This window comes from Schistocerca piceifrons, chromosome 7 (genome assembly GCF_021461385.2).
Source record: "Schistocerca piceifrons isolate TAMUIC-IGC-003096 chromosome 7, iqSchPice1.1, whole genome shotgun sequence".
Classification (NCBI taxonomy): Eukaryota; Metazoa; Arthropoda; class Insecta; order Orthoptera; family Acrididae; genus Schistocerca; species Schistocerca piceifrons.
This window is the reverse complement of record NC_060144.1, coordinates 531,802,794-531,874,882: the sequence shown is the minus strand read 5'-3', so window position 1 is coordinate 531,874,882 and position 72,089 is coordinate 531,802,794.

The window sequence follows — 72,089 nt, the reverse complement described above, 5'->3', positions numbered from 1 at the left end:
AGAAGTTCCACATTTTCCCCCATCAGCGCGGTGTTCATTCATGACCCAGCACCCAGCACCCCTAGAATGCTGCACTCATATTGGCCACGTGATTCGACATCATATAGGTTTGAAAAGGTGTTCACTATACTTTCAACTACCTAGTTTCAACTACTTTTCAAGGTTCAGACCACCACCTCTTCCTAGGAACCACCGCTGAGTTTGAATTCTGGTAGTAAAGAAAGGTCACTTGCGCTTTCGCCACCAACCTAATAAAATTGTTGCAAACTAAGCTCACCATGGCCGCTAACCTAAGTCACCATGTCGCAACCTCTTCCTAGGGGCGAGTGGTAAAAGTACTCAGCCTGCACTAGGCTGATGGAGAGAGGATGGAGTGTACTTTATTTATTTTGGATCAATTTATTTAGGGATGGAGTATACGTATCACAGAACACACGCTCAGACATGCCCTACATCATACAAACCTGTAAACTGCTCCTACATAACTCATGTATAAGGATCTACACACACGCTTTCTAATTGTAAACCGTCAAAAATAACGCATAGCACAGCCTACAGACATGCGATCCACTCGTAAATAATGCAATGCATTTACGTCGACAGAGCCAAACCACTCTTAAATAATAATAATAATTCATCTAAAAGACGCTGCAAACGTGCTTGCTAATGCCCACAAGGAGATGGGGAGTCCAGGTGAGGTGGCGGTCGAGTGTGAGGCCAAGGTATTTGAGGGTAGGAGTGAGGTTGATAGGACGGCCATAAATGGTGAGGTGGAAATCATGGAGGCGGAAGGAGCGGGTGGTGCGGCCTATGATGATCGCCTGGATCTTGGAGGGATGGTCTTCCGACTTGTATGGGGGCGAGAGTTTTCGTGTTGCAAGAACACTTTTCGTGATGGTGTTTACCCTCCACATACTGCCACCAATCACCTGTGGACACCTACTGTGCTTACATCCTGCTTTGACAGAAACCATTTCGTCCAGGGCTGTCTTTGATGATTATACTCCATGTTTTCCGCTCATGTAATGACAGCAGTTATGAAATTTGACTTAATGTGCAGGGATTACATTTACCTTTGATTGTTCTGCCACCTAGTGTTAGAACAAAGAGCTACGTACTTGCAGGTTTAATGATGAGCCAATTGGCGCTCCATGAGTGATGGGGAAAATAAAGTGTGATTCAATATGTAACGCTCCAACAAGCTTTGACATTCAGGATAAAGTTCACATCAATTTTTAATATACGTACAATATTATGCCGTACCGCCATATTTCGAAAGTTGATCAGGGAGTTTTCTGAATATTAATATGTGAGAGAACGGTGGTCTCCGGTGGCTCGCTACAGAATAATTGCAGTTCGTTACCCCCATTTATATTCTATCGATACTGCACTGACAATATGTGCGCAGCAGTGCAAATTCCGGCAGTATGAAATACGTTTCGGTATGGACTGTGCTGGAAACAAACTTGTTCCACTTACTCAAGTTACCTGCTGCTCTCAACGGCAACGCGCGCTTCACTCTTAGTCATAAAGCTTGCATTCATTACTGATCGGTTCTGTCTCGGATTTGTTTTCATGCCAGTGTAAGATGTACGTTATGTTACATGGGTAGCAAAATAATTGGCGATGGGTGAAGTAGAGAAGACATAAACAGACTTACTATAACACCGAAATAATTTTTGAAAAAGAGGGTTTTGTTAACATCTAATATAAACTGAAGTGCTGGGATGTCTTTTCTGAAGGTAAAAACGAAATCAGTTGGAAAGACGCGTTCTCAGACATGAAGGAACTATCAGTTTGGTAATGGAGTGAATTGTAAGGGCTAAAAATTGTAGAGGGACACAAAGGGAAAAACACAATAAGCAGGTCCAAATCGATGTTGGTTGCAGTGGTTATTTGGAGATGATGATGCTTGTACAGGATTGATCTGCACTGACTGCTGTAGCAAAACCAGTCTTCGAACTAAAGACCACAACAACAACAAGCACTGGCAGAAGTAGAGCTGTGAGGACTGGTCGCCAGTTGTGCTTGGGTAACTCAGTAGGTAGAGCACTTGCCCACGAAAGACAAAGGTCCCAAGTTCGAGTCTTTTTCGGACATACAGTTTTAATCAGCCATGCAGTTTCATATCAGCACACACTGCATTACAGAGTGAAAATTTCATTCGGCAAACAACAAGTTTCATGTTAACACCGATACGTGTCCCTGATAGGAAACACTCATAAAGTATCTACGAAGAGCCTCCGAAATTTTGTCGGTGTAGTCCGAGCGCATTACGTATAATGTTTTTCAGAAGATCTACAAGTATCACCGAGTGCCTCTGAGGGTGTTCATGTAGCCATAAGTTTGCACAAATGCGTTAAAAAAGTTCATTTAGCGATGTTCATTTAAGACCAGTGCAGTGTGTACAAAGAGTAATGACAGAACTAGCAAACTTCAAGGAGTGACAATATTACAAGCAACCACACTACTTCGCCGTAATGCGAGCTACTGGCTCTTGTACTATCCTTACAGGTTTTCAACGAAGACCATAAATATAGTAAACTTCCCACCCACCCATCCACTCCGACACACGTTCCTTATCTTACATGTACTGACGTCGCATCTGCAAGTGTACTATCCGCCGGAGGCATCAAGTAAATATTGACCCGAGGTAACATAGTTCCAAAATGGAAAATACAGCAAAGATATACCGACTCACATGTATATGCTTCTCAGCTTTTGGAACGAACAGTGTGCAGTATCAAGGCAAGCCCCTTGGACTCCTTAATATGCTGTGTCATAAACAGTATGAGTAATTCATATCAGAAATTTACGTGTCTTGCATCATATATGGATATGTGTATTGCGTCACGTATTATACGAGGACTATTCGGAAAACAAGGACCGACTGGTCGCAAAATGGAACTCCGATGAAGCTTTGCACAGATGTGTTGCACAGTGTATCTAGAATGGCTGTCGATCACATTACATCGCTCTTTTCAGTTCTGAGCACACAGTAAGCATCTAAAGGTGCCTATAAAATAGTGTCTCCCGCCGTGCAAGAGGGTCTGGTGAGAGAATTTCGCCGTATGTCACGCAGCCCACATAACATAACAGTCAGCCGTTTCCTTCTTGGTGACGATTCTCGACCACCTGCTCCAGGGGCAATGAACATGCTCCTGTAGCGTGTTTGATCACACACAATACATCCCGTAATTGGTTCCCTCTGAGTTTCATCTCCGCTCACAAGAACCACTGGTTATGAAGACGACATTTTGGCACAGACAACGAGTTATAGACCATAGTCAGAAAGAAAGCACAGGTGACTGCTTTCTATGACGAGGGTATTGGAAAGTTGGCACAACGCTACGACAAATGTCTAGACCGGAGAGGCGACTATGTACCGAAGTAGCTGGAACGTGTAGTTAACCGCTGCAAATAAAACATATTTGATTTTCACGGTTGTTTCATTTCGCGACCGATCGGTCCTTACTTTCTGAATAGCCATCTTATAGATGATTGGAGTCACAGGCAAGGACCTGGTATACGCTGATGTTTTGGCTCTTCCTTTCATTGACGGCATTCAACACTCCGCAACAAATTAAGGAATCACTTTTTTTCGAAATGCCGCAATTGTCTGCCATTGCAACGCAGAAGTTTGATATTTGGCTCAAAGATGCCTACAACCCACCTCTGCAAAGGTGCAAAAGCATGGCGCCCTGCGCCGACGCCCTCAGGCTCGAAGACGCTTCAAATAGCAAGTTGTCGACACGTGCGGCAGAGGTTAATGTGACACGCAAGATGGGTTATCGGTGTCACATCATCACCAAACTGCCGCATAATTCTGCCCAACGCCATCATGGACGTGGGGAGATTGTCGCTCTCGCTCTCACCCAAAATTCACACCTTCTTTTGACGCCTCTGCGATGGAGGTCTCATACACGACAAACAGCGTTGAAACCACACGGTTTTCTTACGCGTGATCGAGGGACTTCAGATACACCACCGCTCAGATTCGACACAAAGAGACCTCAGAGGGTGGCATAAAAAGTGTCAGTGAGGCCTTCCCTATGCTTGAGGTGTTGATTTCCAAACATTTCGCAGTAGAAAACGACAGTTGTGAGTGTGATGGGCTATATGAGGACTTCTGGACAACGTTTGACGCTAATGACTTCCACGGACGTTTCAACCCCTATCTAACAACGTTGCGGTACTGCGCGCCTGTGGAGCGCAGCACAACAGCAATTTTTCTCTTGTGTACAGGTTGTAAGCACTAGGAACTATTCAAAGCCAGTCGAAGAAATCTGAACGTGATCTGAGGCAGGCAATAGTGCTTATGCTTTCTCACCACTGCTGTTTCACGGTCTCCTGTGACGAGCTCACGGAATGGTGCGATAATAATAGATTCATGAATGAAATGGCAAAGGGACCCCTTAAGCTCCCCCCTCAACCCCCCCCCCCCTCCTCCCCGCAAGTTCTGCAGTGCCCCCAGTGGCACCTCTCCACATTTATTGACAAATTAAAAAAAGTATCTTTGCAGAGGGAATCTGTGAATTAGTCCCAAATGCCAGCAGGCAGGCTACCACTTGACGCTCCTTCGATGCTAGTTGCCAGCCTTCTGGAGTCTTGGATACTTCGCAAGTACATTTTTAAAATTCTCAATAAATGTGGGCAGGTCCCACCGACGGTACTGGCAAACTGCGAAGTCTTAAGGGTGTCCCTCTAACGCAATGTGTTAATGTTGCCACGGGACAAGGACGTAGCCAGGATTTTGTCTAAGGGGGTGTCCGATTTGTTAAAGAGGACCTTAAATAGACAAACGTTTTTCAGTTGCTTCTGACAACACATTTATCTATTTATTAATTCTACATACATAATTTGCTTTTGGGAGGCCTTTGTAGGAATAGTATTATAATAAATACTCAAATGCACAATTGAATATTTCTTTATTTGGCAATTTGACGACTTTACTCTAATGCCACACTAATTAATATTCTCTACCCGGTCTTATAATATAAGTTTCACTATAGCAGAGTAGCAGAATCTTAATGCTGCGTTGAATAATTTATGTCAAATCGATTCAGATCTCTTTTTTACAATAACCATCTTTCTCCTACTAAAATACTGTATTCAGATTTACGACTTACTTGAAACCAAGTCAAAATCTCTTCAGCACGGAAAAGCATCCCAAGTTCCTCAAATCAACCCCAAATTTTATTAAAGTATCTTTCACTTTTTTAAATTATTCACTCTCTTTCAGTGATTATTGATTTTTTTTTTAAATTATTCCAACAGTTAACTTAAAACTACAGCAACTAAATTTATTTATGAACCAAAACGGAATACACAAATGCTATGAGCTATAGTTTACAGATCTTAAGACTGATTCATGCACTAATTTCAGCTAGACTTCTAATGTATGCGACCTCATAATTATGTTGTACTTATCCCCAGTAATATGATTACACAGTATTTCATGCTAATAAACTAGTCTACGATGTAAAACATACTTTCTCGTTTATATAACGTTTATTTACAAATATGTTAGAGTTGTAACGGTTGGAATCACTGTTCAAAGGTACTATGAATAAGACATTTCACAGTATAACATCGTTCCGTAGGGCACTTGAACACGTGATGTATGTCGCCGTTCCACAAGTGAGCCACCTTTATGTACAGAGTACAAAATGATGATCTCTAGCCGCCTTCCAATGTAAGTATGCCTTTCAGTGCAGGCAGTGTCCGAAGTGATGTTCGGCTCGCCTTCGACGCAGCTCTTGTCATTTGAGGAGAGAGACTGCATCTTTAAGGGAACTGGAATCTGCCAAGAAAGGAAGGAATCTGGAAGGATTTGGCTGTGGCCTGTACTACAGGACAAACCCCAGCATTTTCCTAAATTGAAAATGGAAACCATGTGAAAACATTTTCAAGGTTGCAGTGGATGGATTCGAACCACATCGCCTCCTGAATAATGGGATTGCTAGCTCAGTGCCTCTAGGGGCAGAGCTACCCAGGTCAGTGCAGAATTCAGAAAAACTGGCTGTTGTGCATTGTTTTCAAATAAAATAAAATGCATCACAACAAAAGATAGAATTCTGACACTGCAAGTTTTTCCTGTAATTGTGGATCGTTCGTCATTTGATGGTGCATAAATGCATGAATACTTCAAGATTTAATTGTGCATGGAATTCGTGGCTTGAGTTATGACATTATTACAACAGCGTAAATACATTTTGTACACAAGGGGCGGGGCGGTGGGGATGAAAGGCTGTCGGCTCAGACGAATTCAAGCACCCCACTGAAATTTTTTTAAAAACAAATGACCTATAGATATACTGTTATCACATACCCCTGCAGCTCTCCACAAACCCCTCCCCATCGTTCCGTATCGGAACCAGTTTCCATAATCGAGTACCGTCCGGAAGACCAGATTAGGCAATATTTGGCCGTTTGGGCTAATAATGATAGAATTTTGAGCATTTTTTTAAAGAAACGCAATCATCATCGTTGGGCGATATTTTTATTGATTAACGTGACCTTTGGGTGACGCAGGAAAAGCCAAGTGTATTTTTATTCACTGATTTTAATTTAATGTTATTTGAAATGATCTTTACCGCTCCACTGCATTTGAAATAGGTCTATTGTAAACCTCAAAGTTCTACCAGTCACCAAACAATGACTGCAGTGCTAACGTTAGACTGTTGCAGATAGGTAATTAGGCTATTACACCAGTCCGTACATATTTTTAAGTCATCATAACACTAGTGGACGAATCAAAATCTGTTTTCTAATTTTTTCTTGTTACACACTTATCCATAACTAGAAACTTTCAGAACAGCACACAGAACAAAAACAATAAACGGCAGAACTTACATTAAATTCAACTAGAGGTAAGAACTGAACTGATTAACAGAACAACAAATGGGCTCAAGTAAGGCAACAGTGTTTTATACACTACTGGCCATTAAAATTGCTACACCACGAAGATGACGTACTACGGACGCGAAATTTAACCGACAGGAAGAAGATGCTGTGATATACAAATGATTAGCTTTTCAGAGCATTCACACAAGGTTGGCGCCGGTGGCGACACCTACAACGTGCTGACATGAGGAAAGTTTCCAACCGATTTCTTATACACAAACAGCAGTTGACCGTCATTGCATGGTGAAACTTCGTTGTGATGCCTCGTGTAAGGAGGAGAAATGCACACCATCACGTTTCCGACTTTGATAAAGGTCGGATTGTAGCCTATCGCGATTGCGGTTTATCGTATCGCGACATTGCTGCTCGCGCTGGTCGAGATCCAATGACTGTTAGCAGAATTTGGAATTGGTGGGTTCAGGAGGGTAATACGGAACGCCGTGATGGATCCCAACGGCCTCATATTACCAGCAGCCGACATGACAGGCATCTTATCCGCATGGATGTAACGGATCGTGCAACCACGTCTCGATCCCTGAGTCAACAGATGGGGACGGTTGCAAGACAACAACCATCTTCACCGAACAGTTCGACGAAGTTTGCAGCAGCATGGACTATCAGCTCGGACACCATGGCTGCGGTTACACTTGACGCTGCATCACAGACAGGAGCGCCTGCGATGGTGTACTCAACGACGAACCTGGGTGCACGAATGGCAAAACGTCATTTTTTCGGATGATTCCAGGTTCTGTTTACAGCATCATGATGGTCGCATCCGTGTTTGGCGACATCGCGGTGAACGCACATTGGAAGCGTGTATTCATCATCGCCATACTGGCGTATCACCCGGCGTGATGGTATGGGGTGCCATTGGGTACACGTCTCGGTCACCTCTTGTTCGCATTGACGGCACTTTGAACAGTGGACGTTACATTTCAGATGTGTCACGACGCCTGGCTCTACACTTCACTCGACCCCTGCGAAACCCTACATTTCAGCAGGATAATGCACGACCGCATGTTGCAGGTCCTGTACGGGCCTTTTGGATACAGAAAATGTTCGACTGCTGCCCTGGCCACCACATTCTCCAGATTTCTCGGCAATTGAAAACGTCTGGTCACTGGTGGCCGAGCATCTGGCTCGTCACAATACGCCAGTCACTACGCATGATGAACTGTGGCATCGTGTTGAAGCTGCATGGGCAGCTGTACCTGTACACGCCATCAAAGCTCTGTTTGACTCAATGCCCAGGCGTATCAAGGCCGTTATTACGGCCAGAGGTGGTTGTTCTGGGTACTGAGTTCTCAGGATCTACGCATCGAAATTGCGTGAAAATGTAATCACATGTCAGTTCTAGTATAATATATTTGTCCAATGAACACCCGTTTGTCATCTGCATTTCTTCTTGGTGTAGCAATTTTAATGGCCAGTAGTGTATTTGGTCTTGGCTAAAGTGGGGATAGGTGTAGGTAACCTGTCGATGGCCTTGTTGACTATCGATAGTGCATATCCCCGTTGCGTCCTACGGCTGAAAATCAGAATCCCTTGATACTACGCAATGGTCTTGCTATCTTAATATTGCGTCGACGACGAGTTGGGGAGTGCCGGCAGAGGTGTGGGCCATCCCTGCAGGGCTGCCGCAGCTGCCGCCGCCACAGAGATGGATGGCGAGGCGAGTACCGAGACGAGCCCGGCCTGCGGGGCGGCCGCCTTATTGATACGTTTCTCAATTCTGGAGAGCCATCAGGGGCAAGACGGGGCGTCCACCGGATAAATCTGCATAATTGGCCGGCCGGCGCGCCGTCGCCCGCCTAGAAGCTCTGGGCCCCGAACAGGCGCTGCGTTGCGTTTGGGGCCACCTGCTCCTGACGTAAGACGCCGGTTTCCGCGTTTGCTAAGTCTCAGTCCTCTCCAGTAAGTCCCTCTCACCGCTATGTTATTCTTCAGCCTGATACCGAGTGGTAACATTTAAAAGTGCAACGTACTGAAACGCATGGTGCACTAGCTAACAACAGGGTATGCTAATCGCATTACGGGACTGCTTTTCCGAACAGTCATGCAATATATGTAAATTCACATCAATTCATAGTGAAGACCCATGATGAACCAGAATAATTAATTATAACCGCAGAAATGAATTGAAATTAAATATATGACTGACCATCAGTTTCCATGGCAACGGCCTTGCCGCAGTGGATACACCGGTTCCCGTGAAATCACCGAAGTTAAGCGCTGTCGGGCGTGGTCGGCACTTGGATGGGTGACCATCCAGGCCGCCATGCGCTTTTGCCATTCTTCGGGGTGCACTCAGCTTCGTGATGCCAATTGAGGAGACTTTGAACAGAAGCCTGTTGCTAAGGCAAAATATTCCAATTTTCTCGGTGTGTGTATTGACGAGAAATTGAATTGGAAGAAACACATTGATCGAATGGTAGCGGCTTCGGTCAAGAATACCATCATACCGACCGGGAGAGCGGTGTGCTGACCCCACGCCCCTCCTATCCGCATCCTCCACTGAGGATGACACGGTTGTCGGATGGACCCCGCTAGGCCACTCGTGGGCTGAAGACGGAGTGCTTTTTTTATCAGTTTCCATAGTAACCTAAAACAGACTTGCATACTGGTTCGAAATACGGGAATCTTCTGGAAGCACACTAGGGTTCAGTCTAGGTTCCCTTATTGTTCTTAATAGATATTAATGACTTGCCACTCTATATTAACTAAGATGCAAAGCTAGTTCTTTTTGCTTTAGATACAAATAGAATAATCACACCCAACAAACAAGAATCAGCTGAGGAAATTCTAAACAACGTCTTTCAGAAAATTATTAAGTGGTTCTCTGAGGCCGCGCGGGATTAGCCGAGCGGTCTTAGGCGCTGCGGTCATGGACTGTGCGGCTGATCCTGGAGGTGGTTCGAGTTCTCCCTCGGGCATGGGTGTGTGTGTTTGTCCTTAGGATAATTTAGGTTGACTGATGACCTTAGCAGTTAAGTCCCATAAGATTTCACACATATTTGAACATTTGAAAGGTTCTCTGCAAGTGGACTCTCACTAAATTTAGAGAAAACACAGTACATACAATTCCGTACACTAAATGCAATAACATCATTGCTAAATATAGACTTCGAACAGAAGCTTGTTGCTAAGGCAAAATATTCAGCCGGCCGCGGTGGTCTAGCGGTTCTAGGCGCTCAGTCCGGAACTGCGCGACTGCTACGGTCGCAGGTTCGAATCCTGCCTCGGGCATGGATGTGTGTGATGTCCTTAGGTTAGTTAGGTTTAAGTAGTTCTAAGTTCTAGGGGACTGATGACCACAGCAGTTAAGTCCCATAGTGCTCAGAGCCATTACAAAATATTCACATTTTCTGGGTGTGTGTATTGACGAGAAATTGAATTGGAAGAAACACATTGATGATCTGCTGAAACGGTTAGGTTCAGCTACTTATGCTATTAGGGTTACTGCAAATTTTGGTGATAAACATATCAGTAAATTGGCCTACTATGCCTACTTTGATTCACGGCTTGCGTATAGCATCATATTTTGTGGTAATTCATCATTAAGAGAAAACTTATTCATTGCACAAAAATGTGTAGTCAGAAATATAGCTGAAGCCCAGTCGAAATCATCTTGCAGAGATTTATTTAAGGGATTCGGGGCACTCACAGTACCTTCACTTTACATATATTCACTTATGAAATTTATTAACAACCCATTCCAATTCAAAAATAATAACTAGAAGAAAAGATGATCTTCACTATTCTGTGTTAAATCTGAGTTTGACACAGAAAAGGGTGAATCATGCTGCCACAAAAATCTTTTGTCATTTGCCAAATAGCATTACATGTCTGACAGATAGCCAACCATCATTTAAAAACAAATTAAAATAATTTCTGAACAACAACTCCTTCTGCTCAATGTAGGAATTTTTAGATATGAAGTAGTAATTGTGCAAAAAGTCATTATATTGTGTAAAAAACTTATGTTAAACTGTCACGTTCCACATTATTACGATATGTCGTATTCATGGCCTATGGAGCACGTATTACTATAATGTAACGTAACACGGGCACAGATCCAAACGCCCCCAGGTCAGGGTCCCTGCTGAGTCCCTCTTGGACGGCTAGCAACGGGAGGTGGTCATTGTCACAGCTAGACCCAGTACGCACCTTTGCGACACCCCACGGTACCGGCGTGCAGATGGACAACAGTTAGGATATCCTGTGGCTACCATTTGTCCAAATCTTATTATGGGGTCGAGTGAGAACAAATTTTTAGTGAAAACCACTATTGTCAGTCGAACGTAGAGACCTGACTTTTGGGACAGACACTGAAGGTCGCTGTCTTTCATGTGAAAAGAAAGCCCCAACCTGGGCATTTGAAAATTGTGAGACCCCGCCGAAAGCATAGCTCTTACAAAAGACTGTGTTTAAGGACATGACATCTACAGATATTGGCCATATTGTTTGATGTAAACTCTTTCCGGAGCGACAGAGAAACATGACAGTGCTGGGAGGAAGGTGTTTCAATGGTCGTGGAAAGAGGCAGGAATGGCGGCGTACGACTTTTTTCAGTGATGAATGGTAGAAAGGAAATCACAGATTGACTAAGTGAAACATAAACAGAATATGGCACATGGAGTCTTTGAGGAGCATTTTGATCGGTCGGAGAGCAATAGATTCAGTACCCAACCAGTTAAGTTGAGCATGTATCGAAAAACGTGGCAAAGTGAGGTTTCCCTGTCAGACGCTCTGACACAGGAATCACTTCACTCCACTTCACTTATTCCGCTTGCTGCTTGTTAGTTAAGTTCAATCCGGTCATTTTGCCTCTCACCTTGGGACACTGCTACCGCTCCGCCATCTTCGCCACCCTCAGCCACAAGGTGATCTGCAGCATTTGGGGGATTTTGAAAATTTTCGTGCCATGGAACACTCAGCTGCAGGCTAGCGCCGCCGCCACTACTACTGATTGATACACCAGTATTTCAATCACCAACAGCTACGCTATTGTGAGACCGAGCCAATACTGTGACTTGTGTAGGGAATTTCAAGTCAAGTTATAATTTTACAGTATCCGAAGCTCACTTTTAAGACCAACCTTGCGAAGTCATGAGCAGGTTACTTCCAAAATCCACAAGGGGTATGACGTATTACCTTAAATAATTTTACATGTTACCTTCACTAGTTCTATTCTGTGCTAATCAGTTTCACGATAATCACTCAGCACTTGTGCAATTTATTCTCATTCCCCTCAACCCTCACGTTCGATTCATCAGATATGCGTTCGTACATGTTGCCATTATTAAATGTTTATTAAGAAGTTGTCACAGGTTACCATTAATGTGTATGAAGAATTAATTATCAATGAGAGTATTTTAATATCATTTTGTATTAAATGTTAATTGCCTAACATTTGATGTGCAGGTAAATCCAAGTAACTGGAATACATGTATCAATCAACATTTTGTTGTCCCTTCCCAACGAGGTACCTTAGAATGCTCTCCAACACTGTGGAGAGGCACTAAGAAGACCGTAATGGTGAACGATCATCTGCGTAGCTGCAAAAATCGGGCTTACAACAAAATGCCAAAATTTATAGCGAAATTAATCATACCAAGTTGTGTGGCAAATTAAGCAAGTAATGATCTGCTCAAAATGTAGATCGCGCTACTGCAGTGTGTAACACTTACATTTCTCCAAACCAACTAGCGTGCGCCAACGAACACCAGACGACGGCTGGAGATGACACTCTCTCGATGACATCCTGGAGACAAATTTTCAAAATCTGAGCTCACAACCCTCCATCCTTTACTTTCAAAAACTCTACATGGAGAGGACGACTTAATGCCGTTGCCAGTCCGTTCGACCAGACCGGGGAAGACCGTAACGGTGAACGATCATCTGGGTAGCTGTAAAAATCGGGCTTACAACAAAATGCCAAAATTTATAGCGAAATTAATCATACCAAGTTGTGTGGCAAATTAAGCAAGTAATGATCTGCTCAAAATGTAGATCGCGCTACTGTAATGTGTAACACTTACATTTCTCCAAACCAACTAGCGTGCGCCAACGAACACCAGACGACGGCTGGAGATGACACGCTCTCGATGACATCCTGGAGACAAATTTTCAAAATCTGAGCTCACAACCCTCCATCCTTTACTTTCAAAAGCTCTACATGGAGAGGATGACTTAATGCTGTTGCCAGTCCGTTCGACCAGAATGTCGCTTATTTCATACAAAACAGGGAAATGCAGCACAAACTACCCACTGTTGGCATACAAAATGCAAATTAACAAGCATCAGGTTGGTGTCAGGCCATTACACTGTTTTTCGATTGGTGAGGCTCTTTGCGCCAAGTACGGTGGCGGCACACCTGGAGCCTATTGGATAACCAAACTTTTGGCGTGAAAGCAGTTATTCTTCTTAAGCTGGTCTCTGATGTTCATGCAGAAAGGGCAAAAGCATCAAACTCACAAGGGGAGGCCGCCAATTGTGAAATTCAGATTCGATTCATACTGCGCATAATAAAAGCTCATGGCCAGAGGTGTAATGTGGCAAAGCACCAAGATGCACTTCTCAGCCGTTGTCGAGAAAATCGACAGTTAAAAGAAACCGTTGCGGTGAAGTACTCTCTACGATTAAAAATGTTCTGCGGCGTCGTGGTGCAGCGGTAAGCGCTCGGGTTCGTAATCCGAAGTTCGCCGGATCGAATCTCGCGCCATGCAACCTTTTTTTTTTTTTTAGTATTTGTTTTTTGTAATTCAAATGTGTATATACACACACACACACACACACACACACACATATATATATATATATATATATATATATATATATATATATATATATATGTAATTCCCGGCAATCAGTTGCAACAATTATGCATATAATAAGTTGTGGAAAGTCGTTTCTCGTGGAAAAACTGGCGACTTCGAACATCATTATGTTTTCCGCAAGTTGTATTTCACAAATGTTATTAATTGTCTTCATAATGTTAACCACGTATAGTTAACGGAAGACGTAGAAACGATATTCCGAAACGAATACGTGTAGTGTAAGTCAAACGTTCGAATTAGAATAGAGACCCCGCGAACACAAATTTGCTGTGGCAGGTATGAAATATAAACTCCGTTACTCGCTCGTTACACTTGAAGGACAGATGTTGAATGGGCCGAAACGAGCCGCCGCATAACAGCGTAGTTGCCTGCTAACTTCGCAAGAAGGTAGATGCGGTCCCTAGCGCAACTTATAACATCGTCGAAAATCAGTGCAGACGTGAGAGCTTTGGTACACCCTGTTAAACAAACGGAAAAATGGAGGCTGTACAATTGGAGAGCGATCCGCCTTCACCAACATGCATAAGCAATTCATATATATATATTAGAATTACAAAAAACTAATAAAAAAATTGCATGGCGCGAGATTCGATCCGGCGACCTTCGGATTACGAACCCGAGCGCTTACCGCTGCGCCACGACGCTGTAGAAAATTATTAATCGTAGAGAGTATTTCACCGCAACGGTTTCTTTTAACTGTCGATTTTCTCGACAACGGCTGAGAAGTGCATCTTGGTGCTTTGCCACACTACACCTCTGGCCATGAGCTTTTATTATGCGCAATATGAATCGAATCTGAATTTCACAATTGGCGCCCCCCCCCCCCCCCCTTGTCAGTTATTCTTTAGGGGCGGCTGTGGCGCCACGGCGCCGCCAGTCTGCACCTGGGTCAGCAATACCATGAACCAGGCAGTTGCGTTACTTCGGTGAAAATTGCCCACCTCACTATGGAGGCGCTCATGTCTAATGAGATTCACTGACTGACTTCTGCCGACAACAGGATTCTGAGCTCACACAGGTAGTGCACCGTCCCAGCGCGAAACACCAAACACACATGTCCAGTGCTTACAAAATAACCATGACATAGTGGCACAGAATGAAAGAATATAGCATAGCGATATGTGACAGTTATGACACCCATTTCAGAAAAGCCCTCTTAAAGCTGCAATTCGTATTCGATGTTCATAAATTTCTCTTTCTGAGAAAACATTTCTTGTTATTGCTAGTCTTTGTTTTATTTTCTCTTCACTTCTGCCGTCGTCAGTTACTTTTTTTCTCTAAATAGCATTTGACATCTCATTCACTAATCTGATTTTCCTAGTATCGCCTGACTTAATTCGACTACAGTCCATCAATCTCATTTTATCTCTACTGATCTTCATCCTACAAACTCTTTACAATGTGCTACGCATTTTTCACATCCTTCGCTATGTCCGACTGTTACAATATTCCTGGTGCAGGGTCGGTGCTGTGTCACGTGTCTCTACATTTCTCCTGAAGTGCAACAGATAAAACCACATTATTGATCCTGTTTGGTAGCGTGGGCTAATCAAAATACGAGCTTAGGGGACATAAGGAATTCTGTCTAGCCAGCAAACAAAGTGGTTCCGAAGCATGATTGACCTACGAGAGAGTTGAATGAGAGTGTGTTAGTGGCATTTACCGAGATGTAAGCTGCGAACTTAGAGAACGGCTTTTTTCAAATATTGTCCATCGTGGTACCAACCTGGGGCTTAAGATTATCTCATTCCAGTTAGTCTCTAATCCAGTGCTGAGGCTACTGAGATAAGATACAGCACACGTAAGAAACATATCATAAACACAGATGTGGTTACCTTCGCTATTCTAATGTCAGTTTCATACTTAGCTCTCTGTTCTTATAATAATTGAGACTATGGATCTCATCAAGTAAAATAGAGGAAAAAAATATTATGTGAGACCAGATGGCTCTGGCGCAACGGCCTCATTCATAAACTGAATTATGCTGGTTTCCCCGACAGGCTCGTATGTTTCATATCCTCACATCTCACGAACATAACTTGCAACGCTGACATTCAGGGCAAACAGTCAACACAGTACCTTATAGAGGTAAGGTTAGCGCCCTAGGCGTCTAGTGTTTAACCACTACGTTAATGACAGCTGTATGACGTGTGCCACGGTGGTAACCACCTATTCTGATGACACAGTTACCATGGCGCAGCGTTGGCAGCCATCAAACATTAATATACGACTAAGGGTAGCATCAGAACCGTCGTGCCTTGGCTGGAGACGTGAGGTGTTAGAGTAAACGTCGAAGAGTGATATGCGTATCTGTTCACAAAAAGGAAACAACTGCATACGCAACACCGTACGTAAATAAACTACCCAGAAGGAAAATACGATTCTCGCTGGATATGGGAGACCACACACAACACGTCACCAACCAATCACACGCGAGGCTCAGTCAACTCTACCAAATGTTCTACAGGCAAAGTACTCTAAACGGGAGGGTGGCAAGGTACATGTGCCTGATTCCTATTACACCACTAATATTGGCAGCTCCAATATGGGGACACCCAGCGTCAGCACAACTGCGCCTCCTGCGCGCCATACAGAACAAAGATCTATGGACCATAAACAACGCTCCGTCATACACACGTACCGAGCACATGAGCAGTTTATTCGGCCTCGAAAATTCTCTAGAAGGAATTCAAAGAACTCGCCATATTACTGTGCAGGTACTAGACATTCGAATAATCCCTTCATCCTGAATCTGGGAATCAGAACCATAGGTGTTAATATAATATACCATAACATTCTGTCGAAGGGAAAACCGGCCGCCTATGGCAATTTCAAACCCAAGAATCAGACAGCATGACGTGCAAGAGCCCTTGCATTTCATCTAATATTACTGGTCCTGATGGCTACACTTACACTGCCTAACAGCGAGCTGCCACAAGGAAACCGAGAAAACGCAAATCATACACAAAACCCACACAACACGCTACATTGAAAGGCCGATTTTATGATCAAACTGACTTCGCTGATGATCGACTTCGGCATATTACATCTACATCCACATCTACATTTATACTCCGCAAGCCACCCAACGGTGTGTGGCGGAGGGCACTTTACGTGCCACTGTCATTACCTCCCTTTTCTGTTCCAGTCGCGTATGGTTCGCGGGAAGAACGACTGTCTGAAAGCCTCCGTGCGCGCTCGAATCTCTCTAATTTTACATTCGTGATCTCCTTGGGAGATATAAGTAGGGGGAAACCTGGCGAGCAAGCTACCCCGTGATTCAGAGCGCCTCTCTTGCAGAGTCTGCCACTTGAGTTTGCTAAACATCTCCGTAACGCTATCACGGTTACCAAATAACCCTGTGACGAAACGCGCCGCTCTTCTTTGGATCTTCTCTATCTCCTCCGTCAACCCGATCTGGAACGGATCCCATACTGATGAGCAATACTCAAGTATAGGTCGAACGAGTGTTTTGTAAGCCACCTCCTTTGTTGATGGACTACATTTTCTAAGGACTCTCCCAATGAATCTCAACCTGGTACTCGCCTTACCAACAGTTAATTTTATATGATCATTCCACTTCAAATCGTTCCGCACGCATACTCCCAGATATTTTACAGAAGTAACTGCTACCAGTATTTGTTCCGCTATCATATAATCATACAATAAAGGATCCTTCTTTCTATGTATTCGCAATACATACATTTGTCTATGTTAAGCGTCAGTTGCCACTCCCTGCACCAAGTGCCTATCCGCTGCTGATCTTGCTGCATTTTGCTGCAATTTTCTAATGCTGCAACTTCTCTGTATACTACAGCATCATCCGCGAAAAGCCGCATGGAACTTCCGACACTATCTACTAGGTCATTTATATATATTGCGAAAAGCAATGGTCCCATAACACTCCCCTGTGGCACGCCAGAGGTTACTTTAACGTCTGTAGACGTCTCTCCATTGATAACAACATGCTGTGTTCTGTTTGCTAAAAACTCTTCAATCCAGCCATACAGCTGGTCTGATATTCCGTAGGCTCTTACTTTGTTTATCAGGCGACAGTGCGGAACTGTATCGAACGCCTTCCGGAAGTCAAGGAAAATAGCATCTACCTGGGAGCCTGTATCTAATATTTTCTGGGTCTCATGAACAAATAAAGCGAGTTGGGTCTCACACGATCGCTGTTTCCGGAATCCATGTTGATCCCTACAGAGTAGAGTCTGGATTTCCAAAAACGACATGATACTCTGAAAGGGTACAGTACCGCCCGACATTGAAAATAGGTACAACATACTTCATTATTTTTGTCAGAACAACACATTTTTTTTGTAAAACTAACTCAATTTCAATTAATACAGCGAAGCCGGATACCAGTGTGGGGAAGAATGACAATTTATTTATTTAATTGATCACATGTGCACTCCCACAAAGTAAATCTCTACATCCAGTTTGGTGAGATCTGTGAAATGAATGAATGTATGGTCGTCTGCTAACCGCAGAAAGTGAATGTGAATATATGATGATCGTTGAGTCGATCCTTTGGCCACCTTTGGTGGGACCAAAGAGATGAAACTTACCGGAGCTTTGAGCGCCTGAAATGTGGCTGACCAATACGGTAGCTAGGTGCTCCCCCACTTCAGCAAAGGTGCGAGAGGACCTAGAGAACGGCCATGTTTCAGCACTCTGCCGCTTGATCTTGTGCTGTTAAGACCTGTTTTAGTTGTGCTCCGTAATGACGAAAGAGTGGAGACATGGTATGCATGTGGAATATTTAAGAGTAGTTTGAAATAATAATTTCTCTATTTCAGGAACTTTTGTGGGGAGAATTAAATGCCAGGCAGGTAATATTAATGGGATTGTAGTAGTCTTCGGAAGTGACCAACGGTCACAATGAAACCACGTGTAGCAATAAGTTGAAATACTTCCGTGTGCTTAAGTTAAGCTGAATTACTAGCGTGTGTACAATAAGTTGAAATATTTAAGAAATAGCGTGTGAACCATAAGTTGAAATATTTAAGAAATGGCGTGTGCAGGACTTGAAATTAGAGACGAGTACTTCCACGTGGTGAGTACAGTGTCAGTCTCAATCTGTGTATGAGACAAAGGATAAAGAGAAGTACTCGTCCATGGTATCAGTTGAGAACTCGCGTGTGTGATGAATATGTTCTTAACACTACTTTGCGTGATATGATTCCGTGTGACGCTAGATTCAAACTCTGAGAAAGAAGCAAGGGGTGAGTCGGCCGTCTATCCAGCAGCGCCACTTGGCTTGCATTGCACAGGAAGACGTGCAAATATCTCCAGAGTTCATAGTAGGAAAGTAGAATTACAAAGTGGGGCAGTGTCGTGTGAAACTGGGATAAATACTAATTGAAGTGGGAAAGCTGAAAGTGATAATGTTGTGACTATTTAGTGTTTAGTATTTCATGTCGTAGTGTGGTGTATGTCATGTAATTTGGGTATGTATGGTTTGCATGGGAGAGTAGCAAGGTAGTTTCAAAAGATTAGTGGGTTATGCTTGTTCCTTCTGTACTGCTCGGTCTGGAGGATAGTTTCGTGATGATGATTGTGAGAGTCGAAGTGTGAGAAATAATAAAAGATCCACCATCCTATCCAGAAAGTGCACTGTAGCGTTAAATAAATACGAGACCATAATATAGAGATTCACCAATGTAAAGCCATGCCCACTGGGCGGAATTTCTCATGTGTTATTGTTGTAGGTTATAGAATTTGTGTGTTTAGGTTAGAGAATTTATCGGAATAAATAAGATAGTGAAAAGAAAAAGATTGGTGGACTTTTCCTTCGAATCGTATGTTGTCATAATGTACCGAATTTATAATGTGTGCGCCATTCATATTCAGTGCGGTGGCCACGTGTTGACAAAAGCCGTTAAATAAAAGACAGAAAGTAAATGTGGTATTGCCAGTGCGTAGTGTACAGTCAAAGCTCTGTAAATTACTGATAGTCAGATGCGTGTTTCCGTTGCGTATTAATCATATAGGAGGATAACTTGTAACTTAAGTGTGAGTACTAGAGTTCATGTTACTCGATAAATAAGAATGAATCCACTCGCTTGGCAGACCACTCATCTTGCAGGCCTGACTGCTTGATGCCACAGTATGAGCAAGGCATGTGGGTGCCTCTCGACTCGAGCAAAAAACATGTTCTAAAATTCTACAACAGATCGACGTCAGAGATATAGGTCTATAGTTTTGCGCATCTGCTCGACGACCCTTCTTGAAGACTGGGACTACCTGTGCTCTTTCCCAATCATTTGGAACCTTCCGTTCCTGTAGAGACTTGCGGTACACGGCTGTTAGAAGGGGGGGTGGGGCTAGTTCTTTCGCGTACTCCGTGTAGAATCGAACTGGTATCCCCTCAGGTCCAGTGGACTTTCCTCTGTTGAGTGATTCCAGTTGCTTTTCTATTCCTTGGACACTTATTTCGATGTCAGCCATTTTTTCGTTTGTGCGAGGATTTAGAGAAGGAACTGCAGTGCGGTCTTCCTCTGTGAAACAGATTTGGAAAAAGGTGTTTAGTATTTCAGCTTTACGCGTGTCATCCTCTGTTTCAATGCCATCATCATCCCGGATTGTCTGGATATGCTGTTTCGAGCCACTTACTGATTTAACGTAAGACCAGAACTTCCTAGGATTTTCTGTCAAGTCGGTACATAGAATTTTACTTTCGAATTCACTGAACGCATCACGCATAGCCCTCCTTACGCTAACTTTGACATCGTTTAGCTTCTGTTTGTCTGAGAGGTTTTGGCTGCATTTAAACTTGGAGTGAAGCTCTCTTTGCTTTCGCAGTAGTTTCCTAACTTTTTTGTTGAACCACGGTGGGTTTTTCCAGTCCCTCACAATTTTACTCGGCACGTACCTGTCTAAAACGCATTTTACGATTGCCTTGAACTTTATCCATAAACACTCAACATTGTCAGTGTCGGAACAGAAATTTGTGTTTTTATCTGTTAGGTAGTCTGAAATCTGCGTTCTATTACTCTTGCTAAACTTACAGGATCGATACTGCTGCGGTTGGCTCAAGAGACATCACTAACGTCTCTGTGCGTGCTATAACTTAATCTTGCCTTCATGGTCCTTAGGGGAGCGATGCATAGAGGGACGAAGAATCTCTCCACACTCTTCACTTAATACTGTTTTTTGAAACATCGTAAGTAGATTTTCACGGAATAGTTGGCGTCTACTTCAACACTCTTCAATTCCTCCTTTTCCAACATTTCCCCTGAGTCAACCTCACCTGTGACCATTCTTGCTGTCATTTTTGTAGGTTCATTGTCCCCTGTTTGTCCCATTTGACATGGGTCCCATACGCTGTGAATCTTCAAAACTGTTAAACTGATTGACAGACTAATACTTTCATGAAAAGAAAACAAGAATAGGTGCAGAAATATTGGACATGAAAACTGAGGTGGAAAAATTGAGTTTCGGATTGTTTCCTTTGAGTGACTTCACAGTGGCTTCTCTGATCATTTAAATAAGCTAGTTTCGGTAGTTTTTGTGGTTTTACTTGGAAGGTTTGTAGATTCCGATGTCCTCCTCCCGAATTTTTTACTTTGGACCTTCAAACCTTCGCCAGTCGCTCCACCACATGAAAAAAATAGCGCCCAAAAACAGTTTTCTGAAAATATCTCCTGTCCGACTCATTTAACGATGAACATAGTCGAGTAATAAATTAAACTAGAGAAAATTTCCTGTAATTTATGCGTTGCTCTTCTTGTAAACTGAACATTTGTAACATAAGAGCTCCGCAAAGTCTACTCCAACACGCATTTTTGCCAAAAAATTATTTCCGCGCCTCCAGTGAGATCGAGTAAGTGGCGGTTTTTTTTGTATCGTCATTAGCGCTAATCCACATGTCGATCTCGTTTGCGTAAGGAACGTTCTTTCAATTTTTTTCAGTCGATGATGTTAGGTACAGTTTTTTCTTACACGAGATGAGGTACTGTGCATGGAGTGCGACCAAATCATTGACATGCTTGACACACTGAACAATCGCTCGACCACAATTGTCACTGCGAGCTCTAGCCAGTTCTGAAATGCCGTTTTCTAGGTTAAGTCACACATGATTTACGGAATATTACAAGAGTACCTATATTTGTTTCACAGCATGCTCTGGTATTATCTCAGCAGCGTAAAACAAAAAAAGTGATCTCTGAACGAGGATGTTGGAGTAATGGATCGCAGTTTTGGATGGGAAGATGAGACATCGCTTCCTCTACGGAAAGATCTTGATTTTAATTTCTCATTATCATTCGAACCTTCTCATTATTAAAGCGCTTTATACACCCATAGGAACCACTAACGACCTCAATCCCTCCAAGAGTTTCAACTTGCTGGCCTTCCCTCGAATAACTGAGTTACGAAATGTCTTCATACCTTTCTCCTTCACTTGAATAACCTCACTTCCTTGCAATGGTTTTTCACAAATACAACTGTTCGTTTCCTTAGAAGCCTTGGCTCCAAAAAAGCGAACGACACTGTAGAACGATAGCTCGTACTGGTGTTCGGGCAGAATATTTGAGCTCTGCCGGCGGATGATCCGTAGAAAGGAAGGGGGTCGCAAACGCTTAGTCAACGCGACCCTTCGCACCTGCAGCAAAAAGATGTTACCACATGAATTATAGGAAATTTTCTGTAGTTTAATTTATTTCTTAACTATTTACATCGTAAATAAGTCGGAAAGAAGATACATCATCATCATTTAAGACTGATTATGCCTTTCAGCGTTCAGTCTGGAGCATAGTCCGCCTTATACAATTCCTCCATGATCCCCTATTCAGTGCCTCTTCTGATGTTAAGCCTATTACTTCAAAATCATTCTTAACCGAATCCAGGTACCTTCTCCTTGGTCTAGCCCGACTCCTTCTACCCTCTACTGCTGAACCCATGAGTCTCTTGAGTAACCTTGCCTCTCCCATGCGTGTAACATGACCCCACCATCTAAGCCTGTTCGCCTTGACTGCTACATCTAGAGTTCATTCCAAGTTTTTCTTTGATTTCCTCGTTGTGGACACCCTCCTGCCATCTACTAGTACCTGCAATCATCCTAGCTACATTCATACCCGTAACCTCAACCTTATTGATAAGGTAACCAGAATCTTCACGATAAAGGATGACAGCCAAAAACAGTTGCAGGATAAAATTTTATTAAAATTTCTTGACCAAGGTTTCGGTACATATAAATATACCTTCATCAGAAGTAAAAAATCCTGAACAGGAAGACACTTTCATTAGAAAAGCCATAGCATCGGAAGTGAGAAACAAAAGCTTAAGTAACAGTGAAATTATCAAAGTCATACAGACACAAAATCTTTAGTTACTTACTGAAATTACATCATGTAATGGAGATTAATAAAACAATTATGCCAAAGGCGTCGTCAATAATTGAGACATCTTCTCCATTTGTACAACATGATTATGGGCACAGGGTCAAAGCGAACAGTTTAGCACCATTACTTCGCCTATGAACTATCGAGACAAGAGTGTGAAAGCACTACGGCAGATGGTTTCGCCGAGAGATGGCACTTGTATGTGCCAGACCCTCGTGCATATTACAATCCATGAATACGTACATAAGCGCATCAATAATTATTAAAAGTTGTGTTAATTCAAACTTTGTGTCATAATAAATAAAACGTACCAGGCCATTTAAAAACATTTATGTAAAATAGAAAATAGAATATAGAGAACCAATTTACCTGTGCCCTAGAGTCAAACAGATAAAGCTTGCGCTATGGAACATCTAACGAGAGAGGGCACTAGTGTAATGCGCGAGAATCTCGCGTAACGTAGGCGGTGAAATACATACTAGCGAAAACAACCAAAATGTTATAATAAAACGAAACCATCTGTCGTTGTGAATAAAAACATAGTAGTCAATTAACCACACATACACATCGAAAATCTCAACCAACAAACATCAAAAATACGTAAAATCCCAACAAGACAGGAAAAGCGCATTTCACCGGCATCAACAAGCAAGAAAATTAACTTCTAGTCAGCCAGACTATATTACATTAAGGCAAGGAGGGGTTTGAAACTGTCTAAAAAAATTTTGTTTCGAAGCTCCACCTGTTCATTAAGAACAAAACCATCTTTTAGAGACAGATGCTTGAAAATCTCTAATCCATCGAGCAAGTCTAGTTTGTAACCTTTATTCGCTTCATGAAGCAGCTATACGTCGTCCAGTTCACGTGGCGTATGCTTTAAGAGCCATAGATGTTCGGCAAACGTGGAATTATGTACGTTTTCCCCATTTTTACCTAACATGTGTTCTTTATACCTAACTTTAATGGGTCTACCTGTCTGTCCAATGTAATAGTTTGGGCAGTCGTTACAAGTAATTTAGTATACACCGGACTTAGTGCCGAGTTCTTCTCGTGCTCCAATATTATGAATTACTCTTTGTTTCAGGCTATTATTTGCGGAAAAGGCAACTCTGTAACCGTATTGTTTCTGTAAAAGTCTTCTTATCTTATATGAAACGTTCCCCAAAAATGGAATAGAAATAAAGTTATTACCCTCATACTTTTTCGCCTCGTTGTCTCCTAAAGTTGAGCATTTTACAGCTGTTTTTTTCCCAACAATTTGGTCAATTAATTTAGGGTCGTATCCATTGTTAGAAGCCATTGATTTTAATAAAGATATTTCATTTTCTAAACAATTCTGTGCTAAAGGTGTGCTCACAGCACGATGAACTGCAGAATGAAAGAAGGCGATCTTGTAAGTTTGAGGATGACAGGAATCTGCTGGAATAATATTATCAGAAAAAGTTTCTTTACGAAAAATGTCGAAGCTAATAGTGTTACCCGATAACTTAAGTTTCAAATCAAGAAAATGGAGTTCTCTCTCATTGTTTTGTATCTCTTTTGTGAATTTCATTTTCTCGTGAAAACTGTTGAAAACATGAAACAGTTTTTGTAGATCTTGGTCACTCCCTTGAAATATTATGAGTATATCATCAACACAACGAGCATAGAAAGGAATCATATTACCCAACGCAGGATTGTTTTTGAAGAAATTTTCTTCTAACGCATTCACAAAGATGTCAGCTAAGATACCAGCTAACGGGCAACCCATGGCTAAGCCGAATGGTTGCTCATACATTTTGCCATTAAACTGAAAGTAATTGTAATCTAGTACAACCTGCAGTAGTGACATAAGTTCCGACAACTGTAGCTCACTTAAAGTTCTATGTTGTCGAATGTTATCTTCAATAATCTTAAGAGTGGTATCAACTGGAACATTAGTGTATAAACTTACGACGTCAAAAGAAACCAAACGAGAGGAAGAAGTGATCTCTATCGATTTTAACTTGTTTATTACCTCAGCACTATTTTTAACAGAATAATTGTTTCCAAAAACAAAGGCTTCTTTAATTTTAGTGTGTAAGAATCTCGCTAATTTATGATGTGGACTCTTTATTCCGGAAAAAACAGCTGTAAAATGCTCAACTTTAGGAGATAACAAGGCGAAAAAGTATGAGGGTAATAATTATATTTCTATTCCATTTTTGGGGAACGTTTCATATAAGATAAGAAGACTTTTACAGAAACAATACGGTTACAGAGTTGCCTTTTCCGCAAATAATAGTCTGAAACAAAGAGTAATTCATAATATCGTAAGAACTCGGCACTAAGTCCGGTGTATACAAAATCACTTGTAACGACTGCCCAAACTATTACATTGGACAGACAGGTAGACCCATTAAAGTTCGGTATAAAGAACACATGTTAGGTAAAAATGGGGAAAACGTACATAATTCCACGTTTGCCGAACATCTATGGCTCTTAAAGCATACGCCACGTGAACTGGACGACGTAGAGCTGCTTCATGAAGCGAATAAAGGTTACAAACTAGACTTGCTCGAAGAATTAGAGATTTTCAAGCATCTGTCTCTAAAAGATGGTTTTGTTCTTAATGAACAGGTGCAGCTTCGAAACAAAATTTTTTTAGACAGTTTCAAAAACCTCCTTGCCTTAATGTAATATAGTCTGGCTGACTAGAAGTTAATTTTCTTGCTTGTTGATGCCGGTGAAATGCGCTTTTCCTGTCTTGTTGGGATTTTACGTATTTTTGATGTTTGTTGGTTGAGATTTTCGATGTGTATGTGTGGTTAATTGACTACTATGTTTTTATTCACAACGACAGATGGTTTCGCTTTATTATAACATTTTGGTTGTTTTCGCTAGTATGTATTTCACCGCCTACGTTACGCGAGATTCTCGCACATTACACTAGTGCCCTCCCTCGTTAGACGTTCCATAGCGCAAGCTTTATCTGTTTGACTCTAGGGCACAGGTAAATTGGTTCTCTATTTTCTATTTTCTATTTTACTTAAATGTTTTTAAATGGCCTGGTACGTTTTATTTATTATGACACAAAGTTTGAATTAACACAACTTTTAATAATTATTGATGCGCTTATGTATGTATTCATGGATTGTAATATGCGCGAGGGTCTGGCACATACATCTGCCGTAGTGCTTTCACACTCTTGTCTCGATAGTTCATAGGCGAAGTAATGGTGCTAAACTGTTCGCTTTCACCCTTTTACCGATGCTGTGGCTTTTCTAATGAGAGTGTCTTCCTGTCCAGGATTTTTTACTTCTGATGAAGGTATATTTATATGTACCGAAACCTTGGTCAAGAAATTTTAATAAATTTTTATCCTGCAACTGTTTTTGGCTGTCATCCTTTATCTTGAAAAAATTCAACAGTTGCTGTTGCAGCCATGTTTAAGGTCTTGTAACCTGAATCGACCCAGCTTTCGCTCCCATACAACAAAGTTGGTCGAAAGATTGAACGGTGCACAGATAACTTAGTCTTGTTACTGACTTCCTTCTTGCAGAAGAGAGTAGATCGCAGCTGAGCGCTCACTGCATTAGCTTTGCTACATCTCGCTTCCAGTTCTTTCACTATGCTGCCATCCTGTGAGAATTTGCATCCTAAATTCTTGAAACCGTCCACCAGTTCTAACTTTGTTCCTCCTATTTTGCACTCAATCCGTTTATATCTCTTTCCCACTGACATTACTTTCGTTTTGGAGATGCTAATCTTCATACCATAGTCCTTACATTACTGATCTAACTCTGAAATATTACTTTGAAAACTTTCACTCGAATCTACCATCACAACGAAGTCATCCGCATATGGGAGACTGCTTAATTTGTGTTTACATATCTTAACCTCACCCAGCCAGTCTATTGTTTTCAACATATGATCCACAAATAATATGAACAACAGTGGAAACATGTTGCAGCCTTGTCTTACTCCTGAAACTACTCTGAGCCATGAACTCAATTTACCGTCAATTCTAACTGCTGCCTGACTATCTATGTAAAGACCTTTAATTTCTTGCAAAAGTTTGCCTGCTGTTCCGTAACCTCGTAGAACAGACAATAACTTCCTCCTAGGAACCCGGTCATATGCCTTATCTAGATCTATAAAGCATAGATACAATTTCCTGTTCCACTCGCAACACTTCTCCATTATTTGCGTAAGCTAAAGATCTGGTCCTGACAACCTCTAAGATGCCTACACCCACACTAATTTTCATCCAATTTGACGTCAACTAATATTCGCACTTTCCTTTCAACAATACCTGAGAAGATTTTACCCACAACGCTGATTAAAGAGATACCTCTGTAGTTGTTACAATCTTTTCTGTTTCCATGTTTAAATGTTGGTGTGATTACTGCTTTCTGATGGAGCCTGTCCCGGCTCCCACGCCATTTCAACTGTCCCGTGTAGCCTTTTAAGACCTGACATTCCACTGTATTTGATGAGTTCCGACTTAATTTCATCCACCCCAGCCGCTTTATTGCACTTCAGTCTATTGACCATTTTCTTCACTTCCTCATATGTGATCCTATTTCCATCATCATTGCTATCCCATTGTACATCGAAATCTGAAACATTACTGATCGTATTTTCACCTACATTGAGCAACTCTTCAAAATATTCCCTCCATCTGCCCAAGGCATCAGCAGGATTCACAAGCAGTTTTCCTGACCTGTCCAAAACACTTGTCATTTCCTTCTTACCTCCCTTTCGAAGACTGCTAATCACACTCCAGAATGGTTTTCCAGCGGCTTGACCCAAAGTCTCCAACCTGTTTCCAAAGTCTTCCAAAGATTTCTTCTTGGATGCTGCAATTATCTGTTTGGCTTTGTTTCTTTCTTCAACATATCTTACTCTGTCTACCTGATTTCTAGTATGTAGCCATTTTCGATGTTGTTGTTGTGGTCTTCAGTCCTGAGACTGGTTTGATGCAGCCCTCCATGCTACTCTATCCTGTGCAAGCCTTTTCATCTCCCAGTACCTACTGCAACCCACATCCTTCTGAATCTGCTTAGTGTATTCATCTCTTGGTCTCCCTCTACGATTTTTACCCTCCGCGCTGCCCTCCAATACTAAATTGGTGATCCCTTGATGCCTCAGAACATGTCCTACCAACCGATCCCTTCTTCTGGTCAAGTTGTGCCACAAACTTCTCTTCTCCCCAATCCTATTCAATACTTCCTCATTAGTTATGTGATCTAACCATCTAATCTTCAGCATTCTTCTGTAGCACCACATTTCGAAAGCTTCTATTCTCTTCTTGTCCAAACTATTTATCGTCCATGTTTCACTTCCATACATGGCTACACTCCATACAAATACTATCAGAAATGACTTCCTGACACTTAAATCAATACTGGATGTTAACAAATTTCTCTTCTTCAGAAATGCTTTCCTTGCCATTGCCAGCCTACATTTTATATCCTCTCTACTTCGACCATCATCAGTTATTTTGCTCCCCAAATAGCAAAACTCCTTTACTACTTTAAGTGCCTCATTTCCTAATCTAATTCCCTCAGCATCACCCGACTTAATTAGACTACATTCCATTATCCTTGTTTTGCTTTTGTTGATGTTCATCTTATATCCTCCTTTCAAGACACTGTCCATTCCATTCAACTGCTCTGCCAAGTCCTTTGCTGTCTCTGACAGAATTACAATGTCATCGGCGAACCTCAAAGTTTTTATTTCTTCTCCATGAATTTTAATACCTACTCCGAATTTTTTTTTTGTTTCCTTTACTGCTTGCTCAATATACAGATTGAACAACATCGGGGAGAGGCTACAACCCTGTCTTACTCCCTTCCGAACCACTGCTTCCCTTTCATGTCCCTCGACTCTTATAACTGCCATCTGGTTTCTGTACAAATTGTAAATAGCCTTTCGCTCCCTGTATTTTACCCTGCCACCTTCAGAATTTGAAAGAGAGTATTCCAGTCAACATTGTCAAAAGCTTTCTCTAAGTCTACAAATGCTAGAAACGTAGGTTTGCCTTTCCTTAATCTTTCTTCTAAGATAAGTCGTAAGGTCAGTATTGCCTCACGTGTTCCAGTGTTTCTACGGAATCCAAACTGATCTTCCCCGAGGTTGGCTTCTACTAGTTTTTCCATTCGTCTGTAAAGAATTCGTGTTAGTATTTTGCAGCTGTGACTTATTAAGCTGATAGTTCGGTAATTTTCACATCTGTCAACACCTGCTTTCTTTGGGATTGGAATTATTATATTCTTCTTGAAGTCTGAGGGTATTTCGCCTGTTTCATACATCTTGCTCACCAGATGGTAGACTTTGTCAGGACTGGCTCTCCCACGGCCGTCAGTAGTTCCAATGGAACATTGTCTACTCCGGGGGCCTTGTTTCGACCCAGGTCTTTCAGTGCTCTGTCAAACTCTTCGCGCAGTATCATATCTCCCATTTCATCTTCATCTACATCCTCTTCCATTTCCATAATATTGTCCTCAAGTACATCGCCCTTGTATAGACCCTCTATATACTCCTTCCACCTTTCTGCTTTCCCTTCTTTGCTTAGAACTGGGTTTCCATCTGAGCTCTTGATATTCATGCAAGTCGTTCTCTTATCTCCAAAGGTCTCTTTAATTTTCCTGTAGGCGGTATCTATCTTACCCCTAGTGAGATAGGCCTCTACATCCTTACATTTGTCCTCTAGCCATCCCTGCTTAGCCATTTTGCACTTCCTGTCTATCTCATTTTTGAGACGTTTGTATTCCTTTTTGCCTGTTTCACTTACTGCATTTTTATATTTTCTCCTTTCATCAATTAAATTCAATATTTCTTCAGTTACCCAAGGATTTCTACTAGCCCTCGTCTTTTTACCTACTTGATCCCCTGCTGCCTTCACTACTTCATCCCTCAAAGCTACCCATTCTTCTTCTACTGTATTTATTTCCCCCATTCCTGTCAATTGCTCCCTTATGCTCTCCCTGAATCTCTGTACCACCTCTGGTTCTTTTAGTTTATCCAGGTCCCATCTCCTTAAATTCCCACCTTTTTGCAGTTTCTTCAGTTTTAATCTACAGGTCATAACCAATAGATTGTGGTCAGAGTCCACATCTGCCCCTGGAAATGTCTTACAATTTAAAACCTGGTTCCTAAATCTCTGTCTTACCATTATATAATCTATCTGATACCTTTTAGTATCTCCAGGGTTCTTCCATGTATACAACCTTCTTTCATGATTCTTAAACCAAGTGTTAGTTATGATTATGTTGTGCTCTGCGCAAAATTCGACCAGGCGGCTTCCTCTTTCATTTCTGTCCCCCAGTCCATATTCACCTACTATGTTTCCTTCTCTCCCTTTTCCTACACTCGAATTCCAGTCACCCATGACTATTAAATTTTCGTCTCCCTTCACAATCTGAATAATTTCCTTTATTTCATCATACATTTCTCCAATTTCTTCGTCATCTGCAGAGCTAGTTGGCATATAAACTTGTACTACTGTAGTAGGTGTGGGCTTCGTATCTATCTTGGCCACAATAATGCGTTCACTATGCTGTTTGTAGTAGCTTACCCGTATTCCTATTTTCCTATTCATTATTAAACCTACTCCTGTATTACCCCTATTTGATTTTGTGTTTATAACCCTGTAGTCACCTGACCAGAAGTCTTGTTCCTCCTGCCACCGAACTTCACTAATTCCCACTATATCTAACTTCAACCTATCCATTTCCCTTTTTAAATTTCCTAACCTACCTGCCAGATTAAGGGATCTGACATTCCACGCTCCGATCCGTAGAACGCCAGCTTTGTTTCTCCTGATAACGACATCCTCTTGAGTAGTCCCCGCCCGGAGATCCGAATGGGGGACTATTTTACCTCCGGAATATTTTACCCAAGAGGACGCCATCATCATGTAATCATACAGTAAAGCTGCATGCCCTCGGGAAAAATTACGGCTGTAGTTTCCCCTTGCTTTCAGCCGTTCGCAGTACCAGCACAGCAAGGCCGTTTTGGTTATTGTTACAAGGCCAGATCAGTCAATCATCCAGACTGTTGCCCTTGCAACTACTGAAAAGGCTGCTGCCCCTCTTCAGGAACCACACGTTTGTCTGGCCTCTCAGCGGATACCCCTCCGTTGTGGTTGCACCTACGGTACGGCTATCTGTATCGCTGAGGCACGCAAGCCTCCCCACCAACGGCAAGGTCCGTGGTTCATGGGGGGCCATTTTCGATACGCCTTCTTTTTCCTTTTACAGGCTGCCTTGACTGTGTCATTCTACCAAGCTGTTTGCTTCATCCTGCCTTTACACAGTACTGTTCCAACACATTATTTAGCCACTTCTAGTACTGTGTCCATGTACCTTGTCCATTCCTTTTCCAGTGACTGTAATCGACTACATTCAACTAACTGGTACCTTTCTGAGACCACTATTATGTACTTGTGCCTGATTTCCTTATCCTGAAGTTTCTCCACTCTTATCCTCCTACATATGGACATGACCTCCTGCACGTTCGGCCTCACAATACCAATTTCACTGCAGATTAAATAGTGGTCAGTGTCGTCAAAGAATCCCCTGAACACACGTGCGTCCCTCACAGCCTTCCTGAAATCCTGATCTGATATTATATAGTCAATGACAGATCTGGTTCCCCAGCCTTCGCAAGTATACCGGTGAATGTTCATATTTTTAAAAAAGGAGTTTGTGATTACTAAGCCCATACTGGCACAGAAATCTAAGAGTTGTTTCCCGTTCCTGTTGGCCTTCATATCCTCTCCAAATTTACCCATAACCTTTTCATACCCTTCAGCTCGATTTCCAATCCTGGCATTAAAATCACCCATGAGCAGAACACTGTCCTTGTCCTTTACTCTAACAACTACATCACTGAGTGCGTCATAAAAAGTATCCATCATATCTTGATTAGTCCCTTCGCATTGCGAATATACTGACACAATCCTAATTTTCTTGCTAGACACTGTCAAATCTATCCACATCAGTCGTTCGTTTACATACCTTATTGCAACTACGCTGGGTTCCATTTCTTTCCTGATGTAAAGCCCTACACCCCATTGTGCTATTCCTGCTTTGACTCCTGACAGGTAAACCTTGTATTCTCCCACTTCCTCTTCTCTCTCACCCTTTACCCGAATGTCACTAACAGCTATAACGTCCAACCCCATCGTACTTGCAGCCTCTTCCAGCTCTACCTTCTTCCCAGAGTAGCCCCCATTGATATTAATAGCTCCCCATCTCGTTACCATTCGTTTGGCTAGTCGTATCTTAGGAGTCCCTGGTTTGTCAATTAGAGGTGGGACTCCGTCACCTCCAGAGGTTCGAGGCATTTTGCTCTGATTGTTGCCAGCATCATATTTAAAGTACCAGGGAAGCAGGTTGCTAGCCTTACTTGCCCCGGGTCCCATTGAGTTTTACCCCTAACGGTTGAGGGACTAACCGGTGGATTTGGTAGTCTTTACCGTCTGAGCACAAAGGTAACCGCGACTCAGAATATGTCCGAGATGCCCAGCCTTATTCCAAAGTAACTGGTCTCCCGACTATCAGGACCACTTACTTGGCCACTCATACGTTGCCCGTGGTTCATGAACTAGGACATGCTAACAGGAACCCACACCATGAAGATACTGCCAAAAAAGTGTTCTGGAGGGCATTTTTCCAATATGGCGACTTGAGCGTCAAAGATATGAGGTAGGATAGTGAAAAGTCGAAAAGAGCATGTCGAAATCTGTAGAAATACCAAAGTTCCAAAATCTTGGAAAACTTTCCACGTAACCCCTTTTTTGAACCCCAAATGACTGTAGTACTACTTTTATCTACATCAAAGATACCTGATTTGTATTTTTCATTATCTTTTTTGTCTGTAAATGTGATAGTGTTATTACTCTGCGAGGAAAGCAACTGATTTTGATGGGTAACGCAGTGTATGCCAGATACTTATAGTATGTACTCATTCCAGTTCATTCATCAGTCATAAAGAGTGGAAGCCTTTGCATGTATACATGTGAAGTACTGTTGTCACGAGGAAGGAAAAAAAATAAATATTCATAATTTACAGCTCCAAGCAAAGTGTGAGGTACAAGGTAATCCAGATTCAACACCACGTATGGTATGTTACCTCAGGCGGGGAGTTGTCGCGGGGCGAATCCAATGAATGTCTGATGGGCTGTAGTTTTATTTCTGTGTATGTGTGGTTTCGTCTCTGGCTCTGAATAATTCCAGGTCACACCGCCATCTAGATCCAATCCTCCTCTATCCCGCGAGAGGCTTCAGGTATACGAAGAGCTATCTACACTACTGGCCATTAAAATTGCTACACCATGAGGATGACGTGCTACAGACGCGAAATTTAACCGAAGGTAAGAACATGCTGTGTTACGTAAATGATTAGCTTTTCAGAGCATTCACACAAGGTTGGCGTCGGTGGCGACACCTACAACGGGCTGACATGAGGAAAGTTTCCAACCGATTTGTCATACACAAAAAGCACTTGACAGGCGTTGCCTGGTGAAACGTTGTTGTGATGCCTCGTGTAAGGAGGAGAAATGCGTACCATCACGTTTCCGACTTTGATAACGGTCGGATTGTAGCCTATCGCGATTGCGGTTTATCGCGTCGCGATATTGCTGCACGAATTGGTCAAGATCCTATGACTGTTAGCAGAATGTGGAATCGGTGGGTTCAGGAGGGTAATACGGAACGCCGTGCTGGATCCCAACGGCCTCGTATTACTAGCAGTCGAGATGACAGGCATCTTATCCGCATGGCTGTAAAGGATCGTGCAACCACGTCTCGATGCCTGAGTCAACAGATGGGGTCGTCTGCAAGACAACAATCATCTGCACGAACAGTTCGACGACGTTTGCAGCAGCATGGACTATCAGCTCGGACACCATGGCTGCGGTTACACTTGACGCTGCATCACAGACAGGAGCGCCTGCGATGGTGTACTCAACGACGAACCTGGGTGCACGAATGGCAAAAGGTCATTTTTTCGGATGAATCCAGGTTCTGTTTACAGCATCATGATGGTCGCATCCGTGTTTGGCGACATTGCGGTGAATGCACATTGGAAGCTTGTATTCGTCATCGTCATACTGGCGTATCACCAGACGTGATTGTATGGGGTGCCATTGATTACACGTCTCGGTCACCTCTTGTTTGCATTGACGGTACTTTGAACAGTGGACGTTACGTTTCAGATGTGTTACGACCCGTGGGTCTACCCTTCATTCGATCCCTGCGAAACCCTACATTTCAGCAGGATAATGCACGACCTCATGTTGCGGATCCTGTACGGGCCTTTCTGGATATAGAAAATGTTCGACTGCTGCCCTGGCCACCACATTCTCCAGATGTCTCACCAATTGAAAACGTCTGGTCAATTGTGGCCGAGCAGCTGGCTCGTCACAATACGCCAGTCACTTCTCTTGATGAACTGTGGTATCGTGTTGAAGCTGCATCGGCAGCTGTACCTGTACACGCCTTCCAAGCTCAGTTTGACTCAATGTCCAGGCGTATCAAGGCCGTTATTACGGCCTGAGATGGTTGTTCTAGGTACTGATTTATCAGGATCTATGCACCAAAATTGCTCGAAAATGTAATCACATGTCAGTTCTAGTATAATATATTTGTCCAATGAATACACGTTTATCATCTGCATTTCTTCATGGTGTAGCAATTTTAATGGCCAGTAGTGTACTTACGTCTAATGACATATCGTAGTGTGAGTCACTTTTTGCCAGCAAAAAGCGTGTCGCCCCGTGTCCGGGTAGTCCAGAGCACTCTACTGTGCGGACGCCGCCCCTTCGCCCAGCGCGCACCTGGCACCCACACGCAGGACAGGCCACCGTAATTGATAGCCGCCTGTCATCGGCCAATCAGCGCGCGCGCCGTAATGCGCGAACTGTGTCGCGCGCGTCCTAACGACTTCCGGTCGCGGCGGCGGCCGCGGTTATCCGATAATGGATAAAGGGGTGCCCGCAACCCGAACCGCGCCGGCCGCCATCTTGTGTGTCAACAGCGCCATTAGCCGGCGCTATTGTGCGCCCGGTTCCTTGAATTAGCGCCGTTAATTCTCCCAAAGAGGCTTACGCGCCGGGGCCAGCGGACCACCCGCTGGGCTCCAGCCGAGGGGAGCTGAGGGATGAGGGAGGCCAGTGCCTCCGTCCTGTCCTCGCTCGCTCTGCGGTACCCTCCCAATTAAAACCAGTGGCTGGCCACGGCGCACGTCTCTTTCTTTCCTTTCTCGGTTCCGTATTAAGTTCAGTTTGACGGTTCGCTGTAACTCTGTTCACGGTTTCTCTTCATTCTCCTGTATCCACACCAATCTAAACCCCTCACAATCAATGTCCCTCCTTGTGGCCTTGCACTATCTCTATTACTCAATGTTCGCTCATTTTTCACTTAATTTTATTTTAAACAACCTGAAACGTATCTTCCTAACCAGTGTCATATCGAAGGGATGGTGAAATAACTCCGCACCAAAAAAAAATTTTCAATTGTCTGTGAAATCTTATAGGTCCTAACTGCTAAGGTCATCAGTCCCTAAGCTTACACACTACGTAACCTAAACTATCCTAAGGTCAAACACACACACCCATGCCTGAAGGAAGACTCGAACCTCCGCCGGGAGCAGCCGCACAGTACATGTCTGCAGCGCCTGAGACCGCTTTTTTTTTTATTTTTATTTTTTTATTTTTTTTTTCTAGACGGAGTGTGCGCTGATATGAAACTTCTTGGCAGCTTAAAACTGTGTGCCCGACCGAGACTCGAACTCGGGACCTTTGCCTTTCGCGGGCAAGTGCTCTACCAACTCTTTTTTTTTTTTTTTTTTTTTTTTTTTTTTTTTTTTTTTTTTTTTTTTAAACGAACACTCGACTTGCTGTGTTCCTTCCTTGGTGACTGCAACAACTTAGAAGCTTCTACTTTTTTTTTTTTTTTTTTTTTAAATATATATATATGAAGGAAGGTAAGAGAAAGGAGAAACAGAAACCTTTATTATTCACAAAATAAACATAGTACGTCCTGACACATAATAACTGTCCTGGAAGGAACCTCGCTGCCGTCCTACCATGCAGCATGAAATAACAACAAAATCAAAATGGGGCCACTTCCGGCACCCTAAAGAAAAGTATTTATGGATATGAAAACAAAATTTGAAGTACATCCAATCGCTAACTGTTCAAGCGTGAGTTTTTCGTAGTTCGCATACTCGCATAGTGTTCTTAGTCGATCACATTACTTGGTCGGTTTCACAACGAAAGCACCGCCGCTCATCTTTGCGCACCCGGCACACCCCAAGTACATGGCGGGTCCGCAAATACCGTTACCAGGAAATTGGCATACCAATCCTTGTACTTTTGTAGCCGTAATAGTTTCGTGTGTCCATCTTGCAAGTATTGCCAGTAATCCAGGACGTTCAGTAAGTTCGTACGTAGATGTAATGGACCGTCATACCTGTGATCCACGCCACTGCGTTCGTCTTATGACGCGGAAAATACGTTTCCTCTGGAAAAAATACTATGTCAGAACAGACCGCTGTATAGATAGTACGCCGCATGAACGCTATTATCTTTCTTGCGAGAGTCCAGACAGCCAATGCCTCGCCGCAGACCAGCCGATGGTCGTCCGTATCCAGCACGCCGCATTGCTGACACAAGGGCGAATCCGCCAAATGTATTGCGTACTTTTTATCATTTGTAGGGTATTTTCTGTTGACGACAATGTACCATGTTGACCTGACAGATGTAGGCAGGTGGGGGTGGTGGACCGTGCGCCACACCACGTGCCAATTAACAGCTGGATGTTTGCGTTCCACCCTATTCCGGGCGATCTGTCGAAGAAGCAGATGGTACACGTCCTTCGATGTCGACTGTCGGGTCGTCGGTAAACGCTCTCTCACGTAACTGTGTTCCACGATGAACGTGCGCACATACGTTAAAGGGGGCGATATATGGCCGACACTGACTGGAGGAAGATGCGATGTGGGTACGAGTTCTCCGATGATCGTCCCCGTAAGCGAGTGATTCCTGTTGCGCCACCGTTTGAGCATAGTATTAATATACATGGCACGCGCCTTCTCGTGCACGTTCACTAAACCAACGCCCCCCTCTCGCGCTGGGAGGGTAAGCGTGTTGTACTGTACCTTAAAGAGTTGTCCCAGGCACACATAGTACCCAAAAGCCGCCTGAATCCTCATAGCCATCGTGCGCGTCAAGGGAAGAAGGTGCGTCAGGTGGCACATCATGGGCGCGAGATAAAGGTTGACGAGTAACACTCGCTGCAGCATATCCATCGACCGTAGGGCGTTTAGTCGTACTGCCGTGCGGACTCTGAGTAACAATCGTCGGTAGTTGTCCGCAGCCGTTCTCGCTGTCTCTTTATGAAAGGTGATACCCAAACAGCGGAGGGTTTCCACCGCAGGTAAGGGTCCTTCCGTTCCTGGTTCTAGTCCACGCCCCACATGCATGAATTGTGATTTTCGGTAGTTGACCACACTTCCAGCTGCCATCCCATACGTCTGTAGCCAATCCAGTGCTGTTTGAGTCTCCCTCTCATTCCGTACGAGGAACACAATATCATCCGCGTATGCTCTGCATTTGAATGATAATTGCCGTAGGGAGATCCCGCTAAGACGGCGGCGAAGGCCTGCGAGGCACGGTTCTAAGGCGATTGCATAAAGGAGGATCGATGAGGGGCAACCCTGTCTCACTGATCTTAAGATCTTAAAATACTCAGTTCTCCCTCCGTTGACCACCATCGCTGATCTGGCGCCGTGCAACAAACGCATCACAGCATTGGTCAATAATGGCGAGACACCCATCCTATTCATCACCGCCGCGAGGTACACATGTTCCACGCGATCAAAAGCATGATCGAAATCTACTGCAACCATCGCCCCCCGGAGGCGGCATGCAGCCGCGAGGGCGACGACGTCACGATAGTCTCCCAAGGCTGTGTGGATATTACTGATGCCGCCAAGACAAGTCTGATCGGCATGTATTCGATTCTCCAGCGACTTTTTGATACGACTTCCCAGGATGCGCATGAAGATCTTGTAGTCACTATTAAGGAGGGTCAAGGGGCGATAATCACAAGGCCGTTTGCCACCACGGGGCTTCGGTATCGGTATCATGAGCCCTTCCGTGAATTGAATGTGAACCGGTACTTCTTGCTGCAGAAGCTCATTAAACATACATAGCCACATCGGTGTCATAATGGTCACAAAGGCACGGTAAAATTCCAACGGGAATCCGTCTGGACCTGGGGACTTGTTGCAAGCACCTCGTGTAATCGCTTCCTCCAGCTCTTCACACGTAATTTCAGATAACCCGTCCGCTTCCCCGTTCACACTCGTCGCGTCTGGGATCTCTTCCAGGACGTTCCCCAGCTCCCCCTGACCCTCCCCGTTGCTCGCATAGAATCTGCTAAAATGATCCGTGAACGCCTGTGCTATGCCCCTCTGTGTTGTAAAACGACGGCCATCGCCGAGATCGATCTCATGTATTAAATTCCTGCGTCTCCTTCGTCTTTCCTTTATCACATAATGCATCGAGGGGACCGCGTTGGGCAGGAAATCCTGCGACCTCGCGCGTATCATCGTACCTGCCATCCTCTGCTTCGCAAGTTGTACCAGCTTCGCTTTAACTCGGTGGACGGCCGTCTGGCGTTCTGGTGTAGGTGGTTGTGCTAACAGTTCCCGGAGAGCCGTAAAGTAAAACTCAGTGGTCGTGCGCTGCCATTGAGAAACTTCCTTCCCGTAACCTATTAACGTCCTCCGTAAAGCTGGCTTCGCGCACTCAATCCACCACTGCAGGACAGAACCGAAAGAATTTCGTCGACGGAGGCAGCCATGCCACGTGTCCTCCACCATGCGTCGGCATTCTGCATCTCGCAGGTGGGAGACGTTCATCTTCCAATTACCCCTCCGTCTCCACACCTGCTGTCTATTAAGGTTAACCGTACAAATATATGCCTCGTGGTCTGTAAATGCCGTCGGCCATATTTCTGCGTCCACCGTCGACGTTGCTAACGCCCTTGAAACGTAAATCCGGTCCAAACGGCCCGCGGAGTGGCTAGTAAAAAATGTATATCCTGGTTGGTTTCGATACTTCAGGTCCCATGTATCGACTAATTCCATCCCGTTGACCAGCTCCCTAAGTTCTTGGCTAGTAGTATAGTTAGGTTGTTGGTCCTTTCTATCGAGCACACAATTAAAATCTCCGCCGAGTATGCAACCATCGTATCGTCCCTGGAACAACGGTGTAACCTCATGGGCGTAAAAATCTGCTCTGTCTCTTCTCTTATCCGAGCCTGACGGTGCGTATACGTTGATCAAACGTATTCCACCTATGGTCACGGCCGTACCACGGGCAGAAGGCAAATATTCCACTTCGTCTGCACGTATCCCTTCCTTTAATAGAATAGCTGTGCCAACGCCCCTCTCGTCACACGGGGAACAGTAAATGTCGTAACCGTAAAAGTCCGAGGGGGGAAGTACCCGAACTTCTTGTAATAGTGCTATGTCTAAATCCGCAGCCTTTATCATGTCACTGAGCATCTTGATTTTTACCGGCGTCCCAATGCTATTGATGTTAACAGACCCTATCCGATAAGCTTGTTGCATGGCTGTCAACGTAGATAGGGCACCGTACGGTCGCAAATTCTTCCGTACATAGGCTGCTGTCGTACTAACGTCCCCCGCCGTACCCTCATATGGTCTGTCGTTATTCCGTGCACCCTTCCGGTCTTACACCGGGAGAGTGCGTGGGAGCAGTTCCTCTAGCATCATCAGTTCCCCACGGGGGTGGGTCTTCTGACCAGTCCCCAAGTGTCCCATCGTTGTCGTGCGGTGCAGGCGCCGTAGCCTCCTCAGTAGCCTGTTGCCGTCTATCGAGCGCCTTCGCTGTGTCTGGAGCATCGTCAGCGGTAGGTCGTGCCGCCGTCCCTCTGGCCACCGTTGCATCCACGCTAGGCAGTTCTTCTGTATCCATGGTCGTCTGTTCTGTACCCGTAAACTTCTCTGAATTGTCTGCTAGATCAGAGTGGTCGTTCTCCACCGTGAGGCGACGCTTCTTCCGGCGTTTTGGTGATCGCTGTTTACGTTGCCGGGCCTCGGAATCAGAGGTCAGCATGGTCTCCAGTTGTTCGTGGGGGGCGTCTGAATCATGCGCCGTCGTATGATCGACGTCTCCAAGTGCGTTACCTGAAGGGGCCGCAAGCGGAACCGAAGAGAGGGCGTCCTGTGACTGCTGCAGGCGGTCCACCGCAACGTCGTCTTTCTGTGGCTCGCCACGATCCGTCGCGGTCTGTGTGTTCTGGTACGCGTCTGTCTCGCGGCCCACGTCATCGCGTAATGCGGCGACGTAAGTCATGGGGAGCACAGTCGGATGCGGCGTGAGGGGTGGGTCATCCCGTGGCAGCTTTAATAACCTTCGTTGAGCACACTCAGAACGTATGTGTCCCTCCTTCCCACATCCAGAGCACGTCCTTGGTTGTCCGTCGTAAATGACAATCGCCCGACAACCGGCGATGTATAAGTATGACGGGACGTGTTTTCGGAGTTCGATCCGTATTTGTCTGACGCCATTGAGGACAGGATACGTCTTGAAACTCGCCCATTTTTCAGCCACGTGGGATAGGACCGTTGCGTAAGGACGCAGGGCGTCTGTCACCAACTCTTCTGGCACTTCGAATGGAAGCTCAAATACGCGGATCGTTCGGAAGCCCATGCCGGCGTGTTCAACAGTTACCGCTCCAACATTCCCGTCCGAATGACAGAAACGAAGTCCTTGTCGGTGTCGAAGTAGTAGTTCGTCACATGCCGCTTCATTTATGAGCTTGACATAGACCACGCTGCTGACTATAGATAAGTGTATTCCAACTAGAACGTCAGGTTCGATTTTCACCTCGTCCCGTAAATAACGTTCGATCTCGTAAGCCTTCGGTCGAGCATATTCGTTAGCAAAACTAAATTTCAGTGTCGATTTGCGGAACGACAAAGCCATGATTCGTTCTATGTATACCGCCACACACCGCTACACACGTAACGTAAACACCTCTCGCGCAGACGTGCGGCAGGGACGTAAACACCGTCCGAACCGCTGCGCCGCCGAAGGCTGACTGGCCGGCTAATCCCGCGCGGCTAACTCCCTACCCTAAGGCCGCATGAACAGACGGATCGGAATATATCGCCGGCCAAAATCATCATAATTTATTGCGTAATGGGTTTTGGAGACCTACAGCAGGAAAAAAAGAAAAAAACCATTCTATATATGGAAAATAAAAAACTAAGACACTAAAAAAACCTAAAAGAACACATTATAAAAAGCACAATAAAAAAGAGAAGTCAATGAACGAGAACGGAGGAAATACACTCAAAAGAAATAAAAAAGATAGAAGAAAAAGGAAGACTCAACACGAAAAAATTATCCGAATGCGATGGAAATCGATAGATGTGATGTACATGTATGCTCAAGAAATGATTACAGTTTCAGAAAAATTCGATGATTCGTTCAAGAGAAATAGTTTCACAAATTGAGCAGATCAATAAGGCATTGGTCTACATCTGGCTATTATGCAAGCAGTTATCTGGCTTGGCGTTGACCGACAGAGTTGTCGAATGTCCGCCTTGAGGAATATCGTACCAAATTCTGCCCAACTGGCACATTCGATCGTGAAATTCCCGAGCTGATTGGGGGGGCGCGCCCATAATGCTCCAAACGCTCTCAATCGGGGAGAGATCCGGCGACCTGCTGGCCAACGCAGGCTTTGGCAAGCACGAAGACAAGCAGTAGAAATTTTCGCTTTGTGAGGACGGGCATTATCTTGTTGAGATGTACGCCCAGGATGGCTTCCAATTAACGGCCATGAAACGGGGAGTAAAATATCGTTGATTGCCGCTTTCTTATAAGGGTGCTGAGGGTGATGACCAAAGATATCTTGCCATTCAACGAAATAGCACCCCAGACGCTCACTGGTGGTTGTCGGACTGGCGACAGTCAGGCTGGTATCCCACTGCTGTTCAGGGCGTGTCCAGGCACATCGTCGGCACTCATCGGGGCTCAGTTCGAAGCGGGACTCATCACTGAAGATGGTTCTACTCCAGTCAATGATATTCCAGGCCAAATATATCGCGTCCGCTGCAAATGGGCTTGTTGGCGTACAGAGGACAATGGTAGTCGGCGCAAGGGACGCCGCGAGCTCAAGCCCCATTTCCTGAGGTTCCTGTTAATGGTCCCAGTGGTCACTGACGCGCCAGTTGCAAGTTGGATCGATGACAATGATGAACTCGGGCGCCTCTCTGTCGGTCTCTCGGTCCTCGCGTTAGCCGTCTCTCTAGGTCGGCAGTTTCCTGCTTGACGATGTGTTCGCCCACGGTCCCTCCATTCCTGTGCACATCGTGACGTCGCTCCCACCGAAACGTTGAGCGATTCGTCTGTTATTCCAACCGGCTTCTTTGAGCCCAACTACGCTACCTCTCTCAAATGCTGACACCTGTGTGTATTGTTAACGCATCTGTACGCTAGACCTAGTTACTGTCCAGCTGCGTACACGGAAAAAAATTCGCAAAAACTTTATGCCCTGCTGTCGACATATCCCCTGTTACTATCCTAGCAAGCTGCGTGGTGAAAATGGGCTGCAGCGTCACATATTCATGGATCAGCCGCCAAAGTTTAGTTTTGCATTTGACGTCGATACCAGTATGAATATCGGTTAGTAACCAATTTGCATTACTCCTTCGTTTGTTTTGTCTTACAGTGTATCTACTGCTGGCAATAGTCTATCGTCACTGGTCTCTAGGTTCGTCTTCCAACGCTGTCGGTTCGTTTGTTTAAGATTTGTCAATGTCTGATACTCCCATCGCGTTCTTGGATGTCCCCTTGAGCGTTTCCCAGCACGCTGGGAATGGAGGACTCGGCTATGGAGGGATTGAAATCAGCCAAGTAACTGGCTTCTTCTGCCCTAATTTTCTGCCAATTTGTGGCTTTCTAGAACGCTGGTACCGGTCGTTTTTCTTTCTTCGTTCCATGGTATTGCAGAAGCGACCATAGCTCTTCCGAAGTATCTTCCTCGCGAAGGCTCAGATTGCTTCATCAGCTGTGACAGATGTCGCCCGAGTTTCACAACCATGCAAAAGTATCGGCACTACTAATATCGTGTACAGCTGTATCACACTCTTTCGCTACATTAGATACGGCTTGAATAAATTGTCTAAGCCGAAGACCATGCGACTGGCGTTTAATATTCGTTGATGTATTTCTATCGTATGGATTGGTTCAAATGGCTCTGAACACTATGGGATTTAACTGCTGAGCTCATCAGTCCCTTAGAACTTAGAACTACTTAAACCTGACTAACTTCAGGACATCACACACATCCATGCCCGAGGCAGGAATCGAACCTGCGACGGTAGCTGTCGCGGGGCTCCAGACTGTAGCGCCTAGAACCGCTCGGCCACTTCGGCCGGCTATCGTATGGATTACAGGTGCCTGAATTTTTGAACTCGTTCAAAGGTACCCGTCGACAACAGTGGGAGGAAGAAGTGCTCGACGGCGTGATACAACGAGATATTCGGTTTTATCACCGTTTACCACCAGCCCAGTTTTCCTCGCAAGTGAAGAAATCGGGAAGTATCAGCACGTACTTGCTCTACGGTGTCGCCAAGCATGTAACATCGTAAGCAATTGCCAGGATTTTGTCTGCTCACACGATCTCTTTTTCTTTGACTCGACATGGGTCACACCTTACTTTTCCCAAGACCTAGCTCAATAGCACTTGCTTGTTCATTCATTGAAAGTCCACCTACTTATCTCAGAGGGTAATTCATATGTTAATGTCTTACGGTAATAAAAGTAACTGTTACAGTGACAATTTGTTTCCGTCACACATAGATGGTTCAAATGGCTCTGAGCACTATGGGACTTAACATCTATGGTCAGCAGTCCCCTAGAACTTAGAACTACTTAAACCTAACTAACCTAAGGACGTCACACAACACCCGGTCATCACGAGGGAGAGAAAATCCCTGACCCCACCGGGAATCGAACCCGGGAACCCGGGCGCGGGAAGCGAGAACGCTACCGCACGACCACGAGCTGCGGACCACAGATAGATGACCCGCTTCATTAATATATTCATGTGTAATGTGATACTCATATTTTCACCCGTGATTGGGCTACCCCTACCTCTCATCATTCAGTTAGACATTCCCGTTGCGTGACGTTGGTATTTCATTAAAAATTTGCATGATCTTGGGGAGGTTCGCTTTCCTGTACATCACCAGAGACAGGATTTACAGCGTCGGCATGAACCTATGCACTGGAAGATTTCTGTTTACGAAATATACACTGCTGGCCACCGTAAATGCAACACCCTGAAGGAAGCATCCGAATCAAGTGAAATTTACACCATGGGTTTGCAGCGATGAGATATGCAACTGATTAGAATTTCAGCGCAGACGCACATCACGCGCGCCTGTGGCGCCACCTAATAGCGCCATTTAAGGCTTGGCGATTTCGACGAGTGTACGTTCGGCACGTGTGTTTACCTTGTGGTTGTTTCACAAGACGATCAGTTATGCCTCGTAGACAACAGCGAACATCGTTTGATCAAGTATCCGAGTTCGACAGAGGAAGGATAGTGGCTTTACCAGATTGTGGATTATCATACAGAGAAATCGCTAGTCGTGTTGGACGAAACCAAACAACTGTAATGCGGATATGTGACCGTTGGATGCAGGAGGGTACGACGGACCGACGTGGTCGATCGCATTCACCTCGGTGCACCACTGCACGTGCTGATAGGCAAATTGTGCGCATGGCAGTGACGGATTGCTCAGTGACATCCCGAACCATAGCACAGCACACTGCGTCTGTAACGCATCATCCAGTGTCTGCGCGTACCATTCGATGCCGTTTATAGCAGAGTGGTCTGTCCGCAAGACGTCCATTGCTTCGTCTACCATTAACGCAGAACCACAGACGTCTCCGTCGCCAATGGTGTGATGACAGACGGATGTGGACGGCAGAATGGAATGACGTTGTCTTTACTGACGAGGCACGCTTCTGTCTGCAGCACCACGATAGCCGGATTCGAGTGTGGAGACACCGTGGAGAGAGGATGCTGGACAGCAGCATTATGCACCGCCACACTGGTCTTGCACCGGGTATTATGGTATGGGGCGGTATTGGATATTATTCTCGCACGCCTCTAGTACGCATTGCCGGTACTTTAAATAGCCGGCGCTACATATCCGAGGTGCTGGTGCCAGTTGTCCTTCCTTACCTTTAGGGCTCGGCCACAGCCATATTTCAACAGGATAATGCGCGACCACACGTGGCACGCATTGTCCAAAGGTTCTTCGTCAATAACCAGATTGAAGTGCTTCCCTGGCCGGCTCGCTCTCCGGATCTTTCGCCGATAGAAAACATGTGGTCCATGGTTGCTCAACGAGTGACCCAGATTACATCCCCAGCTGCCACACCAGATGATCTTTGGCAACGTGTGGAAGCTGCTTGGGCTGCTGTACCCCAGGAACACATCCAACGTCTCTTTGACTCAATGGCGAGACGTGTGGCAGCGGTGATTTCCAACAATGGCGGCTACTCTGGCTACTGATTCTGGCAGGAACCACATGTCACAGAAGTCTGTAAACGTAATCATTTGATACTTGGTCAACATGTTATCTACAAAATAAATTTTGTTGAGCTACCTCTTGTCTTTCTTGGTGTTGCATTTACGGTGGCCAGCAGTGTATGTTGGTTTTCGTAGTCTCAGTTACGAATATGTGCATAATATTACACTTGATGGGCTAAGCACTTCCCTCCGACGTGGGGCTGATGTGGTACTTTGCGTTCTACTGTATTTGCTCCTATGATCATGGTTACACACTCACATTCTGTTGAAAATGGTTCAAGTGGCTCTGGACACTATGGGACTTAACATCTGAGGTCATCAGCCCCCTACAACTTAGAACTTCCTAAACCTAACTAGCCTAAGGTCATCACACGCATCCATGCCCGAGGCAGGATTCGAACCTGCGACCGTAACGGTCGCGTGGTTCCAGATTGAAGCGCCCAGGACCGCTCAGCCACACCAGCCGGCCACAAATTCTGTAACGCAACGCTTGTATTGACACATTCCACAACATAAGGTACACCGCTACCACTCCGTCAATCACGTTAACACCTGAGATGTTGGGCGGGAACGAAGGAACTCTGTAATTGTGTGGAGCCTGTAAAATCTGTTTTCTTTTTTTTCAGGGAAATGATTATTCGTATTTTCTATTACTGTTCACCGTTTGTAATTTCTTGAAAGTTCCTGTAGTGACTGGTTGGTCTCTACCAGAGTACCCCCTCTCCCCCCGGTTCTTTAAGAAATCGAACTCCCATGTGCCAAATAGGTTTGAACATTTGATTACTTTACGAAAGAACTGATGTGTTAAATATACCACGTTAAGCACATAAGCCACAAAAAGTACAGAAAACTTTGAAATTATGCTTAAAATTTTACGTTACGAGCTCTCATTGTCCAACAACAGACGAATAAAGTTCGGGCAATCTGCCCTTCATCCTAAACAAAACCAAGTTTTCCACGTATCTCAGTGTTTATGACGTCATACCTCCTGAAGTTTGTATCTTACAGTGATATAATTTTGCAGGAACATTCAGCGATATATTTACATAGTGTCAGCAAAGTGTATTGCGAATATTGTCTGCAAAGTGTATTGCGAATTGAGTTCGTAGCAAAAAAGTGATAAATTAAAACGTCACGCCTAATGTTGAAGTTCTACTGCACTCCACTGTTAGCAGAAGTTAGTTTTCCATGCATATAAATGTCTGTAATGTCATATTTCCTGAATTTGGTGTCGTGTAATGGTACAAATTTGCAGGCACATTCAGTGATATAGTTTGGTACTGTCCAGAAACTGTGTGCGAATAGAGTCAGTAGAAAGGAAGGATTAAATTAAAACGTCATGTCTGATGCTAACGTTTCATTGTGTGCAACGAAGATCTAGTAAGCGACAAACTTTTTTTTCCTTTCATCGCCTTGCGGTACCTGTAAGGGAGAAAAAGCGTTTCTATGCATATAAATGTCTGTAATGTCATATTTCCTGAATTTGGTGTCGTGTAATGGTACATATTTGCAGGCACATTCAGTGATATAGGTTGGTACTGTCGAAAAACTGTGTGCGAATAGAGTCAGTAGAAAGGAAGGATTAAATTAAAACGTTATGTCTGATGCTAACGTTTCACTGTGTGCAACGAAGATCTAGTAAGCGATAAGCTTTTTTGCTTTCATCGCCTTGCGGTACCTGTAAGGGAGAAAAAGCGTTGTAAAGTTTTGGAATTACGTGTAAAGCTTGTTGGAATTCGCTAACTGCTCTCATTCTCAAATACTGGCTGCATAAAGTCCGGGTATCTGCGCGCTGTCAGTTATACTGCCTCTAGACAAACACATTGTTCCTAACTGTAATACTTACCTTATTGCGTTAAACTTTCAACCTAAGATTATACCTCGTACGGAGTACACTATGACAGCATTTTACATTTTTCTTCATTCGATCAACAATCAAGTGAAATACTGGGAATAAAATTGTTGTTGCCCATAGAAAGCGTCAGTTAGGAAGCTGGCAGCTGGTACCAGGTGGAGCCGAACGACTGCTACGGTCGCAGGTTCGAATCCTGCCTCGGGCATGGATGTGTGTGATGTCCTTAGGTTAGTTAGGTTTAAGTAGTTCTAAGCTCTAGGGGACTGATGACCTTAGAAGTTAAGTCGCATAGTGCCCAGAGCCATTTGAACCGTGTTTGGTACCAGGTTCAGTGTACCGTGATAATCGCTTAGTAAAATATAGGCTGTTAGGGGTATAAGTGCAGGTATCGTGATCATCGGTATTTTAATGTGTACCCACATCAGTGTGTTATTTTGTTTTTCTGTGTGTGTAAAATTCTTTCTACTAAAACGTTAAACAATTTACTAACTGATGTATTCTGTTACCACACCACTAAGTGGACTATGCATTCAGTATAGGGCAACCGTTTTCCATCCACGTGTCCACGCTTCAACACATGACCTGCTGCCCGGGGAAAAATAAGCATTAATTGTTTGCTCTTGCCACATGTACTTGGAGGTATTAACTAACCTATGAACATGCCACTCCTAATAGCTATCATTATCAGTCTACAACTGAAGTAAGTACTGATGTAATGTTCAGCACTGTCCTCAGTCACCAGTAGAAATATCTTCACTTCTACCCCCAATACCCTGTACAAGGGGCTGCCAAAGGAAAACAAGACAAATGGAAAAAAAGAAAGCGAACCGTCTATTATTTTAAAAGCTACCACCATAACTGTTACTACATTTATCCCACTATGACACAAGATGATCAGTGCTTTCATGGAAAAATGTATGCTGTTACTTGCAGACTCATGATTTCAAAATGGCTCTAAGCACTATGGAACTTAAAATCTGAGGCCATCAGTCCCCTAGACTTAGAACTACTTAAACCTAACTAACTTGAGGACATCACACACATCCATGCCCGAGGCAGGATTCGAACCTGCGACCGTAGCAGCAGCGCGTAAGGGTTTTCCAACGAAACTTCTGCAGCGTACTTGAAACAATCTTGGCAACATGTGGTTAGAACCATACGTTGCTAGGGAGGGGGTGGAGGGAGGGTGGGGGCGGCACGTGTTGCCAAGGTCGTTTCGAGCATGCTCCTGAAGTTTCTCTGGAAAGCCTTTACGGATCCTTCATACAGTTCCGATCTCCCACATGCAGTTTCTATAATTTTGAAGGCTTGAAGAAAGACATTCATGGGCGTCGATTTGCTTCGGACGAAGAGGCGCACGCCGACTACCTTGGATCCGTAGGAACCTGCAAATATATTTCAGTGAAGATATTGCCTCACAGTGGCATAAATGTGTTAACAGAGACGCCGATCACCTTCCTAAAGAGGTCACTTGCTCTTTTCAATCTGTTTAGTTTCCATTTGACTGCCCCTTATAAACTAGTTCCCTACTTTAATTGTAGGCATCAAATTTAAAGATGGTGTGATCCGTAATATTCATATGATAACATTAACAGAGGTCATTGTCTTTCCTGTTGATCCTGCGCTGATAAACTGGATATGCGTCGATTCCTGTTAGGTTCGGTAGTCTTGATACGCTACTTAAATGACTTAGTAAATAGTAGTATTACCGGTAGTACTGGTAGTATATGCCTCTGTACGAGCCCTAATCTCTCTTATCTTATCTTTGTGGCCTCTCCGCGAAATATAAGTTGGCGGCAGTAAAACTGTACTGCAGTCAGCCTCAAATGCTGGTTCTCTAAATTTCCTCAGTAGTGATTCACGAAAAGAACGCCTCCTTTCCTCCAGAGACTCCCACCCGAGTTCCTGAAGCATTTCCGTAACACTCGCGGGACGATCAAACCTACCAGTAACAAATCTAGCAGCCCGCCTCTGAATTGCTTCTATGTCCTCCCTCAATCCTACCTGATAGGGATTCCAAACACTCAAGCAGTACTGAAGAATAGGTCGTATTAGTGTTTTATAAGCGGTCTCCTTTACAGAAGAACCACATCTTCCCAAAATTCTACCAATGAACCGAAGACGACTATCCGCCTTCCCCACAACTGCCATTACATGCTTGTCCCACTTCATATCACTCTGCAATGTTAGGCCCAAATATTTAATCGACGTGACTGAGTCAAACGCTACACTACTAATGGAGTATTCAGACATTACGGGATTCTTTTTCCTACTCATCTGCATTAATTTACATTTATCTATATTTAGAGTTATCTGCCATTCCATACACCAATTACAAATCCTGTCCAAGTCATCTTGTATCCTCCTACATTCACTCAACAACGACACCTTCCCGTACACCACAGCATCATCAGCAACCAGCCGCACATTGATATCCACCCTATCCAAAAGATCATTTATGTAGATAGAAAACAACAGGGGACCTACCACACTTCCATGGGGCACTCCAGATGATACCCTCACCTCCGATAAACACTCACCATCGAGGACAACGTACTGGGTTCTATTACTTAAGAAACAGGATGCTAAAGACTTCTCATAGTTTCTTTTGTGCGTTTGGTTGCTTGTTTTGCACATAATTAGAACCGCAAATCACTCATTGTTAGTCCATTGTGTATCTTACTCCCTTATATAGCATAAACTGCATTTCATAAGTAGCAAACGTTAGTTAATCGCATAACTTCTGCGCTTTTATATAACCAAAGCAATTACTTCTTACACAAGTATAGTTTACATGCACAAACATAAAAATATACGTAACTGTTGTTATTTAGTACAAAATAGAACGTTCTTCATCATTCTAAAAGGCATGAGTTCCCTCTTGTTATTGACAAATGTGAAAGTTGTTTATGATTATGAGAAACCTGTTTTACATAAGGTCGACAAAGTATTGAAGCGATGTTTGATATTTTTTCGTTTTGCGATTTTCCGTTTTTGTTGCGGAAATGGCGATTTCTAGCGCAATCTGATAAATCTGTACCGTTTTCTTTATTTTTACTACAAAATCCCTCTGTTTCAAGTCATGGATCATCCATTACTACTATAGCCTGAACTGAACAACGAGCGACGTGGCGCAGTGGCTAGCACACTGGACTCACATTCGGGAGGACGACGGTTCAATCCCGCGTCCGGCCATCCTGACTTACGTTTTCTGTGATTTCCCTAAATCGCTTCAGGCAAATGCTGGGACGGTTCCTGTGAAAGGACACGGCCAATTTCCTTCGCCATCCTTCCCTAATCTGATGAGACCGATGACCTCGTAGTTTGGTCTCTTCCCCCCAAATCAACCCAACCCAAACTGAACTGAACATTGAATTGGTCCCTTATACATCCTCATTCAGTTTCTATACGGTTCACTGCTTCTGGTTTTTAGGGGATTCTTGTAGACACTGCTGACATACGTAAAGAAAGCGAACGTCGCGAGGTAACGCCCGATAAGTATGCAACACACAGGTAAGTATGCAACGTGCAGGTTAACACGGGTGCGACCTTAACTGACCAAAGCTACTAGGAAACCTACCATAGTCTACGCTTACTTACGGTAGTCTACGGTAGGATGCAGCAGTTTTATAACTATAAACATGCCCTGGCGGTGTTTACATGACTAGCCGCTCTCGAACGTACGCGAAGAATTCGTGGACTCTTCGGCCCGTTTCACTGTAGTCCAATTCGTCGTGCCCTGTACTTACTTTCTAATTGAGCAGTCGGACGTTAGTTGTTACCTGTCGGTGTAAGATTTATTGATCTTTCGGGAAGGAAAATTCTGTTACTGACTTCTCATAAAATGAGAGCTTCTTAGGATTTTAGTCAATTACGGTTAAGCTTCCTCTGACTGCATTTAGTTACACACAGAGTTGCTTCCGTGTTGCAGGTTTGGACCGCCACGTCCGGCGGGTACTTTAATCAGCCACTTGCCGCTGCGGAGCAGCCGACGTGACTCGGACCTCAGCAGCGGCGCTGGCTGCCGGGCGGTGGCGGCGGCGCGCGTCAGCCCGGCCGCGTGCGCCTGGCATTCAATTAGCGCCACAACGGCCGCTCTGTCCGTCTGTCCGTCCCGCGTCCAGCCTCCGCCTCCGCCGCCGCCGCCGCCTCTGCCTCCACCGCCTCCAGAGCCGCCGCCGCCGCCGCCGCCGCCGCCGCCGCCGCCGTCACCGGATCAATACAGAAGCACGGGACGGCGGAGCTCTCCGGATCCGCCCCCGCCATCCGTCGTCGCCTGAGTCGCCTCTGCCGCCGCCGCCGCCACCCCCGCCCCGCCCGCCCCCGCCTCCGCCCCCGCCCCCACCCCGAGATGCGGCACGTGTCCAGACGGGCTCGCAGCAGGAGGTCCCCGCGCCGAGGTCAAGCCTCTGCCGGAGAGGCGAATCGTTAAAACATTCCGGCGCCGGCTGGCGCTGCTGCTCGGATGTCGAAGTGTCACGTGCAGTTCCTTTTACTCGTATTCCATCTGTAACTTAACAGTACGACTGGCAAGAGAATAATGTTTGCCTTATTACCTTACATACACAATTGTTTAGTGCACTCTTCCCGTGCGGTCTGTTTAAAACAAAGAAAATGCCACGTAACCACTGACTAAATTCTGATAAACTCTAAGTTTAGGCGGAAGATCGTCTTTAGTAAAAATTTTCATTCGTCGCTTTAGTCTTCACATATACATCACAAATGTTTAAGACCTGAAAAGGTCTCTAGAACCATACCGTTTCATTTGATTAAGTTTTTTTCTCTTTTTTTCTTTCTACGACAGGTTTCGGATTATTTTCTTCATCTTAAAGTAGCTGTTCCGGTGTTCAGCTCAAGTGCATTGCTCTTTGCTCTGATCGTCCACGAGATCCAATAGATATCGGCAAATACACTCATGCTCATAAATTAAGGATAATGCTGATACATGGTGAAAGAGCACTGTGGTGGGTGGTTTGCGGTGCATTTTACCTGCGGTCGTCGCACGGTGACGCTGGCAGCAGTCCACAGAAGCAGAGGTGTGTTGGTGCATGTCAGAGTACGGGGAAGCGAGTAAGTGTGCAGACGTTTTCAGACGTGCTAATGGTGACTGTGTGTTGAAATTGGCTCAAAGAACACACGTTGATGACGTTGTGAGGTGTAGAACACTAGGGGAGACTGTAGACTGGTCAAACACAGCAGGTCGTAGCACGGGCCCTCCGTGTGCCACAAAGTGTGATCTCAAGGTTATCGCAACGATTCCAGCAGACAGGACACGTGTCCAGGCGCTACAGTACGGGACGTCCACAGTGTACAACACCACAAGAAGACCGATATCTCACCACCAGTGCCCGCGGACGGCCACGGAGTACTGCAGGTAGCCTTGTCCGAGGCCTTACCGCAGCCACTGGAACAGTTGTCTCCAGACACACGATCTACAGACGACTGAACAGACATGGTTTATTCGCCGGAGACCTGCAAGGTGCCTTCCACTGACCGCTGGTCACAGGAGAGCCCGTAAAGCCTGGTGTCAAGAACACAGTACATGATCATTGGAACTGTTATATTGCTAGAGAAGGCCGAAATGCACGCTATAAGCTCACGCAGGATGGCGTGAGGTCTGAAACAGGATACGTAATAAATGCTATAAAGAAAAGTACGTAGCTGCTGGAATACTTAACTTTAATCTATCATTTGTATACATTGTTCTTAATGAGACATGCTTCATACGATAACTATCAATTGCTATGGCGCCTTGCTAGGTCGTAGCAACTGACTTAGCTGAAGGCTATTCTAACTATCTTCCCTGCAAATAAACGAGGCTTCGTCAGTGTTGCATCGCTAGCTAAGTCGTCCGTACAACTGGGGCGAGTGCTAGTAAGTCTCTCGAGACCTGCCGTGTGGTGGCGCTCGGTCTGCGATCACTGACAGTGGCGACACGCGGGTCCGACATGTACTAATGGACCGCGGCCGATTTAAAGCTACCACCTAGCAAGTGTGGTGTCTGGCGGTGACACCACAGGAACAGTGGTCCCAGGTTGTGTTCACGGTATAGTCTGAACAGTGATTCTCGCCGAGTTTTCATCTGGTGTGAACCAGGAACCAGATACTAACCGCTTAATGTCCATGAAAGCTTTGATGGTGTGGGATGGGATTATGATTGCTGCACGTACACCCCTCCATGTCTTTGACAGAGGAACTGTAACAGGTCAACAATATCAGGACTTCATTTTGTACCAGTATGTCCGCCTTCTCAGGGGTGCAATGGGTCCCACCTTCCTCCTGATGGATGATAACGCATGGCCCCACCGATCTGCCGCCGTGGAGGAGTACCTTGAAACAGAAGATATCAGGCGAATGGAGGGGCCTGCCTTTTCTCCAGACCTAAACCCCATCGAGCGCGTATGGGATGCTCTCGGTCGACGTATCGTTGCACGCCTACAAATCCCTAGGTCACTTCAGGAGCTCCGGCAGGCACTGGTGCAAGAGTGGGAGGCTATACCCCAGTAGCTGCCCGACCACCTGATCCAGAGTATGCCAACCCGTTGTGCGATCTGTGTACGTGTGCATAGTGATCATATCCCATACTGATGTCGGGGCACATGCACAGGAAACAGTGGCGTTTTGTAGCACATGTGTTTCGCGATCGTTTTCTCAACTTATCACCGATACTGTGGACTTACAGATCTGTGTCGTGTGTGTTCCCTATGTGCCTATGCTATTAGCGCCAGTTCTGTGCAGTGCCACGTTGTGTGGCACCACATTCTGCAATTGTCCTTAATTTATGAGCACGAGGGTACGAGGGGCGTTCAATAAGTAATGTAACAGGTTTTATCTGGAAGCAGCTTGGTGTTATTCAGGATTCCAATACACCGTATTATTCCCCACTCTTCTGGCTACAAAACCCTACTTTTTAACATAGTCCCTGTTCAATGTGACGGCCTTCCGCCAGTTTACTGGGAAGGCCAGTACGTCCGCATGACACCACTCTACTGGTCGACGCCAGAGTAACGTCCTCGTCAGTCATCTACTGCTTCCAGCGAAGTGCATTGTTCCCAGAAACTCCTTCACCAAAGAAGACGAAGTAAATATTCCTGAAATACACCAAGAACACCTGCCAAGATGAGAAACATAAAAGTAAATATCCTCGGTGTAACATAGCAGCTCAAATCACTTAACAAAGGCAAGGCCTCCGGACTAGATTGTATACCAGTCAGGTTCCTCTCAGAGTATGCTGATAAAATAGCTCTATATTTAGCAATTATATACAACCACTCGCTCACAGAAAGATCCGTACCTAAAGACTGGAAAATTGCTTAAGTCACCCCAATACCCAAAAAGGGAAGTAGGAGTAATCCGCTGAATTACAGGCCTATATCACTAACGTCGATTTGCAGTAGAGTTTTGGAACATATACTGTCTTAGAACATTATAAAGTACCTCGAAGAAAACGATTTATTGACACATAGTCAGCACGGTTTCAGAAAATATCGTTCTTGTGAAACACAACTAGCTCTTTATACTCATGAAGTAATAATTGCTATCGGCAGGGGGCGACACATTGATTCCATATTTTTAGATTTCCAGAAAGCTTTCGACACCGTTCCTCACGAGCGTCTTCTAACAAAACTGTGTGCCTACGAAGTATCGCCTCAGTTGTGCGACTGGATTCGTGGTTTCCTGTCAGAAAGCTCACAGTTCGTAGTATTAGACAGAAAGTCATCGTGTTAAACAGAAGTAATATTCGGCGTTCACCAAGGAAGTTTTATAGGCCCTCTATTGTTCCTGATCTATATTAACGACATAGGAGAAAATCTGAGTAGCCGTCTTGGATTGCTTGCAGATGATGCTGTCATTTATCATCATGTAAAGTCATCAGATGATCAAAACGACTTGCAAAATGATTTAGATAATATATCTGTATGGTGCGAAAAGTGGCAATTGACACTAAATAAAGAAAAGTGTGAAGTTATTCACATGAGTACTCAAATAAATCAGCTAAATTTCGATTACGCGATAAGTCACACAAATCTGAGGGCTGTAAATTCAACGAAATACTTAGGGATTACAATTACAAATAACCTAAATTGGAACGATCACATAAATAATATTGTGGGTAGTGCAAACCAAAGACTGCGATTTATTGACAGAACACTTACAAGGTGCAACAGGTCTACCAAAGAGACTGCTTACATTACACTTGTCCGCCCTTTCTGGAGTATTGCTGTGCGGCGTGGGATCCGCATCAGGTGTGACAGACGGATGACATCGAAAAAGTTCACAGAAGGACGGCACGTTTTGTATTATCGCGAAATAGGGAAGATAGTGCCACAGACATGATACCTGAATTGGAGTGTCAGTCATTAAAACAAAGGCGTTTTTCGTTGCGACGGGATCTTCTCATGAAATTTCAATCACCAGTTTTCTCCTGCAATTGCGAAAACATTCTGTTGGTACCCTCCTACATAGGGAGAAATGATCATCACGACAAAATAAGAGAAATCAGGGCTCGCACAGAAAAATTTAAGTGCTCGTTTTTCCCGCATGCCGTTCGAGAGTGGAACGGTGGAGAGACAGCATGAAGTTGGTTCATTGAACCCTCTGCCTGGCACTTTATTGTGAATAGCAGAGTAATCACGTAGATGTAGATGTAGAAGGTCCTTGAGCCGGGCTGTAGTATGGACGAGGAACTTTGAGCGCCTCAGTGTGTGGACGAGTGTTTCAGTACTACCAACAAGACATCCAGTTGTGCAGCGAAGTTTCTGACTGTGACACGTCGATCACCCCGAAAGTCAGTGTCCGCACGTGGCAATAGTGCAGAAGCCACGGCTGCATGCAGTCTGCCGGCTCGCGGTAGCTCGGACTTGTTTGCGCGGCCTTGTTGCGATGTTGACAGACGCCTCGCCTAGCGGCTCATCTTGCTTTTGTTCACTGTCAGGTCTCCGTAGACATTCTGCGTGCGCCTATGAATATCTGCGATGCTCCGGTTTTCCTCCAAAAGAAACTAAACGGCAGTTGTCTGCTTGCAGTACACCTCCGTTACAGACGCCATTTTGAAGGCTACGCATAACGCCGACACCTATCGGAAATTCTTGAAACTATAGAGGCTGAATCAGAAAAACCTGCGATATATCACAAAAAATTCCGCATTTTTTCAACCTAAATTGGCCACGAAAAAAAAGTGTTGCATTATTTATTGAACTCCTCTCTCAGGTACATACCGTCTTTCTTGACTTAACGGAAGGTGTTCGATACAGTTCCGCACACACGCCTAATCAAAAAAATAAGAGCATACGGAATATCAGATGTGTGTGACTTAACTGAAGAGTTTCTAGCAGACAAATACAGCACCTCATTCTCAACGGAGAAAAATATTCATACGTAAAAATAACTTAGGGCGTAACCCAAAGGAGTGTAATACGACCATTTTTTTTTCACAATACATATGAGCGACTTGGCGGATAAAGCCGAAAGTTCCATGGTACTTTTCGCGTATCATACTGTCGTACTGAGAGAAGACGCAATGCTAGAAAGCTGAAGCGAAGTGAGAGAAGATCTGCAGAGGATCGGTGGAGGGACTGGCAGTTGACTGCCAACATCAACATATGTACAGGCGTGCGCAAGAGGAAGCAAGAAGGGGCAAGAGGGGTCAAGAGGGGGCACTTGCCCACTCCAACAATCTGTGGCAGAGCATTTTATTAATTTCAAAATTCTCTCGTATTTATAGAGATTATTGTCTCCGATTGTAGTCAGACGCCATCAAGGGATATCACAGTGGCTTTAATAAATACTACAGTGTTTGGTTTCCAGGTTGTTCGCGAGAAACTCTAACATTTTCTCGTCGTAGTGGCGGTTTCGGCGCTGTTTTTGAACCTTGGAAGATGTAAATCTGTACAGAACATTGCCGAAATAGAAAATATAACATTTACCCGCCACTTCCTTGCACAGCTCTCAATGAGCTCCCCCCGTCGGAGGTTCGAGTCCTCTCTCGGGCATGGGTGTGTGTGTGTTGTCCATAGCGTAAGCTAGTTTAAGTTAGATTAAGTAGTTCGTAAGCCTAGGGGCCGATGACATCAACAGTTTGGTCCCATAGTCCTTACCACAAATTTCCAATTTCTGAATGAGCCGTACAAAGGGACAGTTCCAAACAACTAGCGCAGTATAAACATGGCTGCACTATGCCTGCCCCACACTCATCTCCAGTTTCCACAATAATTCCCAACAGTACGTCTAGGGGTAGCGTCCTTTATTGCTAATCAAAACATTCTCGGTCCCAGGTTCGAAGCATGATACTGCTTAAATTTAGGCAGCCAAAGACTCCTTGAATAAGAAGTCACACTCATTCTGCCATAGGAGGGTAAGAACTGCCCCTAAAGGTGGACGAATCAGCAATGATCGACGGCATGAGGATGCAGGAGGCAATGGAAATCAGACCCATAATGTGTATCCATAGGAAACTTGACCTGTAACTGAAAGAAAGTGTAATGATGAATCTCCTTGTCTGGGCGTCGAATGTCGTAAATTAAAATATGATAGTGGAGCTATAAAACCTGAAAAGGGAAATTCTAAGGCTCAATCTAGTTGTAGTGGGAGGCAGTGACGTGAAATGGAATGAAGACAAGGATTTCTGGTCAGATGAGTTTAGGGTAATATCAACAGCAGCAGAAAATGGTATAACGGAAGTAGGATTTGTTATAAACAGCAAGATAAAGCACAGAGTGAGTTTCTGTGAACAGTTCAGTGGCAGAGTTATTCTCATCAGAAACGGCAGAAAACCAACATGGACGATAGTACTTCAGGTATACATGCTGAAGTCGCATGCCGAAGATGAAGATGTAGAGGAAGTATATGAGGATATTGAACAGGTAATTGCGATGATACCTAATGGTTTCTGCTGAGTACTTCCTCTTCCCAATAGTATCCCATCTTAGCAAACCAATTCATCTTTAACTGTGATTACTCGTACTTCAGGTACTTCGCAACGCACGGCTCTGTTTAAGAAGAACAGCTCGATGTAGTCGAGCCGCAGACGTCTGCTTTCTTGCCCCACAGCTGTCCGCTGCAAGTAATAACCTGTAGCTGCGATTCTGCAGTCAAATAGGCTATGCATTGGCTGTAACTGAGGGTTAATAAAATACCCAGAACTACAAAATAAAAGTTAAACGATTAATGTAACAATAAGACCTCTGTTCTAACGTCTGTAATTGACGCAGACGACAGAGAACTATGTAGAGTAACGTTTATTCGTAAAAGGACATCTCAAATAAACGGGAAGTGGTCCTACGATATTCAGTTAAAATCCATCCAGAAAATACCCTTATCGAATGCAATAAAGTTACGTTGAGAGCGATACGAGAATGGTAGCAAAATCCCCAAATTAAATAGTCATCAAAGGTATGCGCAAACTAAAGTCCGTTTCGTAATCACAGTAGACGAGACATTCACCAACTCAAAATAGTTCAGAGTTCAACATGATCATTCACAAATTAATACAGGCGACACAAAGAACAGACTCTCATACTCTGTCTATGCGCAGTTCTGTACTGCAAGCGGAAAAAGTTAGGACTCCTACTCTGGAGCATGTTCAGACCTCGTTCCTTTCAGAAGTACGGCAGCGGCCGTTCTCCGCCCAGAATCGAACACCTCCGCGATCGAATGCCGCACATTACCTCAGGGATGGCTACCTTTTTCAAGAATTTGAATTCTGCACTCTAAAAGTCCCAGTCTCCACTTGACTCCCATAGTGTTCCGCTATTGTCTGCTATTTCATCCCCACCAAAAACACATAGTTCTTACATGCTGCAAGACATGATTTGATTCATCTTGACCACTTTCCCGCACTAAACTAATATTTTACAACAATATTTAAATAAAGAGATGTTATAAACATGGTGCCACACTCAGATGATTTACAATAACTGCAAATAAAGGTTTGTCTTAAGTAAGTCATATTCTTGCGCAAGTGGGATCACGATAAATAACAACATATTGTCATTATATATTGTTGAAACAATTACTTTGCCCAGCTTGGTAAAAGCGCCTTTAGAATCCCTGTTCAACTGTGGTGTTCTCTAACATATTGAACTGACCATTTTTAAATTTCCACAATTTTTAATATCACTTGCAATGAACATTTTTAAAAAAGCTACTGGCAAAATAGTAAACTGTTCATTAAATAAATGCACAAGTATGCCACCATATGAGGTATTCATGCTATATTCATTTACTGTGTAACTGCGGCGGATACGATGTTCAGACAAACATTTGTACAATGAAACAGCTATAAAAGACTTTTTAAATCAATAAATAAAACGGATGCAGCTACGTAGCTTTCAAATATGATAGCTATAAATGGGTCTGAGCACTGTGGGACTTAACACTCGGCCACACCGGCCGGCAGGGACTGATGACCTCAGATGTTAAGTCCCATAGTGCTCAGAGCCATTTGAACCATTACACATCAGATGCTCAGCCAACTGCCGTAGCAAACATTGCAAGAGACGCATTCTGCATCACGCTGAGGTTTATTGTTGAAATTTCGAGTGGGTGCGTTCCTACGAGAGTAAACCAAACTACTGACTCCCCCTGCGGATGTCTCACGATAAGATCGTGAACGTAAAATCAGAGAGTCGAGCTCACGGGGATGGGGGATTACCAACATTCGCTCTTCCCGTGAAATATTCGCGACTGAATAGGGAAATGACAGTGGTATATACAAAACATCGTCCGCCGCACTCCGTTAGGTAGCTTAAGAAGTACAAATATCGATGCAGAAATGTGCTGAAAGTTTATAATTTGTCTCTTTTTTTGCGGAATGCCTTGGGATGACTAGTAAGAAGATATATTTATGAATTGGTGTGGCATACCTAGAGTCGTGTGCACATTCCGAAAATCTAATACCATTAAATCATGACATAAGTAAAAAATCTCTAGTGTATGTCAGTAACAGCATCATATGCGACTCTGACCTCACAATGCCAAACATGCACTATGTGATGAAAGGTATCCAGACATCTGGCTGAAAATGACTTACAAGTTCGTGGCGCCCTCCATCGGTAATGTTGGAATTCAGTACGGTGCTGGCCCACCCTTAGTCTTGATCACAGCTTCCACTCTCGTAGGCATACATTCAACCAGGTGCTGGAAGCTTTCTTGAGGAATGGCAGACCATTCTTCACGGAGTGCTGCACTGAGGAGAAGTAACGAACTCGGTCGGTGAGGCCTCGCAGGAAATCGCCGTTCCAAAACATCCCAAAGGTGTTCTATAGGATTCAGGTCGGGACTCTTTGCATGCCAGTCCATTACAGGGGCCGCCACAGGTCGTGCCTTATGAACAGGTGCTCGATCGTGTTGAAAGATCGCCATCTCCGAATCGCTCTTCAACAGTGGCAAGCAAGAAGGTGCTTAAAACATCAATGTAGGCCTGTGCTGTGATAATGCCACGCAAAACAACAAGGGGTGCAAGCCCCCTCCACGAAACGCACGACCACAGCATAACACCACCGCCTCCGAATTTTTCTGTTGGCACTACACACGCTGGCAAATGACGTTCACCGGGCATTCGCCATAGCCACATCCTGCCATCGGATCGCCAAATTGTGCACCGTGATTCATCACTCCACACAACGTTTTTCCACTGTTCTATCGTCCAATGCTTACGCTCCTTACACCAAGCGAGGAGTCGTTTGGCATTCACAGGAGTAATGTGTGGCTCGTGAATAGCCGCTCGACCATGAAATCCTAGTTTTCTCGCCTCCTGCCGAACTGTCATAGTACTTGTAGTGGATCCTGATGCTGTTTGGAATTCCTGTGCGATGGATCTGGATAGATGTCTGCTTATTACACATTACTACCCTCTTCAATTGTCGGCAGTCTCTGTCAGTCAACAGACGAGGTCGGCCTGTACGCTTTTGTACTGTGCGTGTCCCTTCATGTTTTCACTTCTCTATCACATCGGAAACAGTAGACCTAGGGATGTTTAGGAGTGTGGAAATCTCGCCTACATACGTATGACACAAGTGACATCCAATTACCTGACCACGTTCGAAATCCGTCAGTTCCGCGGAGCGCCCCATTATGCTCTCTCACGATGTCTAATGACTATTGAGTCGTTGATATGGAGTACCTGGTAGTAGGTTGTTTTTGGGGGTGTCCGGATACTTTTGATCACATAGTGTAAGAACAACGATATACAGGTGTCAGAATAGTGTTGCCTGTCTTATTATACAAACAGCCATTCTAAATTAACGCCTAACCTTAGGAATCTATCGAGTAGCGTTTGCTCCAGTAACATGAAAAATGAATCAGCTGAGACTTCTCAAATTTTGAAAATAGCACAGTGATAACTGTAACTGAAGATAAAGGTGACCCGTACTCCAAAATGGACGATCATTCAGAAAGTCTTTGTGAATACGGAAAAAAAATCGCTTGCGATGTTTTTTGTGAGGTGGGGATCGTTGTTACGTTCAAGTCAGTCATGGAGCTGTTACACAACCTGTTTGATGACATAAATCACCTCCGAGTGCATCCCACTCTTCCATCTCCGGGAAGATCCAGTTCTCGGCATGCTTCGTAAAATACACCACGAGTACGTGAAGACTGCAGGGGCCATCCATCACCATGCACTGTGCTGAGTTGTGCAAGAGGGCAGGTAATGACCTATGAAGCATACACTTTCATCTCGCGCACTCATATTCTCACTTTCACTGCAGATCTGCGGGAGATCCGCAATGAAAGTGCACGACGAACCCTGTAAAAAAAGTAGCAGTCTGTGTAGGTAGCTGTAGGAAACATGTCTTAAGAAATCAGGCATACTGCCTATCATTTGCTCCATTTTATTCATATGACCTCCCGATTCAATGTCTCTATTGGGCTTAACTGACTGCGAAATAGACAAGCCATCACATTCGCCAAATTTAAACACCACATACGAGACGCGGGTGCACGCATTTAAATTATAGATAAATCTCAATATGCAAAGGGGAAAACATCAGAGCTTCCAAACACAGTGAAACGTCCCCTTAGAACAATTTCTACGGGACTGTGCTTAAACTGACATACAATATTTTTTAGCGCAACGCAATCTGACTTTCAATAATCCCTACAAAAGAATGGCCCTGTCTAATATTAACCTATACGTTTCACAAATCACTTACCTCACAAAAATCTTCGTTACTCGAACTATTGCAATACAACGAGCGCCACTACTGCCAGCTAAATAAAAGATTCAAACTACGGAAGGCACTAACTACTGATAGGGATAGTTAGCAAATGAAAGATATTAATAGAGAACAAACAATGTATTTACCTTAATAGTCATAATATATATAGCAGTTCATGACAAATTACAAAACTCCGCCATCTCTCTCCCCACATCCATCACTGCTGGCGGCTCACCTCCAACTGCGCAACGCTACGCGCTGTTCACATCCAGCTGCCCAACACTACAATGGCGAGTATTACAACAATGCAAACTAGACACAGACTGCACACAGCACAGCCAGTGATTTTTATACAGAGGTGGCGTTACCAATAAAAAAACCTAAACAGCCTACTTACAACAGTAACACAGAAACGATATAGTAGCGAACCTTATTGAACACCGTGTAGATAATAGCAGAATAACAACCCACAGCTACACTTCATAATGACTACATAATATAAATCAACTATAGAGCGTCGCAGGTTCGAATCCTGCCTCGGGCATGGATGTGTGTGATGTCCTTAAGTTAGTTAGGTTTAATTAGTTTAAGTTCTAGGCGACTGATAACCTCAGAAGTTGAGTCGCATAGTGTTCAGAGCCATTTGAACCATTTTTTGAACTACAGAGCATAAACATGTGGAGCTGTAAATTATGTGGTAATAGAAACACGAAAAAATAACTCTGAAACACAGACTACGCTTCTTCCGATTGAGCTGATGTAATTGAGATCACGAACAGACCCGGTAATGTACTAGGAGGCGCCACAGATCGTCTGTGTGGAGTAATTTCTAGTTTGGCTCAAATGGCAACACGTGACTCAGTTCGGTCATCAAAATAGTACCTTTCCTAACTCTTTGGTGAAAAGTCATGCACCGTGCATGTCAACAATGTTGAATACAGTAGAATACCTCAGCTGATTCATTTTTTTACAATACCACAGACTAACCAAATGTAGAGTGCACAACAAGCCACATCAGCAAAACATGTAATAGAATCCATGCTACAGATGCTACATATAGTCTTATCTATCTTAATTGTAATATATCATATATCCCGTGGCCTTGACTCAATCTTATCTGTCTAGTTCAAAATGGTTCTGAGCACTATGGGACTTAACTTCTGAGGTAATCAGTCCCCTAGAACTTAGAACTACTTAAAGCTAACTAACCTAAGGACATCACACACACCCATGCCCGAGGCAGGATTCGAACCTGCGACCGTAGTGGTCGCGCAGTTCCGAACTGTAATGCCTAGAACCGCTCGGTCATCCCGGCCGGCTATCTGTCTAATTCCGAGGTTTTATGTTATGTTTTCATCTCTACTTTTCTTGGCAGGTATCCTTTTGCTGCGAGTTAGGTGCTCACTTGGGCAACTTTATCTCTCCTACTACTTCATTTTCAGGCGAGTTAAAAAAATTAAAGAAAAGATGCAGATTGCAACCTAGTAGGAGAACATTTGTGAATCTAAAATGATAATCAATCTTCTCACTGCTCCTCTTGCTTCTTGGTGTCCGAAAAATAAATGTCTAGCAGTGAAGTTAACCACTGATACTTCCACCAGACGTCGACTAGTGAGCCCTCGCATGCATGAGTATGAATAAAAGTTGAAGAAAACAATAAGAACATTGTGAGTTTTAAAATTTTTCGGGCGAACTGAATGTTCAAACAAATTTCGGGCTTGCAGCTGGTTGTCGACTAATTCATTGCACCATATTTCGACCTGCCAGTCATCTTCAGGTGAGCCATCGAATACTGACGAGGATATACTCCGTTCCGCCTTATATAGCGCGCTGTGAGTATTCGCGCATGTGTCAAAATTCAAGTTGATGAACGGACCATACTTTACGGTGTCAGCGCTCTCGCTGGCGGAAACGCGGAACTCAGCTATCCTCAGCATTACCGCTCGCCGCGGCCGTTGGCGCACTCTTACATCTTTGCGTAGAACAAGTCCTCCAACTGGTAGCTGCTATCACTGTTCATCAAATTTTCCGCTAGGTTTATTTCCACGGATTCTTTAATAAAGATATTTTGTAAATTTCGGTCTTCTGCAATAACAAAAAATTGCTCTGAGCACTATGGGACTTAACATCTCAGGTCATCAGTCCCCGAGAACTTAGAACTACTTAAACCTAACTAACCTAAGGACATCACACACATCCATGCCCGAGGCAGGATTCGAACCTGCGACCGTAGCGGTCGCACGGTTCCAGACTGAAGTGCCTAGAACCGCTCGGCCACCACTGGCCGGCTGCAATAACAAGTCATCCTTCACCGTTCCCAAAAGAGCTGCGATCTTAGATGGTAAACGGAGAATCACTTTTACTTTAAATTTACTGAGCATTCTTGCTATTTTTAACGAAATGTTGCCCACAAAAGAAAGAAAAGCAAAACATTTTGCCGGTGTGTTGTCCTCTTTATCCACTTCCTGATTCTTGATTTCAACTCTAGTGCCCTGTTAATCTGGTGGATGGAATATCCGTTCTTTCTAAACACTGTCTTTAGGTGGGCGAGCTCTTTAAGTAAAATATCTAGGTCTGAAACAGTCTGAGCTCTTAGTACTAGTATTTTAAGCACACCCATGGTTTGCGGCTGGTGGTGACAACTTGCTTGCAAACACAAATCAGTTTGAATGGGCTTACGATGAAATGAATGCCACTGAAAGTCATCATTCTTTCGTGTAAGCAATACATCCAAGAAAGGCAGCAACCACCTTTATTTATTTCCATGGTGAAACGAGTGTTCTTATGAATTGAGCTGAGATGGTGAGGAAACTCCCTCAATTTGTCTTTTATGTGAGGCCACACTATGACAGTATCGTTCACATACCCCCAAAATGTTGTTTTTTTAGGGGCAGCTTACTCAAGCGCTCTCTCGTCGAAATCCTCCACAAAAAAGGTGGCTACCAAGGGAAGCAGAGGACTGTCCATGGCAACGCCGTCAGTTTTCTCAACATATTCTTGCTTGAACATAAAACAAATTGTGGATAGAGCATGTCGAAAGAAAATAGTGATGTCCGCCTGAAACTTTTTGCCAGTTAGTGCCAGAAAATCTGCTAGAGGGACTCTTGTAAAAAGTGATGCTACATCAAAGCTAATCAAACAGTCATACTACTTGGTATGTCTTTATTTTTGACTGTTTTTCGTAATTTTTATACATGTGCACTGCATCCCCTAAAAAAATTATATCATGAATTAATTAGCGTCTATCTCTGTTCGACAGTCTGGCTTATATCTTGTATTGGTGCATTTAATTCATTGTGATTTAAAGTAAGCCTCCTTATCATTATAGGAATGTACGCTCTAAGAATTTTAACGGTAAACAACATTGTGATGCAGAAACACTCTCATTTAGAGTGTGCCACTGGAGTTGAATGCGTACCTCTATGGTTATTTATGCTTACCAAACGAACCTGTGACAAAATGTGCCGCTTTTCTCTACATCCTCTACCATTCGTATTCAAGAATTTTGTTAACTACATGTTTCGTAGGTGAACTACACTTTCTGAGCGTTACTCTAATGAATCTTTGTCTGGCATCTGCCTTTTCTATGGTTAGTTTTATGTGGCAGTTCCACTTTAACCACTCTTCACGCATACCATCAGATATTTAATGGATATTATTTGTTCTTGACTGACAGTCGTGTAACCATGGAATAACAGACATATGCGCCTAATTATGTGCAATACGTTGCCTGCATTTATATCGAAACTGAAGTGCCATTCCGTGTATGAAGCTTCGAACCTCATCCGGTCTTACTGCATTTGGCTGCGTTTTTTTTAAAGGTGTGACTTCTCTACACACGATGGCGTCTTCTGCGAACAGCTACATGGAGCTTGCACCGTTATCCACTAGCTCATTTAGTCACATTGTGAATAGTAATTATCCTATAACACTCCCTTGGTTTATTCCCGAAGTTTCTTTTCTGTCTGGAGATTCCTCTCCATTACGAACATGTGTCCTACCGGCTAGGAACTCTTCAGTCACATCATAGAGCTGATGTTATATTACGTACACTCGTATAAGTGTTATGGTCATGTGCCAAATATGCAGAACTGTACCAAATGCCTCCCAGAAACTGAAGAACACATCATAAGCCCATGTTCTTATAGTCCTATACAGAATAGGGGCAATACAATAGAGATATAACATGTGTAAGGGAATAACGGTCCTTTATTTGCGCAATTAATACACAGTAGCAAGACACATCCGCATTACAAGAAGGCACAGCCCGTAGTATCTCCCCGCCCAGTGAGGTACAAGATTGTACGCTGTGAAGAGAAATCGCCTGTCAGAGGCATTACTTTGCATGTTTTTTCCAAACAGCACCCCCGCCTCCACCCCTCCTTCCATAGAGTGCAGCACTAGGAGGCTGGAGGTGAGGTTCTCGACATACTGAATGGAGGTGAAAAGCTTGCAAGTAGGCCATAGTATGCCGCCAAAGTGGGATTGTTGCAGTGTGGTCAGTGGTGTGGGCATGTGTTGAGATCAGGTTGTGTTCAACATCGTTGGTATCATGGTGGGTAGTGAAATTCTGGGGATGATAATTATGTGCAAGCCATCGGAGGATAGACACGATGCGACGGCAGCTGTGTGAAGGACGGCAGGTAGTAAGTAAGAATGGGTGAAGTGGCTACTTACAGACTCATCCTCAGTGTAGCTTTTGTGGAGGTTGCCTTCAACGATGAGAAAGTTGTCTATTAATTTAATACTCAAGTCATGGGACTAAATATTGTTGGTGTCCATCGCGATTATGAAATCGGCAATATGCATGGTGGGAGTAGTACCGTCGTCAGGGGGGTCGGTGTGGGTCAATGTGTCAACAGTGGACAGATCATCCAGAAGTGTCCACGCTGGTTTCAATTTGTTTACTCACACCATGATGGGTTTGCCATTGAGCAGACTGTCGAAGGTATGCGATTTAAACATAAGGTGTTACATTGCATTGTAACACCTTGCACCAGCCTGTATAGGGGTGCTGGAGCATGGTGTGAATTACAAGAATATCATCAGGTAGCATGATACGAGTGTATTCTACGAGCACTTCATGGATGAATATCTTGTGGATATTGAGAGATGATAGGTGAGGGATTTTAAGGTGAACAGTTTGTTTCTGAAATCTTGTAACGAGAGCAGGAAGTTCAGAGGCATCCATTGGCAGTACCTGAAGAATGAAATCGGCAGAAAGGGCGAATGGTTCGCTACATAATACACTCCTGGAAATTGAAATAAGAACACCGTGAATTCATTGTCCCAGGAAGGGGAAACTTTATTGACACATTCCTGGGGTCAGATACATCACATGATCACACTGACAGAACCACAGCCACATAGACACAGGCAACAGAGCATGCACAATGTCGGCACTAGTACAGTGTATATCCACCTTTCGCAGCAATGCAGGCTGCTATTCTCCCATGGAGACGATCGTAGAGATGCTGGATGTAGTCCTGTGGAACGGCTTGCCATGCCATTTCCACCTGGCGCCTCAGTTGGACCAGCGTTCGTGCTGGACGTGCAGACCGCGTGAGACGACGCTTCATCCAGTCCCAAACATGCTCAATGGGGGACAGATCCGGAGATCTTGCTGGCCAGGGTAGTTGACTTACACCTTCTAGAGCACGTTGGGTGGCACGGGATACATGCGGACGTGCATTGTCCTGTTGGAACAGCAAGTTCCCTTGCCGGTCTAGGAACGGTAGAACGATGGATTCGATGACGGTTTGGATGTACCGTGCACAATTCAATGTCCCCTCGACGATCACCAGTGGTGTACGGCCAGTGTAGGAGATCGCTCCCCACACCATGATGCCGGGTGTTGGCCCTGTGTGCCTTGGTCGTATGCAGTCCTGATTGTGGCGCTCACCTGCACGGCGCCAAACACGCATACGACCATCATTGGCACCAAGGCAGAAGCGACTCTCATCGCTGAAGACGACACGTCTCCATTCGTCCCTCCATTCACGCCTGTCGCGACATCACTGGAGGCGGGCTGCACGATGTTGGGGCGTGAGCGGAAGACGGCCTAACGGTGTGCGGGACCGTAGCCCAGCTTCATGGAGACGGTTGCGAATGGTCCTCGCCGATACCCCAGGAGCAACAGTGTCCCTAATTTGCTGGGAAGTGGCGGTGCGGTCCCCTACGGCACTGCGTAGGATCCTACGGTCTTGGCGTGCATCCGTGCGTCGCTGCGGTCCGGTCCCAGGTCGACGGGCACGTGCACCTTCCGCCGACCACTGGCGACAACATCGATGTACTGTGGAGACCTCACGCCCCACGTGTTGAGCAATTCGGCGGTACGTCCACCCGGCCTCCCGCATGCCCACTATATGCCCTCGCTCAAAGTCCGTCAACTGCACATACGGTTCACGTCCACGCTGTCGCGGCATGCTACCAGTGTTAAAGACTGCGATGGAGCTCCGTATGCCACGGCAAACTGGCTGACACTGACGGCGGCGGTGCACAAATGCTGCGCAGCTAGCGCCATTCGACGGCCAACACCGCGGTTCCTGGTGTGTCCGCTGTGCCGTGCGTGTGATCATTGCTTGTACAGCCCTCTCGCAGTGTCCGGAGCAAGTATGGTGGGTCTGACACACCGGTGTCAATGTGTTCTTTTTTCCATTTCCAGGAGTGTAGTTTGGTGAGGGATCTGTTTAGTTCTTTCTTGCAAGTAGTGCATATTTCTAGAAGTACCCATAGCAATGCTTTTATGTAACAGCTTCTGTGGCACAGTAAGCCAGCCTTCAGTGTGCAGTACCACTGCTCTACAATACCGCTGGTTTGTAGGTGGTACACAGTACTTTGGTAATGGTGGGTGCCTCAGAGGGAGCATAGCGTGGAAAGCAAGGCCGATTCAAACTGTCGCCTGGTTGGTGGTAATAGATACAGGACATCCGTAGCGAGAGATCCAAGTCTTAATGAAGGCCCTGGCAGTAGATACTGCTGAGAAGACATGTAGAGGAACAGCTTCGATTCAACGTGTGATTCTGTGTGTGATTGTTATTATGTACTGGAAACCTTTGGATTAGGGGAGGGGTCCCACCAGGTCACTGTTGATGTTTTAAAACTACTCTTTGGGTATGGGCCATTGTCCAAGAGCCAAAAGGTGATGGTACATATCATCCTACTTTGCTTCTCTGTCAAAGTATATATTTTCGTGTCCTTTCTCTGCAGTCTTTTTTGACATATGGATTCACGAAATGGCCAGTAAGTAGTTTTGTCGTCCGTCGGATGCCAGGGTGTGCTAAGTTGTGCATTTTGTCGAAAACATGTTTCCAAAACTACTATGATATTAGGGGACAAGCACAAGCAATACCAGTCTTGCGCATGAGGTGAAGTGATTTTCGACCTTGAGATTCATTGTTGTATCACTGAGCAGTTCTTGGTTTTGCCCATCTTGTAGTTGAGCTTCTGTGAACTCATCGTAGTTAATTTATGTACAGGTGGCTTTGATGCATGACAAATAGTAGGCGATGATGTTGTCTGCACCCTTAAGATGCCATACGTCCATCGAGAATTGAGCAATGTAACTGAGGTGTCAGAAACATCTTGGGGATAAACGGTTTGATGGCTTATCGTTGGAGTCCGTTAGTGGCCTGTAATCTGCAGGCTCCTCATGTCGAAGGACAGCACCAATTGCAAAGTTACTCACACCAGAAGTTGTTAATAACGTGCATGAGGGAGTCAGTGGGCCCGATTAAGGTAGTCTTTTAGTTTTTCGAAGGCTGTCTGCACATCAGTAGTCCACTGCAGCTTCCGTTTCCCACTGTTGTACTTGACTTGTAGTGTTTCTGTCAGTGGAGCTCGAAGGTGGCTGCATCTGATAGATGGCGCCAGTAAAAACTTGCCATACCTGCGAAATGGTTTAATTCCTGATAGTCTTAAAGGAGAGGTAGTGGAGGGATGAGTGCCGGCCGGAGTGGCCGTGCGGTTCTAGTCGCTACAGTCTGGAACCGAGCGACCGATACGGTCGCAGGTTCGAATCCTGCCTCGGGCATGGATGTATGTGATGTCCTTAGGTTAGTTAGGTTTAATTAGTTCGAAGTTCTAGGCGACTGATGACCTCACAAGCTAAGTCGCATAGTGCTCACAGCCATTTGAACCATTTTTGAGGGATGAGTTTCATTTGCTGTGGCGTGGGTGTATACCAGCGGTGGAAACCATGTGACAAAGGAAAGCAACTTTGGTTTGTCGTAGTTGATTTTTTATTCTGCTTGGTAATGACACTGGCCGTGGGAAGGAAGTTGAGAACTTGTATGAGATGTGTTTCATGGGTATTGTTATCTTGCAAGAAAATGATATTGTCATCCAAGTACGAGTAGGTGAAGGACAGCTAGAAGAGGATGCTGTCTAAGGATCATGTCCATGTCTGGGCTGTGGTTTTGAAGCCATACAGCATAAAGAAGTATTCAAACAGGCCAAATGGTATAATGATCGCTGTCCTCTGAACTTCTCTGCGTGCACAGTAATTCGTTGATAAGCCTGTTTGCAGGCCACCACACTAAAGACACTAGTGCTCGTGAGACAGTGTATAAAGTCTTGTTTGTTGGGTATCGGGTAACTGTCGATGATAGTGTGTGCGCTATAGATCCTATAATTGCCCCACAAGCACACAATACCGTCTTTTTTTGGGGGGGGGGGGGGGGGGGGCGCTAGCCTATCAGTGAAGCCCATGGTCTGCCGGCCGGAGTGGCCGTGCGGTTCTAGGCGCTACAGTCTCGAGCCGAGCGACCGGAACGGGCGCGGGTTCGAATCCTGCCTCGGGCATGGATGTGTGTGATGTCCTTAGGTTAGTTAGGTTTAATTAGTTCTAAGTTCTAGGCGACTGATGACCTCAGAAGTTAAGTCGCATGGTGCTCAGAGCCATTTGAACCAATTTTGAAGCCAATGGACTGTCTAAGGGTCGAATTCTTAGAGCTTTTAAAAGTTCCTCAACTGCTGTCCTCACTGTGCGAAGTTTACTGGGCATGATCCAGCGTCGTCTGTGCCTAACCAGGATCTCTGGTGTGGTAAGGATTCAGAGCACTGTACCATTTGGAGCGCACATTGGGAGAAAGTCACATGTGAATGGGCTGTTGGAGGATGCAGATGTAGAATGGGCAGAGGAGGAGTGGAGCTCACATGAGCGAGGAGCATGCTACTAACCTCATCGGTATGCAAAGGTAGCATAGGAGGTCCAATAAGCTGAGAGGTAGGTGAAGGTGTGGTGAGACAATGTGGTGTCTTCGTTTCAGAGTTATCATTGATGACGAGAGTTGGTTGCAGGTCTTGAAGACGAAGATATGCTGTGGTGAGCTCGTGGACGTCATTTGTATCCCATATCAGTG